This window comes from Marmota monax, unplaced genomic scaffold (genome assembly GCF_021218885.2).
Source record: "Marmota monax isolate L192 unplaced genomic scaffold, Marmota_monax_Labrador192_F-V1.1 WCK01_AAM20220418_F8-fsc00022, whole genome shotgun sequence".
In the NCBI taxonomy this organism is placed as follows: domain Eukaryota; kingdom Metazoa; phylum Chordata; class Mammalia; order Rodentia; family Sciuridae; genus Marmota; species Marmota monax.
Window position 1 is genome coordinate 28,874,723 of NW_026695215.1, and position 72,089 is coordinate 28,946,811.

At 37.1% G+C, this 72,089-nt stretch overlaps 1 pseudogene; it reads left to right on the top strand.

Annotated features, from left to right (window-relative positions):
- The first annotated feature begins 18,464 nt into the window (after positions 1-18,464).
- On the top strand, positions 18,465-18,984 carry LOC124084236 (M-phase phosphoprotein 6-like; annotated as a pseudogene).
- The last annotated feature ends 53,105 nt before the right edge of the window (positions 18,985-72,089 follow it).

Here is a 72,089-nt window from a genome sequence, read left to right on the forward strand (position 1 = left end):
ACCCGGAGCCTTGTCCATGCAAGGCAAGCACTCTACCAACTGAGCACTATTTTTAATTTTTAAAGAAACTTCCCATACTGATTTCCATAATGACTGTACTAATTTACATTCCCCAAAATTGTCCAAGAATTCTAGTTTCTCCATATCCTGACCAGTAATTAATATCTTTTGTCTTTCTTTCTTTTTCTTTTATTTATACTGGGGGTTGAACCCAGGGGTACTTTACCCCTGATACACATCTGCAGACCTTTTTACTTTTTATTTTGAGATCAAGTCTCACTAAGTTGCTGAGGTTTACCTTGAATTTATAATTCTCCTGCCTCAGCCTCATGAGATACTGAGATTAAGACATGTGCCACTGGTTCTTTTGTCTTTTTGATAAATGGCATTCTAACAGGTGTGAGAAGTTATTCCATTATGATTTTAATTTGCATTTCTCTAATGATTAGTAATGTTGGACATTTGTTTTTCAGATTTCTCTTGGTCAGTTGTGTTTCTACTGAGAATGCAGTGATGTTTGTGTCACAGGTATTAGGTATATATGACAGCACAATGCATTTTAATTCATTGTACACAACTTAGCACAACTTTACATTTCTTTACATTTCTATGGTTGTATCTGATGTTGCATCACACTATATATGCATTCATACATGTCCTAGGGTAATGATGTCCATCTCATTCTACCATCTTTCCTACCCCCATGCCCCCTCCTCACCTCTGCCTCCCCTTTGCCCCATCAAAGTTCCTCCATTTTTCCTTATCAGAGAGAAAATTCAGCCTTTGGTTTTTTGAGATTGGCTTACTTCATTTAGCATGATATTCTCTAACTCCATTCATTTACCTGCACATGTCATAATTTTATTCTCTTTTAATGCTGAGTAATATTCCATTAGGTATATATACCACAGTTTCTCTATCCATTCATCTATTGACAGGCATCCAGGCTGTTTCCACAGTTTAGCTATTGTGAATTGAGCTGCTATACTCATTGATGTGGCTGTGTCTCTGTAATATGCTGATTTTAAGTTCTTTGGGTATAGACCTAGGAAAGGGATAGCTGGGTCAAATAGTGGTTATACTCCAAGTTTTCTAGGGAATCTCCATACTGCTTTCCAGTTTGGTTGCAGCAATTTTCAGTCCCACCAGCAGTGTATGAGTATACCTTTCCCCCCACATCCTCATTAACATTATTGTGGTCTGTATTCAGCCCATAAGGCACTTTCTGGTACAACCACTGTTCTATGTGGTTTACATGAATTAACCCACAATTCCCTATCTGTTTTACAGATAGGGAAACTGAGTGACCAGGGCCTAAGTAGCTACCCAAGGTCTCCCTGCTGGTAAGTTCTAGAGCAGTGATTTGGACTTATGAGGTCTGGCTCGAGAGTCCTTGCCACCAACACCTAGCAAGTGACTCCAGGAGGAGTTGCAGTCAGGGAACAGAGTAGAAAGTGAGTGAAGTTTGAGCATGGAATCAGTGCCTGAGATGGGTGCAGCCAGTAATGTAAAGGAGCCCTTATTGGTGAATCCCAGAGGGCAGAGCACATTTAGGTCCCTTGAGAATAGTGATCCTGGACATGGAGGGCGGGCCTCACTCTGAGCAGAGAAGGAAGGGCAATGTCCTATGGCCTGACCTGGGGCTGGAAGAATCACAGGATGGAGGAAGAGAAAAGGCTGCCAGGCAAACTCAATGATGGAGTGAAGCTGGAGAGAGGAGAAGATAGGCAGACCACAGAACTGAGGAATAAGGGCCAAGCACAGGAGTCACAGGTGGGAGGGGAACCAGATATGGCAGTGGAGGGGTGGTGATTAAAGGATGGGAGGCAATGAGCAAAGAGTCTCCTGCACATGTCATAATTTTATTCTATTTTAATGCTGAGTAACAGTCTGTTCAGCTGTCTCAGGGTCTGCAGCTTCCCCCTACCCCATTGGTGTTGCCCACCAGTCTTCCTGAAAGAGCCTTTAGTCAAGCGATTGCCATACTAAAGGAATGCCATGGCAGTGATGCCCACTCCTATCATTTCTATTCAACACTAAAAAGAAAAAGAAATAAAAACACACATGTTGGAAAGAAAGTAATAAAACTGTTCCTCCTGGAGGACATGATTTTCCAAGTAGAATAAATAACAACACTCAGTGGCAGAGCACCCCTGATTCAATCCCCAGAACTGGAAAAACAACACCACTAAGAACTTATGCTTTTTTTGAAGATGCTATGAAGAAAATTAAATGAAAAGCTACAGATTGCAAGAAAAGATCTGCAAAACATAGATCTGAACCCAGTGTACAGAACTCTTAAAACTCAGTAAGGAAAAAAAAAAACACATTTTTTAAAAAGAGAGAAAGTTTGGAGCATACAGTTTGACAAAGACCTTCCAATGGGCAAGAAGACATGAAAATATGCTCAACAAAATTACTCAGTAGGATAATACAACCTGGAGCCTTAAATGAGATGTTACTACTCATTTATTAGAAAGGCTAAAATAAAAAGAGAAAACAAAACAAGAACAAATGATAGTGTGAAATGTTGGTGAGGATGTGGAAAAACTGAAATTCTCATACTTTGCTGGTAGAAATTAGGAATGGTACAGTGATTTTGAAAGACAAATTTGGCAATTTTCTACAAAGTTCCACCTATAGTTTCCTTATGACTCAGCAATGCCACCCCTAAGAATTTACCCAATAGAAATGAAAACTTAGGTTCACATGCCTGTACACCAATGTCTGTAGCAGCTTTCTTTATAGCTGTGAAAAACTAGGTAGGCACAGTGGCCCATGCCTAAATTCTAGCCCCTTGGGAGGCTAAGACTGGAAGATTGTAAGTTCAAAGCCAGTCTCAGTAAATTAGCAAGGTCCTAAGCAATTCAATGAGACCCTGACTCAAAAGAAAAAAAACATTTAAGAAAAAATAAAAGGCGGTATAGCGATACCAGACTTCAAACTATACTACAGAGCAATAGTAACAAAAACAGCATGGTACCGGTACCAAAACAGGTGGGTGGACAAATGGTACAGAATAGAGGACACAGAAACCAATGATAGAAGAAAAAGTTGGCTATGATCTACATACTGTGGGGTCGGGCTCCAAATTCCTCAATAGGACACCCATAGCACAAAAGTTAATAACTAGAATCAACAAATGGGACTTAATCAAACTAAAAAGTTTTTTCTCAGCAAAAGAAACAATAAGAGAGGTAAATAGGGAGCCTACATCCTGGGAACAAATCTTTACTCCTCACACTTCAGATAGAGCCCTAATATCCAGAGTATACAAAGAACTCAAAAAATTAGACAATAAGATAACAAATAACCCAATCAACAAATGGGCCAAGGACCTGAACAGACACTTCTCAGAGGAGGACATACAATCAATCAACAAGTACATGAAAAAATGCTCACCATCTCTAGCAGTCTGAGAAATGCAAATCAAAACCCCCCTAAGATACCATCTCACTCCAGTAAGATTGGCAGCCATTATGAAGTCAAACAACAACAAGTGCTGGCGAGGATGTTGGGAAAAGGGTACACTTATACATTGCTGGTGGGACTGCAAATTGGTGCAGCCAATTTGGAAAGCAGTATGGAGATTTCTTGGAAAGCTGGGAATGGAACCACCATTTGACCCAGCTATTCCCCTTCTCGGTCTATTCCCTAAAGACCTAAAAAGAGCATACTACAGGGACACTGCTACATCGATGTTCATAGCAGCACAATTCACAATAGCAAGACTGTGGAACCAACCTAGATGCCCTTCAATAGATGAATGGATAAAAAATGTGGCATTTATACACAATGGAGTATTACTCTGCATTAAAAAATGACAAAATCATAGAATTTGCAGGGAAATGGATGGCATTAGAGCAGATTATGCTAAGTGAAGCTAGCCAATCCCTAAAAATCAAATGCCAAATGTCTTCTTTGATATAAGGAGAGCAACTAAAAACAGAGCAGGGAGGAAGAGCATGAGAAAAAGATTAACATTAAACAGGGATGAGAGGTGGGAGGGAAAGGGAGAGAGAAGGGAAATTGCATGGAAATGGAAGGAGACCCCCGTCGTTATACAAAATTACATATAAGAGGATGTGAGGGGAAAGGGGAAAATAATACAAGGGGGAGAAATGAATGACAGTAGAGGGGGTAGAGAGAGAAGAGGGGAGGGGAGGGGAGGGGAGGGGGGATAGTAGAGGATAGGAAAGGCAGCAGAATACAACAGACACTAGTATGGCAATGTGTAAATCAATGGAGTGTAACTGATGCGATTCTGCAATCTGTATACGGGGTAAAAATGGGAGTTCATAACCCACTTGAATCAAAGTGTGAAATATGATATATCAAGAACTATGTAATGTTTTGAACAACCAACAATAAAAATTAAAGAAAAAAAGAACCTGTGTAGTAGCAAACCCTCAAAAAAAAAAAAAAAAAAAAAAAGAAAAAATAAAAGGGCCAGAAGGATCAGGAATGTAGTTCAGTGATTAAGCACCCCTGGTTCAATCCCTGATACAAACAAAACAAAACAAAAACACTGTGGAAAAACTAAACATAATAAACAGTCCTTCAATTGGTGAATGTATAAATAATCTGTAGGTCTGCTGTTCCCAGTGTGGGCTCTTGGGACTGTGTGGATATGCCATGGCTTTGTCCAGGGAGAATGGCATCACTCTGGTGCACACAAGGAAGATGACATCCATTACCAGCAGGGCACCCAGGTATAGGCAAAGGGACACAACTAGCAGCAGGAACAGCCAGATGTTTAGATGCCCCACGCTGTTGTTTACCTGCCCACAATGGCGGTCAAACTCCTAGGGGAGAGGAGGCAGACCTCGAGGGTCCATCTTTCTGACTTCCATCAACACCAAATGCTCGGGCCTCCCCCAACACAGCCCTCAAGGCCACCTGCTCTTGGCCCTACACATAGGTTCCCATGTCAGGGAGAACCTGATGTTTCCATAGTTAGAACACAGTTAGGACCCCATGGCTTATCAGGCCACCTGTCCTGAGTGAGGTTTTTAGCGACTAGACCTGCCTAGTGTCACTTGGAGCTGGATATAACAACTCTGGGCCTCCATTTTCTCAGATAACAACCTTGCCCAACCAGCCATCTGCACTTGTGAATCCAAGCAGGGTGGGCACATAAGAGAAATGCACTCAGAACCCAGGAAACACTCCACCTGGGACACCACACCAAGACAGGTAAAGATCCCCCTGACAGGGCAGCAGCCAGCCTTCAGCAAGCCATGGGATGGGACAGTCACTGCCTTTCCTCCCCCGACTCCATCCGGCTCAGCACAGAAAGTGCCCTTTTCATGTTAGCACCTGTGCAAGCAAGGTCAGCCTCCCTGGAAAGGTGTGGAACTGGAGGCATTAACAGATGTAAGTGACCAAGAGTGGCTGGGAGCCACTTTTGGCAGACTGGGAAGATGGTCTCATTCCCACCCCTGGCCCATTTATGCTATAGGTTCCTGGTCCTGGCCAGGTGCCCAGGGTTGAGTTGGTGAGTGGACAAGGAGGAGGAGTACTCACCTCCACAAAGATGTTACAACAGAGACAGTGGAAGGTCCTTGGTGGGCAGTGGGAGGATCAATGTGGGCACCAGGGCATTTGAAAGGTCCTTCGATACATCCAGGCCACGTATGCTGCCTCGGGGTCCTGCTTGAAGGAGCCTGGCATGGGAAGAGGTTTGGACAATGACAAAATCCCCTTCTATCACTCTGCTGCTCAGGGCAGCTCCATAGCTGGAATGCAGGCAGTGTTGTTAGAGAGGGACCTGCCTTTGGCTGTCTTCCTGCCATTATGACACTGAGACTTGCTACAGAAAAACATCAAGCAGGGTATTGAAATTTATTTGTAGATACTGTTTCTGGTCTTACAATGAAACTATATTGTTAGTAGCAGGAAGAAATCTGGTACCCCTTGTGTTATTTAGCTCCAATGTAAGTGTATAAAGTTTTTGAGAAAATTATACTTTTAATTGATATTCTTCCCAGGGTAAACATAAACCCTTTCTAGTCAGTGCCATAGAGATGTTGTCAAGAGTAAAATTATACAAGTTTGCTGTTGTCTGGGTGGATTATCTTCTATGTAGAAATAGATACATATATTTACATTGCAATAAAGATGCTCAAATGAAACAATAAAATAATGAAATTGAGGGCAGAATTCTCACCCCTGGATACTGGTCTCCAAATACTTCACCACTTTAAGTTGGAAAAAAATATTCTTAGTAGCATACTGACTTTTCCAGGTGAAACTGGCCTATACAAACAAAATTTGAATGTCTGATTTCACTTAAAACTATTGTCCTGGCTCAGAGACTGATACAAAAACCAACCAATTCAAGCAAATGCATAATCCTTCTCTTTTATTGCTTTATGAAAAAAAGAGGGCAGATTTTTAAAAATAGGACAAAAATCTCTGTGCGGAATCTGAACTCTGCTGTTCTTCACTGAGTGGGAGGAAAGGAGTGGAGGGAGTGTAGAAAGCTCTTTGAAGGAGAAGCCAAGTTATTAGAGCAAGCTCCAGGTTCTTTGAGACTCGCCTTCCTGTATTTCACTGTGCACAGTCAGTACTTCAGTTGCCTGTCCACCTGGGAGAAAAGCAAAGCATGGAGAGATGGGAGAGGAGGGAGAAAGGCAACTGAGCATTTGAACTTATGTCCTTGGTTTGAGCATGGGTGTATGATTGGCAGATGAGGAATAGACTAATAATATTTCTTTGACTTTGAAAATGATTTTGACCCCTGCAACACTAAAACTTGCTTTATTAACTTGGAAGACAAATATGACTGCATCTGTTTGTAAAATTCTAATTAATCACTGTGCCATCCCCACAGGCAAGTTCACAGGAAATGTTGTTTCTTTTGGGACTTCACACTGTGTTTTCCCAGGAATTTTCTCCAGCTCTCTTTGCCTTTAGGAGCTTGGTGCTGGCAAAAGAGGGGAAGGAAGAAAACCACAGGGTTCTTCCTGAGGAGACCCCATGCTTCCCCTCAGTCTTTCATACCAATCAGTGCAGGGAGCCCACACCTGGGGAAGACTGAGGTCCTTTTGTTTTCTGACTACATATGCTGCTTCTCCTGGCCTCTCTATGGGAGCTTGTATGAGGTGGAAGGAGCTACTTGGAGTGCTTTCCTGCCAGCTGGCCCCAGACTTGGTCATCTCAGCTCACCAGAGAACTTCTAATATGTGAATTTTCAAAAGGAAGAAATCAGGATTGCTTTTGAGCTCCCTGACCTCTGCAAATTAGCCAGCCCTGTCCCTCAAGTAGGGCAGTGGGGTGAAGGAGGGACACACTCATACCTAATTAAAAAAATCTCCAAGTCTGTAAACAATCGTAGATGTAACTCTTCTCTTTTGCTATGGAGAATTCTGTCTATGGTAGAAAGCTTTCACAAGACATAGTGAACCTGTGATGTTTCACTGTTTCACTTCCCAGAGATTTTGAGGCTTGAGGCAAGGGCTAGTAGGAGGCAAAGCAATTTACCTTAACCTCAGAGAGCTGCCCAAAGTAAAAGAGACATCTGGTAGAAGCAACGTTTGTTTTAGGGTCTTTGTGCTTAGGTATGTGCAACTAACTCAGACTATGTAGAAATTTGTATCTGAGCTCTGCTTTTTTTCCCACTAAAATGTTATTTTAAAATGTTCAATCCTATAGGAAAGTTTCAAGAACAGTACAATGATGCGCCCCATAATCTGTATACTTTTCTATATGTATGTGATATGTCAAGCAAAAATGAAGATTAGTATGACACTCATATATTATTAAGCTAAATTCATCAATTTTAATGTTTTGCTACAAATAGGAAATTCTCTTGTACCACCACACTAATATGCCTTTGAGGAAACTTGATATTAATATGAAACTATTATCAGGTATATAATACTGATATTCAAAATTTCCTAAATCCATTTTATCAGGATTTTGTAAATATATAGGATATGATCAAGGATCACATGCTACATGTTGTTGTCATGTTTCTTTAGAATCTTATAATCTATAATGGTTCTCTCACTTTTAGTTTTCAGAGAGCACTGACATTATTGAAGAGTCCTGGAGGCTGTATCCTCCAGGAATTTTTAACTCTCACACTAATTTACTAACAATTTATACAAACAAAAGAGACCTGAGTGGATACAAATCAGATGTCTAAAAACTGAATACAAAATTTTTTGAAAGCAGCCAGATAAAAATGACATATCACATATAAATAATAATGGTTGGATTCCTGCCAGAAGCCACAGAGGTCAGAAGATAGTGAGAGGGATCTTTACAGTGCTGAAAAATACTTCTGGTTTCAGTTCCAACATGTGAAAAACTTGGAAGTTGTGACTTCCAGCCTTATAACAGGAACAAATGGAAAACCAGCAACTTTTACATCCCCACCAGAGAACTGAGGTAGCAGGGCACAATGCCACCATAATTGGAGAAAGAGGTGAATCCAGGGTCATGGGACAGCTCTGTTCCCCTGAAGAAGAAGCCATGGGAACCATCAACTGGTAGGAACACCTAATGGTAATTCTGATAATTTGCTGGTAAATTATTGTGAGAGTGAGAAACTCCTGGAGGACACAGCTTTAGAGAGCCCCATCAGGCTCACCTCCAGGAACTTTACTAGCTTCTCTTGCTGAAAAGCTAATGAAGATACCCTCATGGCTCAGGCAGGGGTTGGAGAAAGGTAATCATTGTGAAAAGATCAACCATTCTCCAGAACAAAAACCTACTCTGCAAGAAAAAGGACTTCACCAGAGCCGTGTTCCTGAAGGGGAAAGGCATTTCTCCTACTCCAGGCTCTTGTTTCATGCAAGGTGATAGTGGTTGTGGAAAAGTAAGAAACACCAGTGATAGTCACACTCCAGCAATGCAGCTCACTCAATACAATTATTTAATCATAGACCACAGACTCCTTATTTCCTCTCTATTGTGCCACTATACCAAAAGCCTCCAGCACAATTATGAAGAATTACAGCTGAAAGAGTTGAAGACAAATTATTTCTGGGCAATAAATGAACATAAAGACATTATAGGAATATGAAGTTTCTGGCCTCTTTGGCAACAGAAAACACTAAACTTGACTGATCTTCTATTCAGATTAGCACAAAATCTCACCAGATAAATGGCCTATTTACCTCAGTTCCTATTATTCAATACACTATGTCTAGCTTTCAATCCAAAATAATTATAAGGCATACATACTAAAAATGCAAGAAGGAACAAAGTCTAAGGACATAAAGCAAGCATTAGAATGAGACCCTCAGATGATGTGGCTGTGGGAATTATCAGATAGGTGTCGCGACCCCTTGCTCGCAAGGAAGACGCAACTCAGGAATCTTCTTTCAGCAGTTTATTCAGGCCCTTGATATTTCTTCTTCTTTCCCTCGGATGCCCCTCCCAGCCTTAATAAAGCATCTCAAGCCCCAATGCGAAGCTGCCACGTGGAGCTTTCTCATAGGGTGGTGAAAAACCACGCGCCAACTCTCCCAAATAAGGAGTTGTTTGTCACAGACCACAGCGGAGCCAGCGCCATCTTGTAATGGCGACCATAGTCTGCAGAAACGGCAGAAGCGGCTCACCACAGTTCCCCCTTTCTGTTTTCTTAAAACAATACAGGCGAGAGTAGAGGTCCTATCCCACTGTGCAGAAGTGGCTGCATAGTATGGCTCAGTCCTAAGGAGGGCCCTTCCCTAGACCTGGTCCCATATCAGCCGACGCCTTTTTTCGTGGGGCGGGGCGTGGACGCATCTAACCCGCATGCAATAGGACATGCTCTCCTTGAGGTCCACGTCAAGGTTCACTCAAGTGCAGTGCCTTGCCTCACATCCTGTATCGTGACGATGGTGGACAAAGGGGGATAGCTGAGGCTGAACTGTGGCTGTTTATAATGACAAACAAGTTGACAGCACCCTGAAAGAAAGGCACGGACTTTAAGGCGATAGAAAAGCACTAGTGTGGAAACCCATCTGCGTGCAATGGCAGTAAGACCGGCAGAGTGCAAGGGCTTTCCAACACTAAGAGAATAACAAGGAAAGTCATGTCAATCCCAGTGCAATGTTATAATAACTTGGGGTGTAACGACCATGTCAAAGGTTTACTGTTTAAGATGCGCAAGCCAGACTTGAGGTGAGATGCCATTTTCTAAAGCTGCAAGAGCTTGTATGATCATAGCCTTATCGTGAGCACTGTGGGCCTTAAGGCGACAGAGAAACCACAAACAGAGGAACATACCGAAGCAACACATTGCACCAAAAATGCCTACCCCCACCCACTCTTTGAAGAAGGAAAAAGCAGAAGATATCCAATCGGTGAATTGACCCAAAGTCACAGGATCGACATGAGTACTGTTCAAGACAGCTATCTGGGTTAGTTGAGACTGGATCATGTCTTCTGCTGCCATGGACCAATTTCCGGCCAAATATTCGCCAATGATGTGGGAGGCATTCCTGGAATCATCATTAAATCTGACAGAGGTTATGCATAAATGTGCACGTTGGTCAACACAACCCAAAAGCACCAAGTCAGCCAATTGTTCTACCTGAGCTTGAAGTAAATCTATTCTTTGGTTGGCAGCTAAAATCCCTGACAAAATATGTTGATTAATTGTATTTTGGGATTCAAGTATAGTGGAAGTTTGTTGAACAACTTGATTAATGGTGGCAGCAGTTTGTACTTGGCTGGCCATGGCTACTCCGGTCGTAACCGCTGCAGCATCAGACACTGCCACAGCTGTCACTATAGCTGCCGTAATTCCAAAATCCCTGTGGACTCTAAGTAGCTCAACAATGGGGAATTTATCTGGGTCCGCAGTGACTGGGATTGGGACAAAGGTTGGAATTTTCATAACCACTGCCATAGTCCAGGAGCCATTCCAACACTCAGACAAGTAACAGGTAGTATTAGAACAATTAAGCATTCCCTGTAATGTAACATTAGCCAAAAGAAACAGGAAAGGAGATTGGAGACAGACTGCTGCGGAGGGTAATGTAGCATTAAACAATTGTGAATTGTGTGAAGTAATTTTAAGTCTCCTACCTCGCTCCGAGTCTTGGGTACTGTCAGAAACATTAAACAGCCAACTTTGGACTCCTAATATTTCCCTGGGGAAACACAAGCGCGGACTAGACTAGCCCAATCTGAGGGAGTCATGCAAAATCTAGTAAGTCCCTCCACCTGAGTGAGAGTGAAAGCGGCATCTACGCCATAAGTACGGACAGATTCTGCCAAGGTTTTAATTATCTTAAAGTCTAAAGGCTCATGATATCTTCCCCTGTTGTCATCCTGAAAAACTGGATAAGCAAGACCCATCTCAGTGTTAACAGCCCTCCATGTTTGGGCATGGAAAGCTCTCCCCGAAACACACCCACCATACGGTGGTGGATCCGGGGGATCGCTTTTCTTGAGCCCCTGTTTATTTCTGTTCCCTTCTCCTATAGCTAAACTCTCTAGCTGACGAGACAGCCTCCCGAGCTCTTCCTCCTCATCCTCCTCTTCCTCTGACCCACTTTCACATGGGGGTGTGCGCAGCATACTGAGATCTGGATACAATCGTCTCCTCCCCTGTTTCACACTCCGCACACTCCCATCCTCCTGAGGCACCTCACTTCCTGCCATCTCCAATTTCTCCTCATGTAATTGCTCTAGAACTTCCTGTCCTTTAGTAAGTGCTTCCTGACATCTGCCATCTGTAAGGCAACTACGGACCATTTTCCAAAGGGGTATCACCCCACCCTCTAATATGCCCTGCTCAGAAGCAAAGTCAAGATCTTTGCCTAATTTATCCCAACTAGGTACAGTAAGGCTGCCCGAAAATGCAAACCACGGTGCAGCGATATCTATCTTCTGTAAAAATCTCTGTAAAGTACTGTGTTTCACTTCCAGGCCTTTGGAACGTAACAGGCCATCTAGGGCCAGGAGAAGTGGACTTGAAGATGCGGCACCCATGACACAACAACAAAAGAAGCACAAAAAACAAAAGTGAAATGACACAACAAAAGAAACACAGAAAACAAAAGCGAAAGTAGAAGCGAAAGTACACAGTGCAGCTGCAATAAAATGTAATGCTCTCTCTTCCTTTACAGAGGAGCTGCCCCGCTTTGGTTGCGGATCCCACTTACCTGGGACTAACCCCGCTTTGATCGCGGATCCCACTTATTGGGACTAACCCCGCTTTGGTCGCGGATCCCACTTACCTGGGACTAACCGGTGCACCACCCCTGACTGCTGAAAGTTCTGGTTCCCGGGTTTCGGCACCACTTGTCGTGACCCCTTGCCCGCAAGGAAGACACAACTCAGGAATCTTCTTTCAGCAGTTTTTTCAGGCCCTTGATATTTCTTCTTCTTTCCCTCGGATGCCCCTCCCAGCCTTAATAAAGCATCTCAAGCCCCAATGCAAAGCTGCCACGTGGAGCTTTCTCATAGGGTGGGGAAAAACCACGCACCAACTCTCCCAAATAAGGAGTTGTTTGTCACAGACCACAGCAGAGCCAGCGCCATCTTGTAATGGCGACCATAGTCTGCAGAAATGGCAGAAGCGGCTCACCACAGATAGGGAACTTGAAACAACTATGATTGAGATGCTAAGGGTTATACAGGGTTATAGGTGAACAAGAATATTAAAGAAAAGATAGATAACATAAGCTGAGAGATGGAAATGGCAATCAAGGAAAAAAAGGAAAGACTAGAAATCAAAACGATTAAGATAAATGCTTAACACCTTTGATGGGCTCATCAGTTACCCTGGACATGACTGAGGAGAATATTAGTGGACTTGCAGATAGGTCAGAAGAAACTTCTCAGGCAAAATTGCAAAGAGAAAAGAAAAATTGAAACAGAAAATTTAAGAACTACATGGCAATTGCAAAAGATAAACACATGCACAATTGGAATTGGAGGAGGAGAAGCAAAATAGAACAGAGTTGAGGAAAGAGTAATAATGATGGAAAACTTTTCTAAAGTAATAGATACAGGGAGTTCAAAGAACATCAAACAAGGCAAATACCCAAAATCTACACCTAGAATCTTTCAAATTGCTGAAAATCAAAGACAAAGAGATGGTGTTTAAAGAAATAAATAATCTTACTTATAGAGGAGCAAAGAATCTTAGTGCACTTCTCCTAAAATTTGCTAGAAAGAGAGTTTAATAAAATCTTGAAGTGTTGAAAGGAAAACCCACCAGCCTATAATCCTCTATCCAGTGTATCATGGTTTGATATGGTGTGTCCTCCAAAAGTTCATGTGGGAGACAATGCAGGAATGTTCAAAGGTGGAACAGTTGGATTGTGAGAGTTGTAGGCTAATCAGTAGATGAACCCACTTATATGGATTAACCCAGTGATATCTGTAGAGAGGTGGATCAACTAGGGCATGCCTTTGGGGCTTGTATTTTGTTCCTGTGAACTGAAGTGTTCTCTCTCTGTCTCTCTCTCTGTCTCTCTCTTTCTCTCTCTCTCTCTCTCTCTCTCTCTCTCTCTCTCCCCCCCCCCCCCGGCTGTTATGTTCTGAGTTACTTTCCTCTGCCACCTTCTGCCACTCATGTTCTGACTCAACTTAAGCCCAGCACTATGGAGTCAGCTGACCATAGACTGAACCTCTGAAAATGTGAGCTAAAATCAATTTTCCTCCTCTAAATTGTTTCTTGTTCTGTATTTTGGTCACAGTGATGCAAAAGCTGACTAAAACAGTGAAATTATTCTTCAAAAGTGAAGCATAAATAGGTTTTCCTTTCAACACTTCAAGATTTCAAGTTTCTCACATAAACAAAAACAAAGGGAATTTATCACCAGCAACCTACTCTGAGCAAAAAAGTTCAAACAAGTTCTTCAAGGAAAAGAAAAAATGATGTAGGTCAGAAACCTGGATCTACAAAAAGAAAAGAAGAGCACTGGAGAAGAAATAAAAGTGAAATGCCATATTTTCTTTGTCTTATTCCTGATATAAAAGATAACCATGTGTTTAGAGTGGTGACAGTAACCATATATTGGGTGATTATAGCATAGGAAAAAGTGAAATTAATGACAGCAATATCATAGGATATCTGCACTACTCATGAAAGGGTGGACTATTATTTGAAGATGTTCTTATATTCTTATGATGTACATGGCAAACTCTGGGGCAACCACTAAACATCTGATAAAGGAAGATAGTTGATATTCTAAGAGAGGGGATAAAATGAAATCATATAAAATGCTCATATAACCAGAAAAAATGGGAAAATGCATAAAGAACAAAGGCAAAATAGAGAAAGCAATTATAAATTCAATAAATACTACTCCAACTCTACCAATAATCACCTAAATGTGACTAGTCTAAATATGCCAATTAAAAGAAAAAGTGTCAAACTGAATAAAGAAACAAGACTCCACCATATATTGTCTATAAAAAACCCACTTTGATTATGAAGACCCAGATACAATTAGAGCCAAAAGATGGACAGAGATGCACTATACCAACTAATCAATGGGAGTATGCAATAGCTATATTAATTTTACATAAAGTACATTTGAAATATGGAAAATTATCAGGGATAAAGAGGGACAAACTCCAAGAAGACACACAATTCTAAATGTGTAAGTACTTTTAGCAACAGAAATCTAAATATGTGACACCAAAACTGATATAACTCAAGGATAAATTGGCAAAATTCACTACTATAGTTGGAGACTTCCAAACACTTCTATCAGGGCTTGATAGATGAAGCAGGCAGAAAATCATTAAGGATATAGTTGACCTGAATGGCACTTTCAATCAACCTGATCTTATTGGAATTCTAAAATATGCTACCCCAATGAATAGAGTACACAATCTTTTCAAGTTTACATAAAATTCAGGAAGGCACACCATGTCCTGTGCCATAAAATAATCATCAATAAATTTAAGAGATTAGAAATCAAATAAAATATATTCTTATATCACAATGAAATTAAGCTGAAAATCACCAATATAAAGAGAATTGAAAAATCCCCAAATATTTGAGAATTCAATAATACATTTGTAAATAACATATGAGTAAAAATAGTCTAAAGGGTAATTTTTGAGTATTTTGAATTAAACAGAAGAAATTACAATTTATCAAAATTACACAATTTATCCAATGAACTGGGTAAGCATTTAATGCACTTAGGGGGAATTTATAGCACTGAAGACACAGATGAGAGAAGAAGAGGGAACTAAACTCAGTAATCTAGCTTTTAGAAGCCAAAGCAAAAGAGCAATTTAAGCCTAAAGCAAGCAAAAAGAAAAAAAAAAAGAAAAATCAATAAAATTAAAAACAATAGAAAAGTTACTACAAACCACTCTTTTGCCCACAAATTTGAAAATTTAGCTAAAATAAATGGGTTCCTTGAAAAAGTATACAACTCAAACTCACACAAGGAGAAATAGACAATCTGAATTGGTTTGCTTGTATTAAGGAAAATAAATGAAAATCCAACAACCTTCTAAAAGAATAAACATTGAGTTTCTTTGGCTTTGCTGATGAATTGTATGAGAAATTTGAAAAAATAAATGTCCTCAGTTGTGTACTATTTCTCCATCAACTCTTCCAGAATATACTGGTTCATCAATTTTAATAAGTGCCATACTAACAAAGGGTGTAATAATAAGGCAAACTGGGTGTAGAGCATAGGAGAACTATGTCTTTATATCATTGCATTTTTTCTTTAAGTAAAAAAAAAACTGTTCTAAAATAAAAGTTTATTTTTTAAAACAAGAACTGAAAGGAAAAATTGTCAAACCAGAATTCTATATGAAGCAAAAAACCAAATGACTACATAAATATGAATACATATAATGTGTGTACATATGTATATACTTTAAATATGTATACACTTTGTATATTGAAATACATATATAAAGTATTAAGAAAAATTGAGATAATTTCTGCTAAAGGGAAATTTCTCAAGGGAAATTTTTGAATATTTTGAATTATACAGAAGAAATTCATTTAGTGTGAAGTTCTAACTGAAGTTCTTTGGACTAAAGGAAAGTAGTACCAGTAGATGATCAGATCCTCAGAAAGATATGAGTGCCAGAAATGGTAACCATGTAAATTATGCAGGATCATACTTTCAACCTATCACTTTTTCTCTTAATTCATTTAAAAAAATATCCTACAGTTTAAAGAAAAGTGACAGCACTGTATGGTGGGATTTATGAGGTATGGAAATGCAATTCTTGCCAGAACTGTAGCATATAGTAGGAGGTTAAAATTAATACAGACTCGGCGATTGTGGTGGCACATGTCTGCAATCCCAGTGACTCAGGCTGAGGCAGGAATATCAAAGCCAGCTTCAGCAACTTAGAAATTCCCTAAGAAATGTACTGGGACCCTGTTTCTAAAAATTAAAAAAAATTCTGGGGATGTGGCTCAGTGATTAAGTGCCCCTGGGTTCGCCCCTGGTACCAAAAAAAAAGTAGTATGGATTTAGAAGATTTTATTTTAAATAAAAACATTAACTCTAAGTTAATGGTTAAAATTTAAGATTACAGATAAGGAAGAACAGAAGAGCAAAAGTCAGATGGTACAAACAGGAAACAAAGAGCAAAATATGAGGCCTAAGTCCAAATATATCAATATTACATTGGACAGAATGAATTAAACACCCAGTTAGAAGGCAGAGATTATCAGAATGGGTTAAAAAAATCAAGACCTAATCGTGCCTACAAGAGATATGCTTTAAATCTCAAGATACAGGAAGATTGAAAATTACAGAGTCAGGAAAATAATAATGCAAAAATAAAGAATGAAAAGTTGGAACCACTGTATTAATATCAGATAAAATAAACTTCAAAAGTTTTACCATAAATGGAAATTCTGAAGAAAGATATGACAATAATTAATGTTCCTGCACCCAGTAACAGAGCTTCAAAATATATAAAGCAAAAAGCAACAGAATTAAAGGGATACACAGTTACCAACCATCGTGGGGGATTTTGATACCTGTCTCTCAGTAAATACATTAAATGGTCAAAAATATTAATGAAGACATAGACGATTTGAACAACAGTATCAACTACCTCAGCCTAACTGACTTTATAGAATACAACACCCAACAACTACAGAACTCCAATTTCCTTTAAGGGCACTTCATACTTTCATTGAAACAGATCATATTCTGGGCCATAAAACAATATTCCTTACCAATAAATGGGATAGCTTCAAACTCAGAAGCTTCTTCTCAGCAAAGGGAATGATAAATAATGTGAAGAGAGAGCCCACAGGGTGGCAGAACATCTTTACTACACACAAACCAGATAGAGCACTAAATTCCAGGATATATAAAGATCTCAAAAATCTTAACACCCCAAAACCAAATAACCCAATCAATAAATGGACTAAGGAACTGAGCAGACAATTCTCAGAAGATGTGTGTTTATCAACAAGTATGTGAAAAAATGTTCAACATCTCTAGAAATTAGAGAAATACAAATCAAAACTACTCTCAGATTTCATCTCACTTCAGTCAGAATGGCAATTATCAAGAAGACAAGCAAAAATAAATGTTGTGAGCATGTAGGGGAAAAGACACACTCATATAATGCTGGTGGGACTGCAAATTGATGTAACCATCATGGAAAGCAGTATGGAGATTCCTAAGAAAACTTGGAATGAAACCACCATTTGACCCAGATATTCAACTTCTCAGTCTATTCCCAATGGACTTACAATCAGCATACTACAGTGACGTAGCCACATGGGTTATAAAGCAGCTCACTTCACAATAGTTTAACTATGGAACCAACCTAGGTGTTCTTCAACAGATGAGTGGATAAAGAAAATGTGGTCTATATGCACAATGGAATATTATTCAGTTTTAAAGAAGAACGAAGTGATGGCAACTGCCAGTAAATGAGTGGAAGTGGAGAATATCATACTAAGCAAAATAGGCCAATTCCAAAAACCAAAGTCTAAATGTTTCCTCTGATATTTTGACACTAATTTACAATAAGGAGCATGGCTTTGGAAGAATAAAGTTATTTTGGATTAGGCAGAGGGGAGTGAAAGTAGGGGAGCCAGGTATAGTGTAAGAAGAAGAGTAGACATTATTACCCTATGTGCATGTATGACCACATGACTGATGTGATTCTACATCACATACAACCCCAAAACTGAGAAGCTATACTTCATTTGTGTATGATGTGTCAAAGTGCCTTCTGCTGCCCTGTATAACTAATTAGAACAAATAAAAGAAAAAAAAAGAATGGTAGCAGCCAAGGGGTGGAGGAGGAGAAATAGGAGTTATTACTTACATGGTGGCAGAGATTCTGTTTGGAGTGACAAAACTATTCTGGAAACAGAAAGTTGTACAATATTGTGAGTGTAATTAATGCCTCTGAGTTTTCCACTTAACATGGCTAAAATGGCAAATTTTATGTTACAAGTCTTTTAAAACAATTAACACTTTATTAAAGTTTAAAAAATTTTTCTTTTCAGAAAATTAAAGACTAGGATGTCAGCAGCTGGAGCTAGCATGGCAGCTGAGTGCAAGACCAAGTTGTCCAAGAACCTGCTGTGCATGAAGTTCATGCAAAGGGGACTGGACTCAGAAACCAAGAAACAACTAGAGGAATAAGAAAAGAAGATCATCAGTGAAGAACATGGTACTTGGGTTTGCCAGAGCTTAAAGAGAAAGAGAGTGTCATAACAGAGGAGCAGAGCTTCTTGTTATGTGAAGATCTTCTGTATAGAAGAATGTCATTCAGAGGATTTAATTCTGAAGTTATAAATTGATGCTTCAGATGAATGTTAATAACAGAGCAGAAGATGAAGATAAGATGAAATAGTAGAGCTTGATGTGTCAGATGAAGAAATGGCTAGAAGATATGAGACCTGGAGGGGACAACTGGAAAAAATTTTGCCAAGAAAAGAGACCATGCCAATTATGAAGAAGATGAAAATGGAGGCATAAAACCAGTTAAAGCAAAGATGTTCTTAAAGCCCCAAGATTAAAAATGATGCCTTAAAATATGTCTCAGGGTGGCCATGAGAACAGCAGACTTTGGAGCCCATCCAAAATAGCCCATTAGCTATTAATACTTGATATTTATTTGCAAAGAGATGTGTAATTTTAGAAACAGACTGTGTTTGAAACATGTGTGTAATGGATGTTATACATCCTTTTCCAAATCAGGTTCATCAAAAGCGAAAGTTGAGCCTCAATCTTACAGATGTATATAGGCACAGCGTTGCTTCCTAAAGATTTTACCTTAGTTATTTTTATATATCTCTCCAGTCACTGACCTTGAATGGACTCCTGTAGATTAATGCCAGTGTTTAATTGCCTTTAAGATTATATTTTACTTTAAATTATTAGTCATATAATCATGTCCAGCCAATTCATATATTCATTTTGGAGTCAAATGTCATAGGAATTTATTATATGTACATTCATCAAGAGCAAACACACCTCTCAAACCTGAAGTATTTGCATGCTACCAGGTCAATCATTTTATGGTATTGTTTTTTGTTTAAGGCATTTAATTTTTTTAAAAATTGTATGTAATAAACATCTGTTTCCACACACACACAAAAAAGAATAGGATGCCATTTCAGTAGTTTTCCTGGAGAACCTCCTTGGCTGCCAAGATGTGTAGTGTTAAACTTGTGAGTGGTTTCGCCATATTCAGGAATGGGTGTTGCCAAAGAGAGGAAACAAAAAGTGCATAATTTGGAAGCAAAACATGTTCTTTCAACTAAGGCCTGAAGACTACTTATGAATACAATTGACTTCAACAGCCCATATTTTAATACCTGCCCAAACCTCTCATAGTCACAACCATAACTTTCATAAACTGTTTTGAAAAGAGTTGTTTTTAATTATTCTAAATTCTAAAAGTTGACTGTTAAACAGCCCATTAATACACTCATGCCTGCATCGAATGGACATGATATTTGATAATATAACAAAACAAACTATCACGAAATTAAACTTTTACTCCTGGCAGATGAAACCCTAAAATGTAGCAGCTGCCTTTTGGTAGTGATCAATGAATAGAAATGAAAACTTTCTGTTGGTTATTCAAAAAGAGTCAATATTTCCCCCAAATCACATCATTTTCAAATTTACCTCTAGTAATTCCCCGGCTGAATCTCTCTTGTCAACTTCCACTTCAAGGCACTTATTCAAGAAGTCCAGGAATGCCAGGGAAACTTTCTCTGGGTTCACAAGTACTGGTGCTTCATTGATGGCAATAAGGTGTAAGGCCTAAAAATAGAACAACATCTGTGACATTCTTTTTTTTTGGGGGGGGGGGTTTGGAATACTGAGGGTTGAACCCAGGGTGGCTTTACCAGTGAGCTACATCCCTAAACCTTCTTTTTAATTTTTGAGTTAGGGTCTCACCAAATTCTTGAGGCTGACCTTAAACTTGTGATCCTCCCTCTTTAGCCTCCCCAGTCACTGGGATTACAGGTGTGCAACCATTGGGTATAGCATTTATGACATTTTTAAGGTAGCTCAACAAGTTATAATGTAATTTATCAAGTTTATGGAACTATTTTGTGTGTGTTTGTGTTTGTGTGTGTGTGTGTGTGTGTGTGTGTGTTGTGTTGAAACAAAACCCAGGGCTTGTGCATGCTGGGAAAGCATTCGAACACTGAACAACATCTCCAGCCTCTCTGAATTCTGCAAAGACAATCGCTATAAATACTACAGTGAGTAAAATGAGGTTATCATTATCTCTTCCTGCTTGACTTTTGTATCCTCCCTCCTTCCCTTCCTTTATTGTTTCTCCTCCTCCTCCTTCTTTGACTTCCCTCCTTTCCTCCCTCACTCCTTTCTTCACCCCCCCTTTCTTTGTGCGGGGGTGGTGCAGGAATTGAACCCAGGAATATGCTAGGCAAATAAGTGCTCTAATGCCGAGCTATACACCAGCACTCCTTTTTTCATTTTATTTGGAGACAGGGAATCTATAAATTGCCCAGGCAGGCTCCAACTTGAGATCCTCCTGCCTGAGCCTCTCCAGAAGCTGAGATTACAGGTGTGTGTCCCCAGGCCTGGCAGCTTCATTTTTTCTGGGTTGAAGTATAAATACAATATATTTATATAAAGAAAATAAAATCAACCTGGGGTGCATAAAAGTATAATAAAAATGATGACAATCCTTTTGCCAATGTGGACTACATTGTTAAACCTTCACAAGCTTTCTAAAAGTCACATTTCAAAACAATTTGGATCTCCTGAAACTCTTTTCCTTCAAAAGCTATATGCCAGCTTCATCATTCCTAATAACTGACCATAAAATTATTCTAATGGCTAAATTGAATAGTACCTTAATATGGGTTTTTCATAATTTAACCAATCCCCTTTAGAAAATCTTTTATTAATTAATTTTTGATTATTAATTTTAAGTTTCTAGAAATGAAATTATTTCTAATTAATGGATTTTTTAGTATAAATTTTAGGTTTTAATAGAGACCCTCGCTGAGTTGCCTGTGACACAGGAAGAACACTTTAAGGGATCTTGCTGACCTTCTTCAAAACTGAAAAGACAACTAGATAGCCTTGCAAATGCTTTTTCCAAATGCATACTGGATTTTAAAATGTGGATCCTGAAATTCTCCCATGTTGGCCCCTCATTTTCTTATTATTATCTTGCATTAGAGTGCAGTATACTTACTACAATGATACCTGCCACAGTCTGGCTGGGCACAAAATAATCAAGCCACCACACTGCCTTGTAGATTCAAACAGCAACTCTTTATTCCCGACCTCTCACTGGCCCTCTACATGCACGTTCTGGGAAAAATTCACTCCCTTCACCTGGCTCTGCATACCAATTCTCTCAGAACCCCACGAGAACTCAATGGGAACTCAAGGAGTGGGCGCCTGAGGCAGCAGGATATGCCTATTCCCAGCAGGATCCACCGTAAACCTGGAACCACCCTAATCCAGCAGGATCTACACTAAACCTGGAGCCACCCTAAGCCAGCAGGATCCACCCTAAACCTGGAGCCACCCTAATCTCTGAGCAGGGTTACCTTTCAATTAAAAATGCCATGTCATTCCTACTTGGCTATGGCTCTCAGCAGATACCTATGTGTATACATATCTATATATATTTACATTTTTGTTGTTTTTTGGCGGTGCTGGGGCTTGAACCGTGGGGACTCATGTATGCTTAGCAAGCACTCTACTACAAATGAACAAATACAGATATACTGCTATTAATCCAAACTGACACTTTACACTACAGTTCACTCTTTGTATTGGATTATATAATTCTATGGGTTTTGAAAAATGAATATTGTCCTGTATCTACCATTATAACATCATACTGAATAAATTCACTGCCCTAAAAACCTACAACTCATCCTCTTCACACCTCTGAATCCCTGCAATCATTGATTTTTTAAAACTCTTCATACTTGTGATGTCCTAAACTTACATGCTAGCAAGTGACCTAGTATGGATGAATATTCCTGGCCCATATGCTACACTTGCAATTGGAGAGCATCTAGCCCCTTTAGATGGAAGGACAACACTAAGCAATATGCTCTTAAAGATCTTTCAGAGAATAATATGCCCACACCATAGGCATGTAGTCAATTATCCAAGTTATTTCCCTTTAATAAATAAATAGATAGGATAAAATTATTTCATGAATTATGGTGTTATGATCTCATTTTTTATCCATGAATACTATTATATTGTATGGATGTAACACATACATTGAATTAATTTTGTTTATTTTGTGGTGCTGAGGATGGAACCCAGGGCTTCAGCAACCCAGGGCCTCATGCACTCTACCACTGAGCTACACACAGTCCTCACATTCACTTTTTAAACTACTGGGTGGAGCAAGAGGAAAAACTTTCCAAAGTCGAAGAAAAGATCAGCCATACAATGGAAGAGCTGGAGACCTACTGAAAGCGAGCCCGATTGCTAGAAGAAGAATTGGAGAGAACCATTCATTCCTGTCAGGGGCAGATTATTTCCTCTGAGAAAAAAGCACATGATAGTGAGTTGGCAGCTCAGGTTGCTGAAAGAAACCTCAGTTATTTCAGGAAACAAAATGCTCACAACAGATAAAAATTAACTGAGAAGGAGCTTAGATTTGAACTTGTAGAAAAAGATCTGTAGTATGCACTGGATGTTTCTAACTCAGAATTGGGCAGAAAGACTTCCCCAAATGGGCCCTCACCATTGGGGTGGCCTTCATCTGAAATAAGACCTCCTAATTTGGAAAAGAAGGGTCCACTCACACTCTCACCTTTGGCTCCAGTGGGAGAAGGAAGAGGCTCAAGGGGCCCAGAGAATACTCTGGACCATATGCCTTGCAGTGAAAGAAGAGAATCCAGCTGTGATAGGTTCACTGATCTTCAGAGAGCACCTTCAGGCACTGGGCCCTGTTACCTTCATGGGAACAGGCCCGAAAGATGATGATCCCTCCGCCAGGCCAACCATAATCTTCTGATCCACATCTTCCTCTACAAAAGCAAGGTGGATGTTACTCAAATTGTAGTAGACCATAGGGACCAGCAGAACAACTCAGAAGTTCTAATATGCCTTCTTTGGATAAGGGGGATGGGCCTATGTCTTCACAAAGGCAATGCAGTAGAGAGGAGACCATAGTCAATCTCAGGGACTCTGATGGGCCTGAGTCACCTCTCCCTGCTGAAAACCAAGCAACTGGCTCTGGCTCTGTTTTTGCACCTTTCCCTCCAGTCAGAGGTGCCTTGTTTCCAGTAGACCCAAGGAATCAGTTCATGAGAAGAGGACCTTTTTTCCCTCCACCTCCTCCAGGAAACAGGTAAGGAGCACCTGGAGATTATTTTTCACCAGCCCCCCCCCACCATTTCCAATGGGATATGTCTAAGCAGGGAGTTATTTTCCTCATGACCTTCCGCCAAGAGCTGGATTTGCTCCCACACCCCTGCATTCTGAAAGTCGAGGTGAGTTCCCTGCAGGGTTCCTTCCACCTGAAAATGAGCCTACTACTCAAAATCCAGAACCACAACAAGAAACCTGATGTTTTTATCTCTCTCTTCAAAAGGAATTTGACTTATCTGTCATTTTTAGTTTTTAAGTAACTGCTTTTGCTTAAGTAAGTGACTATACTTTTCCTCCAATTGAAGCTAAATGGAACTATAATTCTTATGATAGTGTTTTGTAAATAAAGATGGTTTAAGTATGAATCTTATGAGTAAATTATTCCTATTTTATTTTATTCTAGAGTATAGCATTTAATTTGATTAAGCCACTATTACATAAACAACAATGGGAGTTCTAGGTACGTGTAATGTAGTGTTGGGTATATTTCAAACTCGCAACAAAGGCAGACCCATTATACAAAAAAATTGTATTTAATATGATTGTAGCAAATGAGAAAGTAACTTTATGTTTAATGAAAGGTTTTCATTGGTTTAAAGACTGGTTTGGCATATCAACTAGTTTTTCCATAAACAGAATAACTAGAGCATAGTAAAAGTAAACTAGAAAACACAACTAAACATGTCATGGAAATAGGAGATCTCAAATACAAAGAAAAATGCAGTTCTCAGGGAACTTTTTGGAATTGGAAACCAAAAATTAAACTCACTCTGATCCTGTTTTCCCTTATGTCATCTTCCTCGTCCCCTTCTTTTTCTCCTTCTCCTCCTCCTCCTCCTTATGCCTTTAATTAATTAATTCATTCATTCTTTCATTTGTTCGTTCATTCATTCTTTTCTATGTGGTGCTGATGATCCAACTGTGGGCCTTGCAAGTGCAAAGCCAGTGCTCTACCGCTGAGCCAAAACCCCAAACCCTGTATTTTTTATTTAATGACCATTTTTATGAAATTCAGAACTGCATTCTGCTATGGTTCACTGATGTGGGGATTGACCTTGTCTTTGGTTTTTGTTTTCTAGGAGAGTTTTGTAAAATACACATGGATTATTAGGACTTTTAAATGAAGAAACAAAGATGTAATTCCCCAATTTGTTATTCTTAGATTCCATACTTATAAACTGACTGCCAAACTACTATAAAAATTTTGAAACTCTCACTCTCCATTTCTATATCATTGCCAACAAGTGAAAATTCACCAACCTGTACCAATCCAGAAACCACACTTTGAACAATGTTTTCACAATAGAGACCAAGACACAACATTTATTTAAAAATACCCTAATTATGCTAAAGCTTTATTCAAGTGTTAAATATGCTCTAATTGTGTGTGTGTTTGAAATATACATTAAAGTTTAAAATAAATGCAGGTGTATAACCTCCTTCTTACAAATAAGAAGCAGCTTTATCATATTTGAAGGCCAGTGAGGAATCTGCCTGATACTTGAGCCCACAATTAATTGAAATGAGAAAAATTTGGGCATTGAAAAAGAAAGTCTACATGTTCAATAAATCTAATTGGTCTGTTTTCCCTCAAGATTCTCATCTGTTGTAAAATCAGACATATAAATAACCCTAATTTGACAGCATAAAACATCAGTTGCTTTAAATGAGTGGATGGGGGTTCGCAGCCATGTTTGTATAAAATGGAGTGAGGATCCCTCACTTATTGTTATCCAGAAATACTTCTGCCCAAACTACTATTGGAGAAGAGTTGCTGATATAGTTCGGGTCTTATACCAGTAAACTGGAAAGCTAATTTCAGGTTGAAAACTACTAAATTGATTTTACTAACTCGTTTTGGAAACACTGCCATGAAAAATTAGCAATATGTTCATAACGGCATCTAGATATCTCTCCACGGTGGTTTGGCTTAATGGGGGAGGGGGGTGAGGACTGTATATAACTGAAATGTCCATTAGTAGGTAGAAAACTATAATGTGAATTATAGTGCAGTTATCATTTTGAACTGAATCTAGGTAACATGGATTCATCTCTGTGTAATAAGCCTGCATCTGAAGAACACAATGTAGAGCTCCAAAACCAGAACTATACTTTCAGAATAACATGTTACATTTGTAATTAGAAATTCAGATAGATAGAGAGATAGATACATTGATATAAAAATATGAATCCAGTCTGCAAGTACATATATTTCAATGAATTAAAATCTCAGTAGTGTGGGAGTACTAGCAGATTAAGAGGACTGTGGCTGCATGCGAAATGGTTCATTTTTAAAAGAGTTTTTAAAATGTTAATTGACAAAAATTCAAAGTGTTTCAGTAAGTTTTGAGGTGTGACTTGGTAAAACAAGCACAGAGGTGAGAAAGAATTAAGTGCAGTTCAGTAGAACCAGGTATAATATCTGTACACATGACTCCCTGAATACGAGGAAAGAGGACACTTAAAAAAATCATAAGGACTCAGGAAAGATCAGGATTAGGGAGTTTTGTAGGAAACACTGAGTAAACAAAGCATGCAGGGGACAGAAAATGAGGAAGAAAAGGCCTCACAGGTGGTAAACCGATCCCTACCTCCCTGGTGTTTCAACTGTATAAATAACAGAGTGGCCAGCTCAGTGGGAAAGTACTTTGCAACTTTGTTTACACAGACAACAGAAAGTGCCACCAGAGTGGCAAAGTGAACCCAGTAAGGCAGATTAACTCCTTTGCCTTGGTGTTTTATACCAGCTATCTTTCTTACTGTCCCTCTGTTGCTCTACATTAATACGTGTTAGGACCAAATGCAATGACAAATCATTGTTCCATGTATTGATGAATCCTGCCAATTCCACAAAGCACAGCCATTTTAGTTAGTGTTCTCAATACCTTCTTTTCTACTCTCATCTTATTTTAAGACACACTTTCAGAGGAAAGAAGTTCTCCCTAAGCCACATGTGTCCTTTATTAAACTATGAATTGAGTGCTATTTCAAGTTGTTTTGGCTGGTACCTCAACATAGCCCATAAAACCTAGAAAAGTGTCATGCACCAACAGGGAGTACGCCTTCAGTGAGTCCTATTCTTTGCACACCAGGGTCGCCTTATTGTCCATTTAATGGTCAGAACACCTCTGTTACAGTGAGTATCCTTATTATTATGACTACAGTCTTATTGACTTGCGTGTTCAGATGAGGAAAAGGCTCAGGGAAGTTGACTTGAAAGCCAGTATTCTGATACAGTTGCTGTAGAGAAAAACAAGCTACTCAACTTGTAGACACTGATACAGCTCTGGCCATGTAAGTGTAAATAACAACAGGATTAATCATGCATGGTGGCTTAATGCCTTTGACTTGTCATGCATGTAGAGATATTTAGAAAACCAGTGACTACTTGTGCATCTTCTCCTTCGAACATCACATCTGACTCATCAACAATTCAAGTGTAACTAGGGAGGAAAAAATATGTTTGGATGTCTTTTTTGTACATCAAGCAATGAACTCTTTATCTTAACAACAACAGAATTCACCTTCAGGAGGTAAACTCATTTCAGAGAATCATATCTATCTTTCTCTTTGCTACATATTTATAAGGACAAGCTTCCTTAGATGTTTTCAAGTCCATGAGAAGTCAAAAGAAAAGAACATCTGTAAAAGCTTTTGAAGAATTTAGCAACTCTTTGAAAATTACTTTGAAAGTAGACTAATGTGAGAGTTTTCCTTTAGAAATGATTCAAATTACTTGCATAGAAAGTGTGAGCAGCTCTGGGGGTGTAGCTCAGTGGCAGTGAGCTGGCCTAGCATGCAGAAGGCCTTGGTCTTTAACCCACAATCCTGCAAGAAAAGAAAAGGGAGAGAGAGAGATGGAAGGGAGGGAGGCAAAGAGGGAGGGGTGGAGTGAGTGAGAGAGAAAAGAAGAAAGAAAAAAAGGAAGGAAGGGAGGAAGGAAGCAAGGAAGGAAGGAAATAGGGCAGGAAAGGGACTGAATCACTAAAACAAAAAGGCAAGTGGTACAAATACAAATATATGGCATAAATCTCTTTAAGCACTTTCAAAAGCTTTAGAATTTGAGTGACATCCAACTGAGTGATATTATGACTGTGTAGAATCTTCATAATAAGTCCCGCCTGGTCCTGGCCTAAACCAAACCAAGGTGTGGGTGGCATGGAGAGGACTCTGGCTGGAGAGGGAGGGACCTGAACCCGTGGCACATCAGGATGCACTGGGTAGGGAAGAAGCCAAGACTCCCCTGATGGGCAGTTGAGTTCAGCAAGGCTGCTGGGAGCTCTTAAGTGTGGCTTGGCCCGCCACACCCCTACCCCCTTTCAGGGGTTCACAGTGGTCTGCTTCATTCCCTGGTGCAGGTTTCAGTTCCTGACCAAACACCTGAGTGTCCACAGCCTGTGTTGGCCTGCCTGGGCAGGCCGTGCTTGTGGTGGCAAGAGCCAAAGCAGTCTTGGCATGATGGAGGGGCCAAGGGCTTCCTCTCAGCCATACTAGTAAGTGGTCCTGAAAGAAGTACCTAGGGTTGTGGCAGCATTGTCCAAAGACATGAAGCCAGGCCCTATTCCTTATGGCGTTCTTAGGGAGTTGGTGATGTGTACAGCTATTGGATTTTCTGCTGTTCTTTCACTTTGGTGGAGAAGTTTTTAATCTGTTAGAAGCAGGATTTGTGTGGGAATGGTGGCCCGTATGGGGAATGCCTGAGGGTAAGTGATAAGGTAAACAGCTTGCCCCTGAGGACAGGGCGAGAGGATGGGTGACCATTTCAAGATTCTTCTTTCATTTTGTTTCATTTTTGTTTCAAGCTGCCTGTCCCTAGAAATAAATAGAATGGGAGAAATGTTGTTCACTCCTGAGGAAGAGATAGAGATAGACAACCAATGCATATATCAAGATAGAAAAATTGATATAACGAATTTTTGTTCCATTTTGTCTCGGATTTGTTTTGCATTATCTTAGTGAGCTGTATCTTTGTCACAGAAATATGGGATTAAAAATCAGTAAGAACCAAACCGAAAGGGCATTAAGTAAATTGCTAAAGGAAGGAGGCAGTTAGGGCATACGTTAAGATGATACAAAAATGTAGCCCATAGTTCATTAAAGAGGGGTTGTTGGATATATCACATTGGAACCATCATAGAGAAGATATAAAAAAGATAAAAAAGGAAAGCCCAGGAACTCTGCCAGTTGGCACATTACCATTATGGATATTGATACAATCTTATTTGCTTAGTCAAGGAGAAGATATTTTAGATCAAGTAAGAGAGGAAATCTCTTGAGTTAGTCAGACAGAGGAAGAAAATTTAGAGAAGGAAGGGCTATCAAGAGAAAAATTACAACAGGAGGTTGCTACTAACCCCTTTCTATCACCAGAGGGTGTGAGTGTCCAACCAACAGCTCCACCTATGGAAACAACATATGCTGGGTGGCCCCAACCCCCATAGTTGATAGATGGGATCCTGAGACAGGACCTTGAAGATTGGCATGCCCTGTATTTGAGGAGGCAGGAGGGCAGCGAATTCACCATGCTTTAGATTTCAAAACTGTGAAGCAGCTGAAAGAGGCTGTAACAACTTATGGTCCTCAAGTGCCTTTCACTGTAAGTATGGTCGAACCTATTACCAACTTGAACATGATGCCAGAAGATTGGGCTAGTATGTGCAGAGTTGTGCTAAATGGAGGACAATTTTTGATGTGGAAGGTTGCCAATCAAGAATTTTGTATGGAGACAGCTAGGCGAAATGCAGCAGCCAGTTATCCTCAGAGAAATCAAGAGATGTTGCTAGGAGAGGGACCTTATGAGGGTCAGCAACAACAAATTCAATACGATCCTGCCATATATTCACAAATCACTTCAGCTGTGGTTAAGGCATGGAAAACTTTACAAAGGCATGGATATTTGCAAGGTCAATTATCTAAGGTAATACAAGGAACTAATGAACCTTACACTGAATTTGTAGATAGGCTTATACAAACAGCTACCAGAGTCTTTGGGGATGCAGAATAAGCGATGCCATTAGGAAACAGCTGGCCTATGAACAAGCCAATAAATGGTGAAGGGAGGCCATTAGACCACAGAAACATAGAGATTTGAACACATATATTAAATTATGTAGAGACATTAATGAACAGGGGCAAGTCTTGGCAGCTGCAGTACAACAGGCATTAGGTGCGAGGCCCAAAACATGCTACAATTGTGGACAAACAGGACATTTTAGAAGGAGTTGCCCCATAGGAGGAGGGTTTAACAAAACTGGGTATCAAAAGAGTAGAATATTGGGTATTTTCCCATGATGTCATAGAGGGAGACATTGGGCTTATGAATGCTGTTCTCAGACTACAGTAGAGGGTACTTCATTGTCAAGAAACAGACAAGGATCAGGTGTTTACCCATGATATTGTGGAGGAAAACATTGGACTCCATTGCCAAAAAACGGACAGGGGGGCCCAATTCTCTGGGGCCCACGACCACAAATATATGGGGCATTGGAGGAACCCAGCAACATCATCAGTGTAGTGCACAGGACACATTATCCATTAGATCCCTCATTAGACAAACCAGAGGGAGTGCAGGGTTGGACATCTGCGCCTCTGCCAGAGCAGTACTAACTCCAGAGATGGGAGTTCAAATCATTCCCATAGGGGTAAAAGGACCCCTTCCCCAAGGAACAGTAGGCTTATTGTTGGGATGAAGTTCTTCTACTATAAAGGGACTTATGATAAGTCCTGGGGTAATTGATCCTGATTATGAAGGTGAAATAAAAATTATAGCCAGTTCTCCAAAAGGTATATCAGTAATTTCACGAGGAGATAGAATCACACAGTTATTAAAAATACCCAGCCTACATGATAAATTTTCCAGTTGTACTGTAGAAAGAGGTTCCAGGGGATTAGGCTCCACAGGTATAGATTGGGCTATGCTTTCTTTAAATTTAGATTCTCAGCCCATGCTAAAATTAAATATTCAAGGACATGAATTTAATGGGCTACTGGATACAGGTGCAGACCTTAGCATTATCTCCTGCCAGGAATGGCCAAAACATTGGCCATTACAACAAGCCACTCAAATGCTTCCAGGCCTAGGAATGGTGACTAATCCCCATAGAAGTGCGATGGTGGGGCTGGGGATGTGGCTCAAGTGGTAGCGTGCTCGCCTGGCATGTGTGCGGCCCGGGTTTGATCCTCAGCACCACATACAAAGATGTTGTGTCCACCAATAACTAAAAAATAAATATTAAAATTCTCTCTCTCCTTAAAAAAATTAGAAGTGCAATAGTATTAGATTGGAAGGATCCTGAAGGTTGTGAAGGAACTATACAGCCATATGTATTGGATCATCTTCCTATAAATTTATGGGGATGAGATGTTCTAGATCAATTAGGCCTAACATTAACAAATAACATCAATTCAAATGCACCCACTATTATGGCTAGACAAGGTTTTAGGAAAGGAAAAGGATTAGGAGAACAAGGACAAGGTATAGTGGCACCAACACAAATAGATCAAAAAACAGGTAGACATGGATTAGGTTTTCAGGAGGGGTCACTGAGACAATAAAAATTAGTTGGAAATCAGAAAGATCTGTATGGGTTCCTCAGTGGCCCCTGACTAAAGAAAAGATACAAGCAGCCCATGACCTGGTCAAACAACAATTAGCAGAGGGACATATACAACCCTCTGTATCTCCCCATAAAACTCATATTTTTCATCAAAAAGAAATCTGGTAAATGGAAATTATTGCAAGATTTAAGAGCTATTAATAACGAGATGGTTATCATGGGACCTGCTCAATCGGGGATTCCTCAATTATCTTCTTTGCCAAAAACCTAGCATGTTTTGGTTATAAATATTAAAGATTGTTTTTTTCCATTCCAATTCATCCTGAGGATAGTCCACGTTTTGCATTTACTAACCCTGCACTGAATCATGAAGGTCCTGATCAGAGATATGAATGGAAAGTACTCCCTCAAAGGATGGCTAACAGCCCAACTATGTGTCAAGTTTATGTTAACAGAGCAATCCAGCCACTTAGAAATCAAAATCCTGAACTACAAATATTTCACTATATGGACGATGTATTATTAGCACACAAAGATAAAAACACATTGCTAGAATGTTATGCCACACTTACAAACTTATTAAAAAATTATAATCTAGAGATAGCAATAGGTAAAATACAATTGAATTTTCCGATTAATTATTTAGGAGTTCTATTATCCTCAACCATGATCCGTCCACCAAAAATTCAAATACGAGTAGATCAACTTAAAACACTTAAGGACTTTCAAAAGTTGTTAGGAGATATAAATTGGATAAGGACTTATCTAGGCATAACAACAGGAGAGTTGGGACTTTTATTTAATATCCTAAAAGGTCCATCAGATCCAAATTCACCCCGCATGTTAACGCCTGAAGCGTTATGTTATGGCTGAAATCCATAACAGCTGAAGCAAGAAAGACATTAAAACTCATTGAAACATATATGGAAAATATGAATTTGGATAGAATTGATATAAGTTTGCCTTTATTATTTATTGTACTACCAACAAAAAATATTCCTACAGGAGTATTTTGGCAAGAAGATTCATTATTATGGATACAGTTATCTTATTCACCTAACACTATTCTTACTAGGTATCCTGAGGTTGTAGGACAATTAATACTCAAAGGAATAAAAGCAGCAAAGGGAGTGTTTGGAATTTCTCCTAACAAAATTATCACTCCATATACTATGGATCAAATTAACGAGTTAGCTAATGAGTTAAATACTTGGGCAATAATCATGTGCAAATCTACTTGTTCATTTGATAATCACCTACCATCCAATCCTTTGTTCTTTTTGGTCCTCGAATCCTGTAGTTTTTCCAAAAATGACAAGAAAAACACCTATCATGAATGCTTCAAATATATTCACTGATGGGTCAAATAATGGTACAGCAGCAGTAATTACCCCTGATCAAGCTTTTACATTTTTATTACCTGAACAATCAGCTCAAAAGGTAGAGCTTAATGCAGTATTAAGAGTTTTTTTTGATGTTTAAAGATTCCGTATTTAATTTATTTTCTGACAGTGTGTATATAGTTAATGCTATAAATTCCCTTGAAGATGTTGGTAGGATTTCCCCTTCCTCTACTCTTTTCTCTTTGTTTTCTGCTTTACAAAGTTTAATCTGGGACAGAAAAGATCCATTCTTTATAGGACATATCAGGCACATACAGGATTGCCTGGAGTCCTTAGTTTCATAAATGATTTAGCAGATAAAACCACACATGACATACACATTTTTTTCTATACTAGAAGAAGCTTCAAATTTTCCAAATCGTTTCATGTCAATGCTAATACCTTGCAAAGGCATTTTAGAATAACTAAAGAACAGGCTAGACATATAATAAAACAATGTCAAAATTGTGTGACCTTTTTACCACAAGTTAATCTTGGAATTAATCCTAGAGGATTAATATCTAATCATATCTGGCAGATGGATGTCACACATTTGCCAGAATTTGTGAAAATTAAAATATTTGCATGTTACAGTTGATACTTCTTCCGGATATTTAATGGGCTCCCTTCATACCAGAGAAAAAAGATATTATATCTCATTGTTTACAAAATTTTGCCACTCTTGGCATTCCAAAACAGTTAAAAACAGATAATGTCCTTGGCTATACTTCTACTTGTGTAAAGCAGTTTTGCTCATCATTTGGTATTACTCACATAACAGGAATCCCATATAATCCACAGCAACAAGGCATAGTTGAAAGAGCACATAAAACTATTAAAATGTACTAAAACAAAAAGAGGGAATTGGGAAGGGATGTAAATCCCCCAAAGGTAAACTTAACATAATCCTTTTTACGTTAAACTTTTTAAATTTGGATTCATCAGGACTTAGTGCTGTGGGAAGGCATATGTGTCCAAAAAATGTACATAAGCCAAAGGTACTTTGGCAGGATATTCTAACTGGACAACGGAAAGGTCCTGACCCAGTGATTGTCTGGAGTCGGGGGTCTGTTTGTATGTTTCCACAGGGAGAACAGTAGCCGATTTGGATTCCAGAGAGACTAACTAAAGCAATTTCTACAGACCAAAAAGAAGATGATTTGGCTGAAATCCATAACAGCTGGTATCCAGATCTCCAGTTTAACCATTCTTACGTCTGTGATAATGGTTTTTCTACACCTGGAGGCTAATGAGCACCATTAAGGCTTATTTTAAATGTAAAAGACCTTGAGGCTTCCTTGTGGGAATACCTTCAAACCCATATGCAAGTTACAAGAAGAATTTTTCTATTTTATTTTTTGAGCTCATACAGACCTGGGTTAATGTTTTTTGGATCAGTTTTATTTTTTTTTTAATCAACTGTGGAGATTTTAAACATTGCAATGGACATTTCACCTGTGAAAAAGCTACAAGGCCTTTATTACTATTGTGTTATGTGTGCGCACTTGTGTTATGTGTTGTATGTCTGTATGTGCATATGTCCATATATCAGGAGCACTCATGAAAATATGGATCCAAATATCTTATTTTCACGTGATTTAAACAGTTTAAGTTAAATTGCGTATTGTTTTAAAAAGTGAACAAAAAAGGAGGTTAACAGATCTGTTTATTTACTTTCACCTTTCCTTTTCATTATATTTAATAATTTGTTTCAGGATAATGTAAATTGTTCAGATAATTATTTTTTTTAGTGCCTGCTGGAATGCTACATAATTTTCTTTTGCCATCATTGCCAGAATTCCTACCTTAAGACAAAAATAGAAATAGACTGCTGTATCTAGATGATGTTAATTAAGTTAAACTGTGTGTAATTAGTTGGGTATATGTACCTCTGTTGTCCCACAGAGAAGCGGCTCCTGCTACCTTGGGTGCCCGCTACTTTGAGTTCTCAGTTCCTGCTGAGTTCACTCGCAATAAAGCAGTTCCTGCTTCAACCTTCAAGTTGCTTGTCACCTCTTTATTTATTTTTAGTCATACATGACAGTAGAATGTATTTTGATATATAATACATACATGGAATGTACATACATCAATCATATTGTCTATTCTATTCTGCTGCCCTTCCTATCCTCCCTACTCCTCCCCTCCTCTCCCATCCTTTCTCTCTATCCAATCTAATGTGACACACTTTTTTTTCCTTTTTTTCATTACAAAATCATATATGTATTCTGTATAACAATGAGGTTCTCCTCCCATCTTCTGTGCAATTCCCCTTCTCCCTCTTTTCCCCTCCCACCTCTCTTCCCTATTTAGTGGTAGTCTTCTTCTCATGCTCTTCTTCCCTATCTCATTTTGAGTCACCCCCCTTATATCAGAGAAGACATTCGGCATTTGTTTTTTAGGGATTGGCTAACTTCACTTAGCATAATCTGCTCTAATGCAAATCCATTTGCCTGCAAATGCCATGATTTTATTATTTTTTAGTGCTGAGTAATATTCCATTGTGTATAAATGCCACTTTTTTAATCCATTCATCTATTGAAGGGCATCTAGGTTGGTTCCACAGTCTAGCTATTGTGAATTGTGCTGCTAAAGACATTGATGTGGCTGTGTCCCTGTCATATGCTCTTCTTAGGTCTTTTGGGTATAGTCCGAGAAGGGGAAGAAAGAAGGTAATTTCAAGTTGAAATCTGAACTGAAGTACCTTAATACCATGATACAGTCCTCAAACAAGTTTTTGCTTCAAAAGAAAAAGGTTAAAGGCCATTCTAAATAAGACACCACTTATTGAATCACCTTCCAACTCTGTTTACAACTTTGTAAATGACAGTTAAGTAAAACAAAACAATATTAAAAATTGACAATTTCTAGAATAAGCCTTAAGGGAATATGGAGTTCAAAAATGAAATTAGTATGTATAATATGTACTTATAGACATATTTTCTAAATGATATATGGCTGCCTGGTAGTGTAAAAATCAAAATTCCCACAACAAAAGAACAATCTTTCTTTCAACATTTGAGCTGTCATAATTAACGATTACTCTTTCCTTCATGACTTATAAGGACACATATAGCACCAATAAAAATAACTAATAGGTATATAAGTTTAAATAACCATTAACAATAACTGAAAGAGGAAATGAGTATATCTCCATTATCAAAGAAATACAAGACAAACATGGCTAACCAACAACAATTAGAACTAAATTATTTCTAAATGTTCTATTCATTAGGGTATTCTTTCATTCTATAGTGGCCTTAACAATGGCCTGAAATATATTCTACTGTTCTTCCACATTAGAGGACACGGGAAAAATAGAATTTGACTGAAACAAAATAGTTTCATATATTGAGGGATCATTCCTCAATTATGCTGTGGACCTGAAAGTATTGATATTGGGTAAAATGTTTGTGTTTACAGCTTGTAAAGTAGTAGAATGTGAAATCATTAATACAACTGTCTTTAGTAATTACCAAGACCACATGGTTTTGTGATTTTTACTTAAAAAAAGAAAATGTTAGAAAAGAGTCTGGAGATGAAAGTTTCTCTAGCATCCATATGATTTTCGAGAACGGTAATCTTTCAACGGGATAGGTTTTCATGCTCTTCCATTATAAAGAGGTTATATTTAACATCACTAGTTAAAATTAAAATAGTACAGAACTTTTCATCCTCCACAATATACAACATGTAAAATTCTGACTAGAATTTTAGTGATTAGCATGTGGGGAATATGAATTAGCATTGCTACAAAATATGATGTAGCCCATGATCCAGAATAATCCACTTCTGGACACATAACCTGGAGCAGACTAAGATGGACAGTATAAAATATAGTTTATATTACACACCATAAACTTTTTGGCTGAGTCCTACCATAGCAGATATAATGAATATTCACCACTCAGAACTCAATAATATGTATTCATGAAAAAATAAATACCATTTACTCTGACATGTTTTCTGCATTCTTTTCTCTTTTAAATGTAGATTGCAAACTACTAAATTGATTTTATTAACTGATGTTTGGAAAACACTGCCCTGAAAAATTACCAATATGTTCATAACATAATATATATGTCTCTTCATTGTAGTATTGCTTAATGGGGGCAGGGGGTGGCTGAATGTAGCTTAAATGTCCATTAGTAGGTAGAAAACTATAATGTGAATTACAATGAAATTACCAGTTTGAACTCAATCTAGGTAACATGGATACATCTCTGTGTAACAGGCATGCTTCTGAAAACACAATGTAGATATACAAAAGCAGAATGATACTTTCAGAAGAGCATGTTATGTTTGTAAATATATAGATGGATAGATAGATAGATATGAAAATAGTTTGGAAGTATATATTTTAATATATTAACATCTTAGTTGTGTGGGTGTACTAGCAGATAAAGAGCACTGTAGCGACATGTGCAATGGTTTAATTTTTAAAGATTTTTAAAATGTTAATTGACAAAAATTTCAAAGAGTTTCAGTAAGTTTTGAGGTGTGACTTGGTAAAACAAGCACAGAGGTGAGAAAGAATTAAGTGCAGTTCAATGGAACCAGGTGTAATATCCATACACATGACTCCATGAATAAGAAACTTAAATAAAAAAAATCATAAGGACTTAGGAGAGGTTACAATTAGGGAGGTGTGTAGAAACAGCTAGATAAGAAAGCATGATGTGGGCAGAAAACTGATCCATCCCCTCCTGGTGTTTCAACTGTATAAATAACAGAGTGGCCTGCTTAGTGGAAAATTACTTTGCAACTCTTTTACACAGACAACAGAAAGTGCCACCAGAGTGGCAAACTGAATCCAGTAAGGCCAATTAACCCCTTTGCTTTGGTTTTTTATACTAGCTATCTTTCTTACTGTGCCTCTGTTGATCTACATAGATATGTTTTAGGACCAAATGCAATGATAAATCAGTGTTTCATGTATTGTGAATCCTATCAATTCCACCAAGCGCAGCCATTTTATGTATTGTTCTGAATACCTTCTTTGTACTCACATCTGGTTTTAAGAAACACTTTCAGAGAAAAGAATTTATCCGTAAGCCACACGTATGCTTTTATTAATCTATGAATTCAGTGCTATTTCAAGTTTTTTTTGCCTTATTCCTCAACATAGCCTCTAACCCATAAAGTGTCATGCACCAACTAGGTGTACAAATGTTTCATAAAAATATGTTGTACCGTGTTTACATATGTAAAAGTCTCCTTTATATGAAGTAAGGTAAATAACAAAAGCATATAATTGTCCAGTTGCAAAGGAAGGCAATTCTCATAAATATGTATTCATCACTCCTAGCACTTTCTCTTCCTCAGTCTCCACACAACAAAAGTATCAACATCATCCCACCATCAGCTGAAGTGTCATATCAAATTTTTTTCCTGGCCATATTATTTATCACTGAAACCTATTAGTAATAACTTTTCTAAATGCTAGTCAAATAATGGGAGGTTACCAACAGGTTCTATTGAGGAGGGCTATGAAGGAATAATACACTGTATTTCTTAACCCAACAAAGATCAATAGCACTCTGAAAAGATTAAAAAAAACAATGGATGTTTCACTGCTCTGGTTTTTCTTGGTGCTCTCATCGAGTAACAAAAGGCAAAAGAGCTGGAGAATTCTGCCTTCCTCATGAGACAGAAGTTCTGTTGTCTTCAGTTGGCACGTTAAAATTGGAGGAGCAAAAGAGATACATTGCAAGTTCAGTCTTTCTTTTAGTCTTTAAGATCTCTGATTTCCCTTTTCCCCCATAAAACACCAGCAGAACCATTGAAAAACAACCAGTCAAAACAAACATCATCAGTAAAGGGGCAAAGGGCCAATGGTGAGCCAGAGAAGACAAAAGTAGATACAACCCCACATGTGCTCCCCTGAATCAGTTGGGAACATGTTGATGCTTTTTTTGGAGGTAGGCAGAAATCAGAGTGGACATTCACTACCATACTGAACTCCTACTCCCTTGAAATAGTCTCATGATGACAAAAAGCAGAATTTTAGAAATTAAATACCAGGCAAAATTCAAGGCATCATCTTAGCAATGTTTTTTAAAAAAGTTTTCTTTTAAAAAATAAAACTACCAAACTTTAAAAAGGAAAAAAACATTCCAAGTAAACACTGTGTAGCTAAAAGCTCAAATCTAAGTCATCTAATTAATATACAAAGCTTAATTTCTAGAAAGGAAACATCACCATATTATTTTCTATAAAACTGCAGATATGTATAGAAAAAAACTATGAATTAAGTTAAAGATTCTGAAAGAAAAATAATAATCCAAAGTAGGAAAACCCAAGCAAAAATATATGTGGCTCTAAGTGTCTTTTGAATTCTCTAATTATAGGAGTCAATTCTGGACTTCCATTTATTTTTTTTATTGGTTATTCAAAACATTACAAAACTCTTGACATATCATATATCATACATTCGATTCAAGTGGGTTATGAACTCCCATTTTTACCCCAAATACAGATTGCAGAATCACATCAATTACACATCCACATTTTTACATAATGCCCTATTAGTAACTGTTGTATTCTGCTACCTTTCCTATCCTCTACTATCCCCCATCCCCTCCCCTCCCATCTTCTCTCTCTACCCCATCTGTTGTAATTTAATTCTTTCTCTTGTTTTTTTCCCTTCCCCCTCAAATTCTCTTATATGTAATTTTGTATATCATTGAGGGTCTCCTTCCATTTCCATGCAATTTCCCTTTTTTCTCCCTTTTCCTTCAACCTCATGTCTCTGTTTAAAGTTGATCTTTTCCTCCTGCTCTTCCTCCCTGCTCTGTTCTTAGTTGTTCTCATTATATCAAAGAAGACATTTGGCATTTGTTTTTTAGGGATTGGCTAACTTCACTTAGCATAATCTGGTCTAATGCCATCCATTTCCCTGCAAATTCCATGATTTTTGTCATTTTTTAGTGCTGCGTAATACTCCATTGTGTAAAAATGCCACATTTTTTTTTTTTATCCATTCATCTATTGAAGGGCATCTGGGTTGGTTCCACAGTCTAGCTATTGTGAATTGTGCCGCTATGAACATCATTGTGGCAGTATCCCTGTAGTATGCTCTTTTAAGGTCTTCAGGGAATAGTCCGAGAAGGGCAATAGCTGGGTCAAATGGTGGTTCCATTCCCAGCTTTACCAGGAATATCCATACTGCTTTCCAAATTGGCCGCACCAATTTGCAGTCCCACCAGCAATGTACAAGAGTACCCTTTTCCCCACATCCTCTCGGGCACTTGTTGTTGTTTGACTTCATAATGGCTGCCAATCTTACTGGAGTGAGATGGTATCTTAGGGTGGGTTTGATTTGCATTTCTCTGACTGCTAGAGATGGTGAGCATTTTTTCATGTACTTGTTGATTGATTATATGTCCTCCTCTGAGAAGTGTCTGTTCAGATCTTTGGCCCATTTGTTGATTGGGTTATTTGTTATCTTATTGTTTAATTTTTTGAGTTCTTTGTATACTCTGGATATTAGGGCTCTATCTGAAGTGTGAGGAGTGAAAATTTGTTCCCATGATGTAGGCTCCCTATTTACCTCTCTTATTGTTTCTCTTGCTGAGAAAAAACATTTTAGTTTGAGTAAGTCCCATTTGTTGAATCTAGTTATTAACTCTTGTGCTATGGGTGTCCTATTAAGGAATTTGGAGCCCGATCCCACAATATGTAGATCAGGACCAACTTTTTCTTCTATCAGGCACAGAGTCTCTGATTTGATATCAAGCTCTTTGATCCATTTTGAGTTAACTTTTGTGCATGGTGAGAAAAAGGGATTCAGTTTCATTTTGTTGCATATGGATTTCCAGTTTTCCCAGCACCATTTGTTGAAGATGCTATCCTTCCTCCATTGCATGCTTTTAGCCCCTTTATCAAATATAAGAAAGTTGTAATTTTGTGGATTGGTCTCTGTGTCCTCTATTCTGTACCATTGGTCCACCTGCCTGTTTTGGTACCAATACCATGCTGTTTTTGCTACTATTGCTCTGTAGTACAGTTTGAAATCTGGTATTGCTATACCTCCTGATTCACACTTCCTGCTTAGAATTGCTTTTTCTATTCTGGGTCTTTTGTTTTTCCATATGAATTTCATGATTGCTTTATCTATTTCTACAGGAAATGCCATTGGGGTTTTGATTGGCATTACATTAAACCTATAGAGAACTTTTGGTAATATCACCATTTTGATGATGTTAGTTCTTCCTATCCATGAACAGGGTATATTTTTCCATATTCTAAGGTCTTCTTCTATTTCTCTCTTTAGGGTTCTGTAGTTTTCATTGTATAAATCTTTCACCTCTTTTGTTAGTTTGATTCCCAAGTATTTTATTTTTTTTTGAGGATATTGTGAATGGGGTGGTTATCCTCATTTCCATTTCAGAAGATTTGTCACTGATACACAGGAATGCCTTTGATTTATGCATGTTGATTTTATATCCTGCCACTTTGCTAAATTCACTTATTAGCTCTAGTAGTTTCTTTGTAGACCCTTTTGGGTCTGTTAGATATAGTATCATATCATATGCAAATAGTGATAATTTAAGTTCTTCTTTTCCTATTTTTATGTCTTCAATTTCTTATGTCTGTCTAATTGCTCTGGCTAGTATTTCAAGGACTAAATTGAATAGAAGTGGTGATAGAGGGCATCCCCGTCTTGTTCCAGATTTTAGAGGGAATGCCTTCAGTTTTTCTCCCTTCAGAATGATGCTAGCCTGAGGCTTAGCATATATAGCTTTTACAATGTTGAGGTAAGTTCCTGTTATCCCTAGTTTTTCTAGTGTTTTCTACATAAAGGGATGCTGAACTTTGTCAAATGCTTTTTCTGCATCTATCGAGATGATCATGTCGTTCTTATGGTTGTCTATTGATGTGGTGAATAACATTTATTGATTTCCATATATTGAACCAGCCTTGCATCCCAGGGATGAATCCTACTTGATCATGGTGCACAATTTTTTTGATATGCTTTTGTATTCGATTAGGCAGGATTTTATTGAGGATTTTTGCATTTAAGTTCATTAGAGATATTGGTCTGTAGTTTTCTTTCTTTGAAGTGTCTTTGTCTGGTTTTGGGATCAGGGTGATGTTGGACTCATAGAATGAATTTGGAAGAGCTCCTTCTTTTCTATTTCTTGAAATAACTTGAAAAGTATTGGTATTAATTCTTCTTTGAAGGTTTTGTAAAACTCTGCTGTATATCCATCTGGTCCAGGGCTTTTCTTGATTGGTAGTCTTTTGATGGCTTCTTCTATTTCCTCCTTTGTTATTGGTCTGTTTAAATTGTGTGTATCTTCCTGACTCAATCTGGGCAAATCAAATGACTTAAGAAATTTATCGATATCTTCACTATCTTCTATTTTATTGGAATAGAGGGTTTCAAAATAATTTCTAATTATCTTCTGTATTTCTGTAGTGTCTGTTGTGATATTGCCTTTTTCATCTAGTATGTTAGTAATTTGAGCTCTCTCTCTTCTTCTCTTCGTTAGCATGGCTAAGGGTCTGTAGATCTTATTTATTTTTCAAAGAACCAACTTTTTGTTTTATCAATTTTTTTAATGTTTTTTTTATTTCAATTTCATTGATTTCCGCTCTGATTTTAATGATTTCTTGCCTTCTACTACATTTGCTGTTGTTTTGCTCTTCCTTTTCTAGTGTTTTGAGATGAATTGTGAGTTCATTTATTTGTTGGTTTTTCCTTTTTTTGAGGAATGAACTCCAGGAAATGAATTTCCCTCTTAAACTGCTTTCATTGTGTCCCATAGATTCCAATATGTTGTGTCTGTATTTTCATTCATCTCCAAGAATTTTTTGTTTTTCTCCTTTATGTCTTCTGTAACCCCTTGATCATTCAGTAACATATTGTTCATTTTCCAGGTGATGCAGGATTTTTCCTTCCTTCTTTTATCATTGATTTCCAGTTTCATTCCATTATGATCAGATATGGTGCATGGTATTATCTCCACACCTTTATATTTACTAACAGTTGTCCTGTGGCATATTATATGGTCTGTCTTTGAGAGGGATCCATGTGCTGCTGAGAAGAACATGTATCCACTTGATGATGGTTGATATATTCTATATATGTTGGTTAAGTCTAGGTTATTGATTGCGTTATTGAGTTCTATAGTTTCTTTATTCAGTTTTTTTCTGGAGGATCTTCCAATGGAGAGAGCAGTGTGTTGAAGTCACCCATAATTATTGTGTTGTGGTCTATTTGACTCTTGAACTTGAGGAGAGTTTGTTTTATGAACGTTGCAGCACCATCATTTGGTGCATATATATTGATAATTGTTATGTCTTGTTGGTGGATGGTTCTTTTTAACAGTATATAGTGTCCTTCTTTATCCCTTTTGATTAACTTAGGTTTGAAGTTGATTTTATTCGATATGAGTATGGCCACTCCTGCTTTCTTCCGAGGACCATGTGAGTGGTATGATTTTTCCCAACCTTTCACCTTCAGTCTGTGTATGTCTTTTCGTATCATATGAGTCTCCTGAAGGCAGCATATTGTTGGATTTGTTTTTTTAATCCAGGTTATTAGCCCATGTCTCTTAATTGGTGAATTTAAGCCATTAACCTTTAAGGTTACTATTGAAATATGGTTAGTACTACCCGTCATGTTTGTTTATTTATTTATTTTAATATGGCTAGTTTTTCTTTTGGGTTATTTTTTTTCCTTTCCTTTACTGAGTTACCTCCCACTATTAGTTTTGGGTGCTGTTTTTCAATTCCTCTTCTTGTAGTGTTTTGCTCAAGATGCCTTGCAATGCTGGTTTACTGGCTGTGAATTCTTTTATCTTTTGTTTATCATGAAATATTTTAATTTCATTGTCAAATCTGAAGCTTAATTTTGCTGGATACAGTATTCTTGGTTGGAATCCATTATTTTTTAGTGTTTGAAATACGTTGTTCCAGGATCTTCTCATTTTTAACATCTGTGATGAAAAATCAGCCGTTAACCTAATTGGTTTACCCCTGAATGTAATCTGCTGAATAGCTTTTAATATTCTCTCCTTGTTCTGTATGTTGGATATCTTCATAATTATGTTTCTTGGAGTTGGTCTATTACGATTTTGAATGTTTGGGGTCCTGTAGGCTTCCAGGATTTGGCAATCCATTCCATCTTTAATATCTGGGAAGTTTTCTAGGATTATTTCATTAAATAGATTGTTCATTCCTTTGGTTTGAACCTCTATGCCTTCTTCTATCCCAATGACTCTCAGGTTTTGTTTTTTTTATGACATCCCATAACTCTTGGATAGATTGCTCGTGTCTTTTAAGCATCCTTTCTGTGTTGACTATATTCTTTTCAAGTTGATAAACTTTGTCTTCATTATCTGATGTTCTGGTTTCTACTTGATCTAGTCTATTTGTAATATTCTCGTTTGAATTTTTAATTTGGTTTATGGTTTCCTGCATTTCTACTATTACTGTTTGATTTTTTTAAAAATCTCTATTTCCTGGAAGTGCTCGTTCTTTGCATTTGAATTTGCTTATTTAATTCATTTTCAAAATATACTTTCATTGTTTGAACTTGCTGTCTAAAGTCTTCTCTAAGATTCTGTTCCATCCGAGTTAGGTATGCCTTGAGTTCTTTCTCTGTCCATTTTTCTGATGCCTGTAGGTTCTCCTGTGTATTTAAGTTGTCCTGCATTGTTTGTACTCCTTTTTTCCCTTGTTTTTTCATGGTGCTCAAGTTACTTTCCAACTCTGTTTGACTGCTGTGTTTCTATTTTCTCCTTTAAATTTGTTTTTTTTTATAGTTCCACTATCTCTTATTTGTGTTAGGAGACAATGTTTAGAGATGTTGGATTTAAATGTGATTTAAGGTAAATTCATTAGTTTCATTAAAGGCCTTCAGATTTTGATGGCATATAGAGAACTGAGGTTTGGACTTAGGATTTTATGTTAAGGTCGGGTGATTTGATGGTATGGATGTTAGTATATGTTAGCTTCTTTGGGTGGTTGCTCAAATGCAGGCAGATATTAACAAGAGAATAGACAGGAGTACTTGGGGGTAGTTAAGGGCTTAGGCAGACTATAGACCTATTCGTAGTATTCATCTATTTGCATTTAGTAAGTTATATGTAATCTGGGTGTTCATGCTTAAGAGGAAAGATGGGGAAAAGGTAAGGATGCAAACCAAGAAAGAGAGAGAGGGAGAGAAGAAAGAAAGAGAAAAGAATAGAAAAGAAAAGAAATGATAATAATAATAATAATAATGATAATAAAATGCAGTAAAATAAAAATTACAATTGAAAAAAATTACAATTGAAGAAAGAAAGAAAAAATAATTAACAAACAAACAAACAAAAATTAAAATTAAAAAATTAAAGAATTAAAAAAATGAGAAAAGAGAAAGAAAAAGGGGGGCACTGTTAGGCTTCTATTTTCTTCGCTTCCATTAGGTGGTGCTGTGCCTTCCGGGCCAAGATTTTGCCCTCTGACTGTAGGATACAACCCGTGTGAGGCCGCTCCCTCCTCCCCCCGTCCCTCCCCCACCCCCGTGTCTCTCAAAAACCTGTTAGCCTAGGTTTATTCCTGGCCTCTCGTCTCCTGGCTTCTCCTGCTAGCCAGGCCTTCCCCAGTGTGATGCCTCTAGGTAGTTCAAACTATACTCTGGGCCTGCAATTTCCTGTGTGTGGAGGGTGGCTATTGGGAACCGGCACCCTATTGTTTTGATTTTTTCAGCTTCCCCCTCCCTCAGAGCTGGCAAGACAGGTTTCGTTTTCACTGCTGATGGGAGGGGGAGTTGGAGGTCAGGTGTCTTTACCTTTCCCCACGTCTCTATGCAGGCTCATTCTGATAATCCCTCCCCCCGAAAGCTGGGGAGAGATTTTATGTGAATTCCCCGCTGTATGGGAGATGGGCTGAGTAACACACACCTGTTTTATTGTTGCAATCTGTCATAAACTGGCAATGGTGACGTCAGCTCTCCAAGATGGTGGCCATTGGCTTCCTTGTGGACTGTCCGGTGTGAGGGATAGAACTGGACCACTTCCTTCCCCCGTCTCAAACCCCGAACTCAGCCTAGAGCTCAGTAAGGGCATAGCCAGCAGGACTCCACAGAATCCGCAGTGCCGTTTCTCTCTGCTTGCTGGTCGCTTCTCTGCGAGCCCCACCATCTGTAGTCGTGGGGCGGGCCGTGGGGAGGGCCGCGGATCAGTCAGCCTGGATCTCCGGTCTCTCGATGTCTTCACTATCTTCTATTTTATTGGAATATAGGTTTTCAAAATAATTCCTAATTATCTTCTGTATTTCTGTAGTATCTGTTGTGATGTTACCTTTTTCATCCCGTATGTTAGTAATTTGAGTTCTCTCTCTTCTTCTCTTCATTAGCATGGCTAAGGGTCTGTCAATCTTATTTATTTTTTCGAAGAACCAACTTTTAGTTTTGTAAATTTTTTCAATAGTTTCTTTTGTTTCAATTTTGTTGATTTCCGCTCTGATTTTAATTATTTCTTGCCTTCTGCTACATTTGCTGTTGTTTTGCTCTTCCTTTTCTAGGGCTTTGAGATGAAGTGTGAGATCCTTTACTTGTTGGTTTTTTCTTTTTTTTGAGGAATGACCTCTAGGCAATGAATTTCCCTCTTAAAACTGCTTTCATTGTGTCCCATAGATTCCGATATGTTGTGTCTGTATTTTCATTTATCTCTAAGAATTTTTTGATTTCCTCCTTGATGTCATCTGTAACCCATTGATCAATCAGTAACATATTGTTCATTTTCCAGGTGATGCAGGATTTTTCCTTCCTTCTTTTATCATTGATTTCCAGTTTCATGGTATTATCTCCACACCTTTATATTTACTAAGAGTTGCCCTATGTCATAATATATGGTCTATCTTTGAGAAGGGTCCATGTGCTGCTGAATTCTTGTTTGATTTTTTTTTTATAATCTCTATCTCCTCTAAAGATGCTTATTTGCTTCTTTTATCTGTTTATGTAATTCATTTTCAATGTGTTCTTTCACTGTTTGAATTTGCTGTCTCATATCCTCTTTATGGTTCCATTCCATCTGTCTAAGGTATTTCTTCAGTTCTTTATTTGACCATTTTTCTGATGTCTCTAGGTCCTTCTGAATATTTAGGCTGTCCTCCATTGTTTGTACTCCTTTTCTTCCTTGCTTTTTCATGCTGCTCTTGTTACTTCTTGTTCTATTTGATTGCTGAGTTACTGTTTACTCCAATAAATTTATTTGATGCTTGGGAGGAAAGGTATTAGAAAGGAAGGGAAGAAGTCACTGCTGCTGCTGGTTTCAATGAAGTTAAATTCTCCACTGCATTCTGGTGATGTCAGTTCTCTGCCATGGTGGTATCTCATGCAAATGGTGACAGTTCATTCCCTTTGCTGGGTGACTGATGCAACGGGTGGGTCCTAACTGGCTCTCCCAAGCCCCATCTCAATCCTGTGGCCACTGCCTATGAAGGCTCGGTTGGTATTCATTACATCATTTTCAATCTCCACTTTTCTATCTGAATAATGAAGCTGTATAAAAAGCCATCTCTCTCTTTAGAAAAGATGATAAAATTGTCTAATAAAAAAATTCTTTGAAAAGTCTCAAGAACATTAGTAACTTGTTTTATTTTTTTCCCCATTTGACATGGGGGGAATCCATTCCCAATCCATTCCTGTTACTTTTAGGCTACTATTTTGCAGACTGTAAAGTACATGTGGTACATTCTTTATATCAAACCAAACATTTATAATATTTAACTGCACAAGGGTTGTTTTTTTGTTTGTTTTGGTGCCAAGAAATGAACCCAGAGACACTTTACCACTGGTAAACATTGCCAGCATTTTTTTTTTGAGACAGGGTCTTGCTAAGTTGCTGAGGCTGAACTTGAACTTGAAATTCTCCTGATTGAGCCTCTGAAGTTGCTGACATTACAGGAGTATACCACCATGGTAGGTGTTTATTTTTAAATCTAAATGGGAATATTTATATTCTACATAGAAACATTTACTTGATTATATAATTTAGATAAGCATAAATAATTTTCTAAAATTCTCCTAAATTACTTCCAACTTTTTATTTCTCAGCAACTAAAAATATATGAGAAATATATTTTTCTTAACTTTCTAATAAGTAATATGATATTCAAGAAGTAGTAAAGAGTTCCCTATCCACCCTAAAGTATATCTCCACCAAAAAAGGCAAATTTGAACAGAAACAAACATAACATGCAAATTGTAAAAGGCTTCTTATTATTTCTTGAGGCAAGATTTTGTGGTACTGATGGACTCCTTTTTTAACGTCAGCTTTTTTCTACTGTGACCAAAAGCCTGACAAGAACAATTAGAGCATGAAAAGTTTATTTGGGGTCTTAGAATTTCAGAGGTCTCAGTACATAGAAGCTTGACTCCATTCCTTGAGGATAGAGGTGTGCCTGAACATCATGGCAGGAGAGTGTGGTGGAGGGAAATGGCTCAAGACATCACACCAGGAATGGGGGAGTTTGACAGACAGAGAGAGAGAGGGAGAGGGGGGAGAGAAAGAGAGAGAGAGGGAGAGAGAGAGAGAGAGAGAGAGAGAGAGAGAGAGAGAGAGAGAGAGATTGTGCCCACTGAAGCTTCCTTCACTAGAAAAAAATATAAACATCAAAGACATGCCCCCAGGGACCCACCTCCTCCAGCCATACCTTATCTGCCTATAGTGACCACCCAAGTTCATCCCCATCAGGGAATTAGTGTACTAATTAGGTTAAACCTCTTGTCACCCAACCACTTCATCTCCAATCTTTCTTGCATTCTCTCACAATGAGCTTTTTGGGGACACCAAACATCTAAACCATAACACTGACAAAGTAAACCTATAGAATTCAGAAACCCTCTCCTTTTAGTGGGAATGTCAGCAAGTGAAAAGATCAGTTCACACCTTGATATGACAGGGGAGGATCAGCAAGATCTTCGAATGGCAGTGCATTTTGAAAAAGTGGGCAATGCTAGGACACAAAACAAGCAAGCCTGATGTTTGCAACTGCTCACAGCAGTCTACCAATTGATTATATTTTATCTTTCAAATTATTTCCTATCTATAAAGAGCAGGAATTGTATGATTCTTCAAAAGATTTCATAAAACCTAGCCCCAAGTTGGGGACTAATGAAATGGGTGAAGTAATAGAAGGAAGCAGAGGAATAAGAGGAAAGGAATTTAAAAGACTATACAACTATACACTACTACTGAAAAGAGTGTCTATAAGACCCATGTAACCAAAGGCTAAAATACTTCAGGAACCCACTGTTTATTCAGAGACTCTACAGATTCATCAAGTGGTATGTAAAGACTAGGTTATTAGAAATATCTAAGACTAAAAAATACACATGTAGGAAATATAAACTTTGGTTAAACATTGTCATTGAGATGTACACATAGTCACACAACATATTGACAGTTAATTACTGCTAGAAGTTTTTATTAATACTTATAAAGTTCCATAAATTTTGAGGGCTCTACCCTAATCTATTTTTTTGTGTGTCAGTCCTGTTACTTTTAGGCTACTATTTTGCAGACTGTAAAGTACATATGGTATTATAGTAGAAATACCCATACTTGGATCTCATCTATGTAAAGTCAAAAATATTGGACAGAAAGCAAATTTGTGTTAGAACTACAGGAAAAGAGATATCCTCACTTGCTTTGTTTCCTTTTTCACCACAGATTTACTGATGAAGCCTTCTGTAAATCAGGCTAAAATGGATAAAAGGATTTTATTTTTGCTTTCAACTTCCTTCACTGTTTCTGATAATAAACAAAGCTTTCTGCTCCAGTGAGCAGAAAGTTCACTGTTCTTATTATGAACATTACAGAGAGTATGTTTATTTGTTAAAGTTTTATATATTTGAGAAATCCCTTTTATAGCATTAGTTATAAATTTTGTGCTAAATATGCTAGTTATTAATAATAGTAAACTAAAAGACACAAAATATATATCAAACTATAATACGTATATTTTCTAATAATATTCCATTGACAAATATACAAAGGAACTTCAGAGACTTAAGCACATTTAGTGCCTACATTTTAATATCTAAACTAACTATTATCCAATAAAAAGAACCAGATATCCTCAGAAAAATGACTGATACCAGGGCATGAGCAATGGAAATACAAGGTTAATCCAGAATATTTTATGGTAAAAAAATACCCTGAAATATAATATGTATAAGACAAATGACATGGGAATTAAGGTAAATGAATTCCCAATGGCCAAATGTAATATGGTATGAGCAACAAAATAAGGATGGAAATAGAGTAAAATCCATTGAGTAAAATAAAAATTTATGTTGTATCAGTATTCTCATTTAACTGTAAAAATATTTTTATTTCATCCTTGATTTCTTCTACTATCCATTCATCATTCAAATAGTGTATTATTTAGTCTCCATTTGTTACCATAGTTTGTATTTTTTATTTTATCATTGATTTCTAATTTCATTCCATTTTGGTCTGATAGAATGCAAAGTATTATCTGTTTTGTTTGTTTGTTTTTTGTATTAACTAATAGTTGCTTTGTGACATAAGATACGGTCCATTTTAGAAAAGCCATGTGCTGCTGAAAAGAAAGTATACTTGCTCATTGATGGATGAAATATCCTATATATATATATACATATGTTAAGTCTAAATTATTAATTGCATTATTTAGTTCTATAGCTTCCTCATTTTTTTTGTTTGGGAGACATGTCCAGTAGTGAGAGGTGTGTTAAAGTCACCCAGTATGAAGGACTAATTTCAACTGCAGGTTATCATAATATTTTGTTTTTCTTTGAATAACAAATGTCCCAAAAGCAATGGATACAAATGGAAAAAAATGTTTCCGTTCCATTCTAATCCATCAATTTTAAAAGGATTTTGTTGGACTTCTGGTAGTAAATTTCCATTTTTCTTATTGTCAATCAGATCTCACAAACTAACCAGGAAATATTCATGTTTACATTTCTAAGATATGAATTCAAATCTCAACCTTTCTTCTGGATGATTAAAAATTATGCTTCTAAGTCTACAAAGGCTGTCTGTGAGAATTTTTTATGTGCTTTATTTATATCATCTTCAGCAATATATTCAGTTTATCTGTATATACAAATATCCCCGTTAAAATAATATTATTCTCATATTAAGGTTAACTGGAAAGCAGGTCCTTTCTCAGTGTTCAAAATGTCATCTTCCCAGGGCTGGAGTTGCAGCTCAGTGGCAGAGCACTTGCCTAGCATGTGTGAGGCACTGGGTTCAATCCTCAGCACCATATGCAAATAAATGAAATAAAGGTATTCTGACAATCCACAACTTTAAAAAAACTCATCTTCCTCTTGAAAACATCTCCAAGTGAAAGTGTTATGAAAAGCTGTGATTGCCACTGCAAATCTTAAATAATTTTTGTATGATGAGTCATTAAAAAAAACTTTGCCACTGGATTAAAAGACCATGATAAAGTAACACTATTCCTCATTATGAAATACTATGTAGAGTTTATCTTCTGTCTCCAGTTTATGTGATCCACAGAGGAGCTCCCCTATTGATAACTGAACTCCACACAGGTGGTTAATTACTTCTGTCAACTACCCCCAGCTTCTCATTTCCAGTCAACTGGTCAACTCTGTGAGTCATTCCACATACCCATTTCCTTCATTAATCTCCATACTCTTCAGTCCTTCCTGGTACCAAAGAACACATTCACTACTGGTAACCTCTCATCTGTGGTTTCTCCTTTGGAGCCTCAAGAAAAGTGACCCTTCCTGATTTCATGATTGAAAAAGAATGGACACAATCCACCTCCTGATGTGGAGACATTTTTCTGCTTCTTTCACATTAGCAGGGTCTTCCTGCAACATTCACTGAAACAGGAATGCATGGTAATTTTTATCAGTTGCCTACAATCATTTCAGCTAGTTCTATTGTGATAAGTAGTTTCCCCAAAGGACAGTGGCATTGTCTTTCACTCTTAAGGAAAACACTGAAGAGTCTTCTAAATTTTATTACAGAAACATTGCAAGTCATGTCACACTCCAACTTCATTTTCTAAATGTTTCTTCTTAAATGTCTCACTAAGCTGGGCATGGTGTCACACACCTGTAATCCTAATGCCTTGGGAGGCTGAGGCAGGAGAATGCCAGGTTCAAGCCACCCTAACCAAAAGTGAGACACTACGCAACTCAGTGAGACCCTGTCTCTAAATAAAATACAAAAAAATAAAAATAAAAAATATGGCTGGGGATGTGACTCAGTGTCTGAGTTCCTCTGGGTTCATTAGTTCATATCTTGAGCACAATAACTTTATAATTAACTATAACAAGCTTATAAATACCTTCTGGATAGACTTGAATATTTTAGGCCATTTTTACATCATATCTTACCCCTGTCACAGTTATGACCTCATAGTATAGATTGCAAAGAGTATGTGTCACAAGAGAAGAAACATCTGCTCTTTTCTCTATTGATCTGTGTTTTCACTACTAGCATAACCTTCAACTTGTGTCTCCACAGAATCTCTTTAAACCACTTGTCCACTTTTTGAGCAAATCCAGTGAACCTAAATGTTTAAAATGATAAAAATTATCATGTTTCACTTTATCTACTCTGCCTGTTACTATTCTGAGCACTTCACATTTATAGTCATGATTCATTTAAGACTTGGATGGAATAGATAACTACTAAGCTAATATTTCATTGACATATGCTAAGATTAAATAAGTTCTGATTGTGGAACTCCTGCAACCAGGAGAACAGTCCTCAACAAACATGCTGAGACACTTTGTTGTGATGTAGTTAAAAGAATGGCATCAGCAATCCTCACCTGATTCTTGGCTACTGTGTGATCTGGGTGGAGTAAATCAGCAAAATTCTTTGAACTTGAGATTCTTCCTTGTGATATAAATAACAAGGAAAAGATGACATGTGCAATACCTAACACTCTCTGATATACCATGTGCCTGTAAAGAGTGAGAGTGATATTATCATTAAGTTAGAAATGCTAGATTAAAGCATAGCAGCTGAAATAGGAAATTATGATAGGGGTCACACAACAGAGAAATGAAGCAGAGTATGATACAGTAAGGCATTACAGTCTTCTTAGGTACAAGCTTCTCAGAGTGTCAGGTCTGAATTCACATCTTATAAGGGTTAAAATCACCTTCTCACTAATTAAACTGTATATTTGTATTACAATGAATCATCTTATTAGGCAGAACAGATACACATTGATATACTGGAACTCACAAGCCCAAATAAGATTTAATGCCACCAAAGGCTCCTGTTGCTAGGTTACTTGATCTTCAATGCCCAGCTTCCTCAAGAGAAAACAAACACAAAGGGTAAAGTCACTCCTGAAATTCCTTTTAGTGTTCATTCTGCCATGTTAACAAGAGATCTGCTTCTGCAGATTTTAATGCCATAAATACAATTTAAATTTTGAAACTAAAATCCACACAAAAAAGTCAAAGCATGAGGAAAAAGATGCTTATCACACAAAAGAAAGCTCAAGTAATCATTTAAATGTCAACGACAGAAACTGCAACCAGAACAATGTCAAGTGATTATTCTTCATTTCCATTAATTTAAACAAGAAATCAATTTAAATAAAAATTTTAGATATACCTAATTGCAATGTGTCATGTAGAAATATTAAACAACAGAAGAGTTCATAGATTCTTCATATACAGTGTTTTGAAAAAATGTCAGATTATTATTACTCATTAAGTCACTAAGGATTAGAATAAGAAAACAAATTCATGTAACATAAATTCATGCCCATGTGTTTGACAGACACATGAATCACTTCTAGTTGAAGCATGGTAAACTTTAAAGTTTGTAACTGGATACAAGACTTCATTGGATTAATTTTTAGTGTGGTAAACAGATAGTCACAGAATTATTAAAATGGTATTTAATCCTATCAGCTACTGTATGATTGTCCTATCCTAGTCAATATTCTACTTCTCTCTTCACAGTTTGTAAGTCACAATTTTCCTTTCTATACACATGCTCTTTTGCTTATTAGTGCAGAATTAGTAAAACTAAGTGAAGAGAAACATTTCTCACTTACTGTTAATATTTTCTTTGGTAGTCTGTGGTCAAACTTTGAAGTCTAAGCCTTAACTAATATCTTCCAGGTCCTCAGTTTTACTAATGTGTCATATATTCAAAAGAACATACATAAATAAATATATATTTTGAATACAATGAACACAAATGATTCCATCAACCAGACTGAAAAACACCACACCTAAGTACTTATGGGGGTCCCTGCATCCTCCACGTCATTGTCCCCATTTATCTTTTTACTTTTACCACAAACTTATGCAGACCTATACATTGTTTAAAAGCTCTGTGAGGATCTTCCTGGCCAGTGCCTTATTTCCTTCAAGGGCAAAAATAAGGGCAGTGCTGCTAAAAACTTGACTTGGCCAGGCTCAGTGGTGCATGCCTGTATCCCCACAGGCTCAAGAAGCTGAGACAGAAGGGCTGTAAGCTCAAGGCCAGAATCAGCAACTTATTAAGGCTCTAAACAACTTAGCAAGAAGTTGTCTCAAAAGAAAAAATAAGAAATGCTAGGGATGTGGCTCAGCAATTCAGAGCCCCTGGGTTCAGTTTCCAGTAGAAAAAAAAAAGAAAAAGAAAAAAGAAAAGAAAAGAAATCCTGACTCAGACATGTAGAGAACTTGAACCTACTGTTTATAAAATAATCACATTGAACTCAGAAATAATTCTATTGTAAATCAGGCCCATTAGGTGCTGAGAAGGAATTACAATAGAGCCATCTCTATTCCTCCCATAGAGTTCATTCAAGATTCTTCCTAAACAAAAATGTTTTACCCATCACGTAGATTTTCAAAAAAATTAAAACATGGCAGTGGGGGCCAGAATCATCATCCTTTCTGAAATGCCCCCTTGGGTGAGAGGCACTTCTTGGATTTGGCCTTGTGAGTATATCTGCAAGCACCAGCCACATACAGAACCCTCCATCCTCCAGATGCACTTGAATTAGGACTGAGCTTCTCTAAAAAATGAGAAAATAGCTGTCATGTATAACAAATTAAAATAAATAAATGTTTAAAAAATGAGAAAGTCTCTACACTCATTGTAACGGCAGAGACTATCATAATTTATATTATTGGCAGGAAAAAGAAAAATGTTTACATATATATTTAACATCATGAATTCACAAGGTTTTCAGGTAATGTAAGGACAACTTTTAAAAAAAATAAAATTAAAAAGGACAACTTACAGCCATTTTTATATGAATAAACAAAAGAGAATTTTTAAGTTATTAATATATTATATCCTTTGGAACTTTAATATAGTGAGTTTCATATGACTTTGGGGTAGAGATTCTCACTATAGCTTCTAAATTTTGTACTATGTAAACACACCATCCATTCAAAAATGCATTCAAAACTCTCATATCTTATGTAAATCAATTTGATAAAGATTATGAACATAAGAAAAATCACAAAAGTACTAGAAGAGAATATTGATGTTCCTATAATTACAGGATAGAAAAGGCCTTTCTGAGGGTAAATATAAAAAGAAAACTCAATAGATTTTACTAAACACATTTTTAAATTTTCAATATAGAAAAAAACACTAACCTAAGAAATATGTTAACAAGGAGGCTGGAAATACCTATGATGGTGTGTCTACATGAGTATGCACATAAATGAGAGTTACATACCAAGGAAGACAAATGCTGCAATAGAAAAATGGGAGAGGGATCTGAACTGGGAATTCATAGCAACACAGTAATTGTGAGAAGTGGCCTGCCTCACAGGAAATCAGAGAATTCTGAGTCCTCCAAATACAGACTTCACTTGGCAGATTACCAGCTTTTTCTTGATGTGAAGCCAAATGAAGATAAGGGTGTGTAAAAAATGAATGCCCAGAAGGAATACACGACCATGAGCTGCCCTGGAAGGCAATGTGCAGGAAGTGCCAAAATCTCTGCAAGTATATGCCTTTACCTAGAAATTCCATCTGTGGGGATTTAAGGACATCCTTAGTGGTGTCCAGAGATAACAAACATGCATGTTTGCTCTAATATTGTTTTATGATAATAAAAAAGAAAAACAGATGCAAAAAGAACAGTGTTGGGATTTTAACTAAAGGCACTCTGGCTTCAGGTTGCAGGAGGGACCAGTGTAAACACAATAGAGCTCTTAACCTCTTAACCCCTTTCATAGTTTCTCTCATATGGCTGCACCTTTTTCTTTTGGTACTGGGATTGAACTCAAGGGCACTTAACTACTGAGCCATATCCCCAGCACTATTTTTTTTTAAGAGAGAGGATCTCGCTGAGTTGCTTTGGGCTTTGACATTGCTGAGGCTGGGTTTGAATTCACAATCTTCCTGTCTTTTTCAGCCTCCCCCCCAAAAATCTCTTTGTAGCTTTTTAAATCATATGTGGACACAGCATCTTTATTTGTTTTTATGTGGTGCTGATGATAAAAACCCAATGCTTCACACATGCTAGGCAAGCGCTCAAACCCTGAGCTACAACTCCAGCCCCTTTTTGTTGCTATAATAGTAAGTCATACAGGTATGCTTCCTATCATACAAATAAGTTATGTTGGGTTGTTAATTTGATGGAAAAGGGAAGTCAAATATATGTTTCCTTTTTTTGTGTGTATTTATTGATACTGGTGATTGAACCCAGAGCACTTTATATTAAGTCACATCCCTAGCCCTTCTTTTTGGTTTTGAGACAGGCTCTCACTTGCTTAAGGTCTTGCTAAGTTGCTGAGGATGGCCTTGAATTTTCTATCCTCATGCCTCAACCTCCTATAAGTTACTGGAATACAGGCATGGGCTACTGTGCCCAGCTAAAAGTTTCTAATTTACAACTCAGTGTTTACTCATTTGACAACAGATCAACTTACAAATCAGTAAAACAACAGAAGAGCTTTTGAGAAGAAAGTTCACAACTGGTTATTTTTAAAGATACATTACCAATAATCATATCAATAAATTTCATAAATAGAGCAAAATGCATTTTGCAATAATATGTTTATCATATTAAGATTACAATTACATTATGCCTTAATCAAACTACTTAAGCAAGGGTTTGTAGTTCAAAGAACACAGCTTCAAAGAAGTTGATGACATTAGCAGATTATACCACAGCTATTTTCTTCGGGGTGGCAGACCTGGTAAGATGATGCTAGTGCATTCTGTCTCTCAACAGACCTTGTAATCATTAGACTGCTGCTGTTGTCTACCATCAAGAAAATATGAAATTCAAAAAACTGGCCTGTTTCATCAACTTCACTATGAAGAAATTGGTGCTGCTTAAAAGGACCAGGAGAAAAGTCCTAAAAAAGGAAATTCCTTGCTGTAACAAGAGGCTATGTTTGGAAAATGGGGCTATCTAAATGAACACATCAACTACATGAAAACTGTGTGATTATACAGATTGCAAATTATTCTATATTGTGAATGGTAACAATTTCTACCACCCATACTAGGGAGTTCCTGACATATGCTCACCACAACTTTGTCTTCACTTACTTGAAAATAGTGTGCTGCAAACAATACTTAAAACCTTTGTGAAAACATAAGAAACTTAGTATTATCATATAAAATATTTTCGATCCTGAGTTTGACAAATCTGAGAGGTCTGCATTCAATCCAGGAGGGTGATGTATCAAGAAGAGAAGGACAAGAGTGTTTTCTGTTCTCCAAGTATAATATTGAGATTATGTGTGCTCAAAGCCAATAATGATTAAATGTGTCGGTAATTTACAGCACCTGGCACTTCATAGAGCACTGAGTCCAGCACTACTCAAGGCTCTGCATTCACAGTTCCCCAAATGTTTATGGCCAGCCTGCTTCTTTCCCTAGGGAAATGAAAGAGCACTTCCAGTGAATTCCACCAGTACCAGGGATGCTCCCTACCATGTGCCAGAAACTCAGCTCTTCCACTTTACTTCTGTTATGACAAGATAGCCATGTGTGGTTCTGTCTGGAAAGACACTGAAAAGATTTGCCCAGTGTCACCAAGACACACCAAGAAAGGGCCTGCAACCTTTCCTGGTCTGCCTGTGTACCTGATGTGCCACAACTCACCTCATCCAATGGACAATTCCAAGCTGTGGCCCTTCCTCTCCCAGCCCAAGGTTTTCCCTCTCTGCCATTGGGGCCTCACCCACAATCCTTGATGCCCCTGACCCTGACCACTATGTCACCTTCCCTGGAGAAGAAGCCAGCACCTCACCACCTCTTGTGAGCCCAGAGAGCCAGACCAAAGCACATGCACAGGGAGCACAGCCAAGTGCAAACCTCCATGCCTTGAGCAGCAGGTAGAGGGGCCTTGAACAACCACCCAATGTGCTATGTAAGGCAGTGGCAGGGCTATAAAAGCTTGGCCTGCAGCCCTGTTGGGGAGCCATCCTGGAAGCCTGCCACACTGTTCCTCTGTTCTCAAGCAGAGCCCAACAAGGCCTCATTGGATCTGCACTGCCTGTTTCTTCAAGTTCCTACTGCAGAGGAGCCATTGCTGATGGGTAGCATCACTGGGTTATCAACATTTTTGGAAAACAGCATGGAAACTCAGCACATGCTAAAGTATTTACTTCACGGAGAACTAAGAAAGGTCAAGGTATCCTTTTAAGCATCCACTAATGCCCTCCCATCATAACTGTCTGTATCTGATGATGAACTGTTGGAGCACTGGTGGCATGCTTTGCCAAACAGAGCTGAGGGTTTATTTTTGTCTAGGGCATAGCCAGAAAGCAACTAATATTAACCAGAAAACATGCAGAGTCACTGAAGGGCTCTGACAGAGAAGACCTTAACTAAGTACTTCAATGACAGGGTATTGTTTTGTCCTGTCTCACTTAAAAATTATTTAAAAATACTTTTTATAGTTGTAGATGGACACAATACCTTTATTTTATTTACTTTTATGTGGTGCTGAGGATCGAACCCAATGCCTCTCATGTGCTAAGTGAGGGTTCTAACACTGAGCCAAAATCCTAGCCCCTTGTATCATTTCTAAATCTAAAAAAAAATCAGAAAACTGCCTAAGTTATGCATACCTACTTATCACCTGGGCCACAAAAGGGTACAGTGTGCTTTGCAGAGAGCCATAGTAACAGAATAAAAAATGCACTAGGTTAGAAGGCTGTAACATTGACCAAAGGGGGAAAACTCAGCAAAATTAATCAGATTCTCAAAAACAGAGGGCATTGCTAACTACCACCCCCAAACAAGGAGGACCCCTTTTTGTTTTAAATTGTTAGGATAGAAATTCCCCACTGAAGGTTGAACCTGCTTATCCTTCTATCATCTGATTTTCTGAAAATCTTTAGTAAGCTTCCCTTCTTAGCTCTCCCATGTCAAATTCAAGGTAAATGCAGCACCTAAGTAATATCATGTGACTTGTACAAATTCAAACACATGTTAAGTAGAACTCTGGCCTCCAATCTGGGTTTTCTAAAGTCACGTTCAGCATTTTTGTGTTTCCCATGGTGCAGGAATGTCCCATGGGTCTCAAGAATGACTAAACCATAGAGGGTCATGGGAGGATTAGATGAACTCGAGATTGGGGAAAGGAGAAAAGGGGAGGGAGGGGAAGGAAGGGGGCATGGGGTAGAAAAGGCAGTGGGATGAGATGGACTTCATTACTCTCAGTATATGTATGAAGACACGAATGGTGTGACTCTGCTTTGTGTACAACCAGAAATATGAAAAATCATACTCTATAGTGTAATATGAATTATAGTACATTCTGCTGTCGTATATAACAAATTAAAATTTTAAACAATGGGGGAAAAAGAATGACTCCATCATACACTTCAACTTGAGAAATTTTAAGATGATGTGTGCCATCTTAGTAAAGGGAATTATTCTCTGAACATCATTCCAGGTTCAACCTTCAGTGGGGACTTTACATCCTAGCAATTTAAAATGCATTCTGAATTTGTCAGCAGCACTGGCATCCATCATCCTTAGAGCCACTCAAACCAACTCATTTGGTTCAGCATATGACCACACCAGGTATGCTCTCAAAGTGTCTCCCAAAAAGCCCCCGGAAGGGCACTACACATCCACAACCTACAATGAAACCTCAGCAGAATATGTCAAAGTTCAAAGGCTTGTAACTGATCTCCCAGGGACATGATCCCTAGATCCAGTCCCTGCTCTTTCTTGACTGTGAACTAGTAGAGGTGGGAGAAGCATCATAGAGGCCTCAGAAAACCCTCTATGATGCAGAAACCCAGCACTGCAAAAAGGTTGGAGCAGCTCTGAGAGTCTTCTGTTGTAGAGTTTTTGGAGCAGTTTACTTTTCAAAGACCCCAGCTGCTAATCTTAGTGTGCATCATTCCTTCCCCTTTTCATTAATATCACCTTGAAATTTCACTCTGTGCATCATTCCTTCCACCTTTTTTATTAATATCACCTTGAAATTTCACCCTGTATTCAGGAGGGATCAGCCTCACTGCTATCTCTTTCCTTCCTCTCTAAAGACACCATCAGGAGCCACATCAGGGAGAAGACACTTCTGTCAATGTAACTCTTCATTCTAAAAGGGAAATAAATAGAAAGAAAAAGAAAAGTCTAAGCATTTTAAGAACTTAGACCAAGATCAACTCAATTTATCATTTAGATCCAAACCTATATAGACCTACAAAGTGAAAAATTCTAATCACACTGCAGCAATCATAATGTAGACCAATAGAAGAACCACTGAGCATGTTCACATACTCAGAGAACAGCTTCACAAAGGTATACACAACACAGAAGATGAAGATCAACTTTTAAAATATTTTTTCCTTTTAAATAGGAAAAATTAATGCTGTTCTGTTATATTGCTGCAGTTGTACCAGCTTCTTAGAGCAATACAAGCACAGAGAAAACAGAATAAAGTCAATGGAGCCAAGGTTAGGGACTGGGATCCTGAGAGGAGGATCTGGAAATTTTGAAAAAAAAAAGAAAACTATGTACTTCAGTTACATCATACATCTAAAACCTACACCAATGATTACTTGTCTTAGTTGGTTTTGTTTTTCGTGGCCCCAAACCTCACTGTTCATCTGACAAAATTCTCATTCTCTCTCTCTTTCTCTCTCTCTCTCTCTCTCATAAACGACCACAAAAAATCAAAAAAATCTTTATAGACTGCTAGCAAATGGTCAGAACTCCTGCATGACCTGCTCTGAAGCTCAGGCACTGCGACTCTGCACTTTTCTGTGGCAACACCAAGCACAATAACTGCCTCCAGGTGGTGGGAGTGCTGATGAATGTATGTCCGTTGTCAAGTGACAGATGAATGATTATCACAACAAATAATCTGATTTGCTCAATCTGATTGGCTCAGAAAATGGTGCAACTTTTCTTGAAGAACACATTATTCCTATGTATGTGAAGGACCATTGTCATATGAAAAAAACCATAACATTTTAAAAGGAGCCAATCACTTAACTTCCACTTTCAGAGGAAAATTCTTCGTATGGGTACCAGAATACTCTTTTAAAACTAAGAACTTCAAAGATTAAGTTATCATTAATATTTAAAAACAGCTACATTGCCTCAAACTTATTCCTATTAGTGTGAATCCAGTAAAAACACTTTTAAACTATTGATCCTAAGTTTTAGAGTATGCGAAGCTGAGTCTAACACTTACCTTTAACTTACTTTTGTGTAGGTAGTGTGTGATGTAAGTGACAGATGATGATTTTAACTTCTGTAGAAATTATGATTCAGCATTAACACAACAGAGCATGTACCTACCCTGTTCCTGCACTTGGTTGTGGAAAAACTTAAAGATAACCTCCTGCCTTCTCTCTAAATATTTGAGTCCAGAAGTCAGCCTCTTTAATTTTTCACTGCTTTTCGTTATAAACCAATCATCTCTCTCTCTTTTGTATTTTTATGTCTGCAAAGGAGCATCACATTAGTTTTACTCTTTCTTCTTCTCCCACATAGAAAATAGGACTCTAATGACATATGTGTTCCTACGCATTTTTGACTAATGCTTTGTTTCTTTTTTCTTTTGTATTCTTGATTTTTCCAAATGAATTCACCTATTTCCATAAATGATATTTTATATTTTTGCATGTGTTCATCATGTATGTTTCAATGTCTAGAGCAAAAAAATATAATCACTACTAAAATTAAACTGTTTATACTGTTTATATTTAATCTCTGATGATCTTGTGCATTGTTAAACTTATAGTCCATTATTCTAGCTTATACAATAAGGATTCTCATAAAGATTGGAAGAAAGAAAAAAGAATGCATGCATGCAAGCATCAGTTTTGCCTTGTTCTTCTCCTCTGATCCACCTCCATAGCATGTGGGTTGAGCCCCTTAATCTCCTGTAAGTGCACATTTCCCCCAGTGACTCTCACTCAAACCTAAGATAACAGATACTATTATGTAACCTGAAGACCTATACCCAGGGCCTCTCCTTAGCATTCCTGTCAACATCAACGATTTCTTTGACCCTTTCTCTAGATATCACAAACCTAATACCTCAAAACAGAATTCTCCATAATTAGTCTTTCATACCCCATGCTGGATCCACCTGTTACACTCATCTCACAATGAGGTTCAATTCTTCTTCAATGAAGAACTTCAAATTCTTCTTTCCCCCTCACCTGTCAAATCCAGTGACAAAAACTCTGAATCCAACTACTTCTATTGCCTCTAACAGAATCCTAATTTAAGTTTCTACAAACTCCTGTTTCTCCAGTCCCCTCTCATGCCACAATAGAAAAATCATTTAGAAACATAAATCAGGTCATATAATGTTCTTCCTTACAATCACCCAATGACACTCACTGAACTTAAGCAACAAACTTCTTATCCTAGTATCCAAGCCCTTAATGACCAGCTCCTATCTCTTGTTGTACCACTTGTCCCTTCACCCATTGGACTCTGACCAGTCTGGCTGCACTATGTCCTTTGAACAGTCCTCATTCAATTTCAACTTCCACTCTCTTCCAGTCTCTCCACTCTCCATTCTATGACCATAAAATGTCTATCCTCTGAACACACAGTGAAAGGTACCTTGTGGCTATTCAGAAATCAGAGAGGCCTTCCACCACACCATTCAGTTGGGCTACACTACCACTTCCAGGACCTTGTTTGTTGTAGTTTTCTCCATGGTACTGACCACTCATTGTGATTTTGATTTTGATTGATTTTTTTTTGTCTCCACCCACTACAGAGAAATATGAATCATGAGATGTTAAGTCTTTTTCCATCACTGTTCTTTCTCCATGACTTTGGACAATGCTGAGCACACAGTCAACACTCAATAATTGAATGATCTTCATTTAATGGATGAATATAGAGATTTTGTTTTAAACACAAGCTTAACTTTGAATTTTATGGCAATGTTTTCCTATGGTTTATACAAAGTTATTACATTATATAATATATGTAGTAGAAATACATATAGTTTAACTATATATGTAATACATGGGAAGCCTTAATCTATAACCAATCATTAGTTTAGGTGACAACCTACCACTTGCGACAGCATTTGAAGTCAGGGGCAATCTTAACACTTTCTGTTTCAGGTTCTTAAGAGATAACCCTAATTATGTATATCAAACAAAAGGAAAAGTTTCATAGCTTCAGAACTTCCTAGATTATTACTTCTTATTTTTAAAATATTCTGGCTGCCAATCAAGCATCGTTTTCCATAGTGGGTTTCTAATGAAGTATCTCAGAAATACAAAACATACAAAAACTCTAAGACAACAATGTTCTAAGACCCAGGTAAAAAGTAAATCATTGCATAGAGAGTTGAACTCAACTATGCATCCAGAACTGATTTCATTCTGCCTAGTCTCCAAAATTATGAGTAACCATCCTGTGGAGTGGTGTAGTGTTATCACTGGTGGGAACTGATTCAGAATTTTGATACATGTACATTCTAATGGCTTACATAGAATTATTTTGAATATTTAATATTATATAAATGGTATAATGCTATGTACCTCCATCTGCAATTTGATTTATTTTTGCATACAAGTCAGTTCCTGAAGTTGACTGTCACTGACATATGTACTCATGATTTTACCGAATGCAGTGCATTACTTGACTTTACTGTAATTTAATTAGCAATCTATCTACTGCTGAAAATTTAGGGATCTTTGCTGATTTTCTCATTTTTGTTTCAAGTGGAATTCATTTTTTAATTAATTGTAGGTTCACAGCAAAACTGAACAGAAGGAAAAGACTTCTCATTGACTTCCTGCCTCCACTATATGCAGCATCCTAGTATCAACACCTCTCTCATTTGTTATAGCCAACAAACCTATGTTTGAACCTGAGTCAAAGCATCAGTGCATGTTTGAAATATGAGAAAGAATCATTTCTACATAATCTATAAATCATAACTGAAAACACAGCTCCATTCTGGCTCAATGTTTTAATCCACTCCCTCCCCCAAAAAACACCAGAAATTCTTATAACTCTTCTGATTAATCAGAATGCAGTTTAAATATGAAATTGTTAATTCTTCATAGACTAGTTATTTAAACATCTCTGGGGTATTTTCCTTAACCCAGAACCATCACCCATTTTGTCTTCCTATTAAAATATTACCAATAAATAATGAATTATATAACTAAAACTCAAAGACAGTGAGAAATTTATCTTCTTTTTGAACTTCATTGGACTTCCTTCTGCAAAAGTAAAATCATCTGAAAGCTAAAATGAATAAAGATAATAGCAGTGCTAATATTTTTTTTCCTAGACTTGTACTTTGTTTTGTTAATTTTAGTGGACACACATTGAGAAACAAGTATCTAATGTTTAATGTTTTGTACACTTTGTCTTTTAAGTCAGATAGTAAAATTCTAGATGATGTAAAACAGACTTTTATTTATTTATTAGGGTGTTGTGGATTTTACTCGGCCACTGAGCCACATTCCCAGCCCTATTTTGTATTTTTTTTTTTAATTTAGATACAGGGTCCCTTATATCAACAGAGCTTTCCCTCTTTGTTTTAGGAGAAGAAGAGCAAGGAAAATCTAGATTCTTCCCTCCATTCTATCAAATATAGATTGTGTCATTTTTGTAAGGCTACTTAGCATTTGAGAATATTAATACTTTTATTTGCAAACTGGAAAACATAGTGCCCAACAGGATGTTAAATGAGTTAAATGTTACTATTTAAAATATCTAGCTGTTAACAAAGACATACTCATGTTTCTTACCACATTAATAATGATGGCCACACAGAGTGATGAATAAGACAATACAGATACTTAACATACATCAGAAACTAAAAAGTGAAAAGATTTTCCACCAGGAGCCCCACCATTCATGATCTCATGGCAAAGACTGGGAAAAATTCCCTTTGCTTCCAGCAGGAGGACATGGAAAGCAGCCATTTTGAAAATGGATAGAGCATCCTGCTCTTATTAACAAGGTCGTCCTTCAGAAGAAACTATTTATGATACTTTAACCTACAAAAACATTTCTAGAACCCAGTCACCTGAGAAAATGGAAACACCATACTACAGCCCAGCCTAGACTTTCTGTCATTCCTAAGAGTGAGAGGAAAGAAATACACTTGCAAAGGTCACATCCCTGTACCAGAAGTCTCAGATATGGTAGGAGTGTGGAACTGTCTTGAGTGTGAATTTAAACTAACCATAACTCAAATGATAAGGGATCTAGTAAAAACATGTAGATAAACTGCAAAAACAGACAATATGAGCAGACAGATCGAAATCTAAGGAATAATAAAGCAGGCATACTAGAAATAAAAACATTCTAACAAAATCAAACACTATCTTTGATGGCTCAGGAGTAGACTAGAGACGGCTGAGTGAGCTTGAACAGAATGTCAATATAATATTCCAAAACAGAATGAAAGAGAAAAAAAGAGTGGAAAAGTGGAAAAAAATCTGAGAGTTGTAGAACAAATAAAAAGGTATCACTACTGCTTGTAATAGAAATAACATAAGAAGAAAAAAGGAAAAAGAAGACAAAAGAAATATTTTAAGGAAAAAATGGCTAAGTTTCTCAAGATTAATAACAGAAATCAAACCATAGAACCAGGGGGCTCAATTAACACTACACAGTATATAATTTTATACTCCAACTACAGAATTATATATCCTACAACTACAGAAATTCAAAGACAAAGACTAAAAGATCACTAATAATTAATCTCTAATCTCTAGTCAGGTTGACATAAAGAGAAAGAGAGATGAGAAAGAGAGAGATGAGAGGTCAGGTGGTACTAATATCAGAAATGAAAGTTACCAACATAAAGCATAAAGTTCCCATACATATTACATGTATCAAAAAGGGATATAAGAAACAAATCTATGTACAAAAATTTGATAACTTAGGTAAAATGAACCAATTGTGTAAAGACATACTATTCCAAAATCTCACAAGAAAAAAATTGTATAGGCCTGTGTGGACAAGTGCATAAAGTACTGTATATATGGCATACATTAAGGGCATCTGAGTGGCAGGCCAGTCCCCTCATGCTAAGAGTGTGAGCAGCAGGCCACTTACCCTGTAGGCACAGCCCTGGGCTGGAGGTCATATGTTGCAGTCCCTGTACTTGCTCCAAGGACCATTCCTCAATTGGTTACTGTAAGGACAGTTAGCAGACATTGCATTGGTGGCTGCCTGTAATCTGCTTAGCTACTTCCTGAGTATATATAGATGGTAACTGTGCAATAATATCAGACCTGCTTCCTGCTTGGTCTCTGGAGGACTTGATTAGTGACTCCACAGTCACACTCTCCTCTTCCCTGTTCCATGGACCTCCTCACTGGATGAGAGATATCCCATTCATAGGCCTATATATCTATTAAAAATCGAAATAATTATTTATCTCTTACCAAAAGAGAAAATTCCAGGCTTATATCTGTTCATTCATAAATTCTACCATCATTTCACAAAGAAATTTTATTATCTATGATCTTTCTTAGAGGTATAGAGGAAATATATGTTAACTCATTCTACGTGGCTGATATTGCACTAATACCAAAACCAAATAAGCTGTTATGAAAAACTACAGAGCTTTATCTTTCGTGAAACATAAATTCAAAAATCACTAACAAAATTTTACCAAATTCACAAAAATTTCTATATTTAATCACTACAAAAAGAAATACCACACCAGGACTAAGTAGACTTTATTCTATATATAAAAGTCTGGTTTAATATTTAAAAATCAATTAATGTGATCATATCAATAGATGTGAAAAATCATTTGACAAAATCCAAAACCTTTTTATGAAAAAGTGCTTCATCAACAGAGCAGGGAGGAAGAGCATGAGAAGAAGATTAACATTAAACAGGGATGAGAGGTGGGAGGGAAAGGGAGAGAGAAGGGAAATTGCATGGAAATGGAAGGAGACCCCCATCGTTATACAAAATTACATATAAGAGGAAGTGAGGGGAAAGGAAAGAAAAAAAAAACAAGGGAGAGAAATGAACTACAATAGATGGGGTAGAGAGAGAAGATCGGAGGGGAGGGGAGGGGGGATAGTAGAGGATAGGAAAGGCAGCAGAATACAACAGACACTAGTATGGCAGTATGTAAAAATGGGGATGTATAACCGATGTGATTCTGCAATCTGTATACGGGGTAAAAATGGGAGTTCATAACCCACTTGAATCAAATGTATGAAATATAATATGTCAAGAGCTATGTAATGTTTTGAACAACTAATAATAAAAAAAGAAAAAGTGCTTCATCAAATTAGAAGTTAATTAGAAACTTACTTAACTTGATAATACACACACACACACACACACACACACACACAGCCTTTAACTGACATTGTATTAAATGGTGAGAAACTAGAAGCTTCCTGCTAGGCTCAAGTGCAAGGCAAATAAATACGAGACCTATCATCACTTTCTTCAATATCATTCTAGGAAGTCCTAGGTAGGTAATGCACTGAGAAAAGAAACAAGGAAATACACACAGAGAATAGTAAAATAAAAATAAAACTTGTCTTTGTTCACAGATTATAGGATGTCCTTGGAGAAAGTCCCCAGAAATTGTCCCAAAACCTCTGGAACTGAAAAACTATTATAGATAAGTTGCAGGATATAGGTCACATAAGGAACACAAGTCAATGACATACCCTATATACCCTCAATGAACAAGTGGAATTTGAAATTTAAAACACAATAGCATGCTACATGTGGTGGCACACAACTGTTATCACAGCTGCTCAGGAGACCGAGGCAGGGGACTCTCAAGTTCAAAGCCAGCCTCAGCAATTTAGTGAGACTCTGTCTCAAAATAAAACATAAAAAGGGCTCAAGATGTGTCTCAGTGGTTAAGTGCCTAAGGTTCAATTTCCCCCCACCCCACCAAAAGGCAACAGCATTTACACTAGCATCTCTAGAACTGAAATACCTTTGTTTAAATCAAATGAAATATGGTCAATATGAGAAAAGAAATACAACTTTGTTAAATTTTTTAAAAAACAAAAAGATATTCATGTTTTATAGAGAAAAACTCAGAATTGTTAAGATGTTTTCCCAATTTGATCTACAGATTCAATGCAATCCCAAACAAGACTTCAAAAGTTTTATCTATGAATATGAACAATTATTATTTGTTAACTAAGTTTTAATTAATATTATTATTATATGTTTAAATATAAGTTGAACTGTGCTATTGACAAGCTGGTTCTAAAATTTACATAGAAAAGCAAAGACACTAACTTTCCCACATAATATTGGAAAAGAAGAAAAGAGACAAGAAATGAGCACCATCAAACTTTAAGATTTATAAAGATACAGGTATTAAGATAGTACAACATTTTCTGAAGAAAAGACAATGCAGCCAAAGGATGACCCAGAGGTAAATTCACAGTGACACAGCTATTCTTAACAAAGGAGAGATAATCTTCAATGCAGAAAGGATGGTCTCTTTTATAAATGGTATTGGAAAAACTGAACATCAACATGCAAATTAAAACAAATATTCTAGACACATCTCACAAAAATTAACTAAAAAGACAACACATGCAAATATATAAACCCCAAAGGATAAAAAACTTTCTAGATAAAATGGGACAAAATCTAAATGCCCTTAGGTTTGATGATGTTGTAGATACAAACACTAAAGGCAAAATTCATGAAAGAGAAAATTCTCTTAAGTTGGAATTAATTAAAATCAAAAGCTTCTGCCCTGTAAAAGATAATATTATCAGAAAAAGAAGACAAGCCAGAAAACTATTTGCAAAACATTTCTCACAAAAGATTCATTCAAATTATTCCAAGAACCTTAAATCTCAACAATAATAAATGAACAATAGTTTTTTTTTTAAATGGGCATATCTAAACAGATACCACACAATATGTGATATATAGTAAAAATACAAAAAGGTGCTCAAATTCAAATTTATTAGGAAATAGGAAATTAAAACAATAATAAGATACCACTGAATACATATTAGAAATGTGAAAGTCCAATACTGAGGAGGCCAAATGCTGGAAAGGCAGAGATGGAACTCTCATTCATTGTGGTCAGAGACAAAAAATAGTGAAAAACACTATGGAAGGCAGTTTGACATTTCTTAAAAAATTAATTGTGCACTAATCATAGAGTCCTGAATCACCCTCCTTGTTATATGGCCAAATTAGTTTAAATAAAAACCTGCACAAAAATGTTTATAGCAGCTTAATCTATTATTGCCAAAACTTGGAATCAACCATTATGTCTCAATTTGTGAGTAGATAAACAAATCAGTGCATTTATGAGATATAGTATTATTCAGCTGTTAAAATAAATGAGCTTTGAAGCCCATGAGAAAATGTGGAAAAACCCTAAATGCATATTTAAGGTGAATGATGCTAATCTGAAAAGAATGCAGGTGATTCCAACTCCATGACACTCTGCAAAATGCAGAACTATGAAGGCAATAAAAAAATCAGTAGTTTCCTGAAGTTAGAGGGAAGGGAGAGATAAATAGGCAGAGCACAGAGAATTTTTAGGCAGTGAAAATACTCACGTGACAGTGTACTGAAATCAGATATACATTAGTAAATGTTGCCCAAACCTACTGTATGTACTATCACCAAGATTGAACCTTCATGCTAACTAAAGACTTTCAGTGATAATGATGTGTCAAAGTTGGTTCATTAATTCTCATGATTATACCACCCTGGTGAGAGATGTTAATGGTGAAGAAAAGGGTATGGAGAGGTGGGAAAGATGTATGTAGAAGTATTTATACTTTTGATTATTCTAAGAACCTAAAAGTACTCTAACAATTAATTCTATTAAATATAAAGCCAAAAGAGAAAACTTCAGTAAATCTAGCTGTTTTTGAGCAATGAACAAAACATCGTTTATATATTCATAATTAGACTACATTGATCTGAAAAGAAAGTGATATATTTTCATAACACCTGTGTTTTTTTGGAAACTAAAAATGCCCCTGTGATAAGTATCTGACTTTTAATTTTCAGGGTTTTTCTCATTTTTCTAACAAGAGCTATGTCTTATTAAATATAGTTTATTAAACTATAGTTTTATCATTTCACAGCATGCTGTACTACATTATGTAATGACACTGAAGCAAAATTTTATCTACAATCTGTTGTTTAATAACAGCAAAATGCATTATGTATTTATTTTTGTAGTTCTAGATGCACAGCACACTTTTATTTTGTTTATTTTTATGTGGTGCTAAGATTGAACCCAGTGCTTTACACTTGCCATGTAAGTGCTACACCTCCAGCCCATGATTTTTCACTTTTTATTTTGTATCTTACTGTAATATCAAGCTTCCAGTGGTCTTCTCTGATCAGGTTTATTAACTGATAAGAAATATGCATCTTACATGTTCATATCTCTCTAAAAACTTTTATGAAATTGTCAGAATTTCTCCATTTGGACTTCTAAAAAAATAAAATAACTCTTCATCTTATCAGCTTAGTTGCCTCCTGAATAATTCTGTTGGATCTTTACAAAATTAGTCAAATGTAAATTTTAAATACAGGTATCTATAAGCCTTTGCATCCAATAAAAATGTGAGCTATTTAAGTTTCATTCTGACTGATAGTCAGACATATGAGTATGGATCTAACATTCAACAATCTTCAAAGGTATAAAGGGCTCACACTGACTTTTCAAAGTACTGCATAGAATCTAGACATTGTTGAATGACAAAAATAGACTATCCATACCTTCACAAAGTATTTTGTAATTAAAAAGAAACATGATATAATTAAATTCTTTAAATTTATAAGAAATGCCAAGTGATATTGGCATTAAAACAAAATCTTATGTACATAAGTGATTTAACCTTTATTATTTAAAAAAATCTTTATTTTATTTTTATGTGGTGCTGAGGATCAATCCCAGTATCCCAGACATGCTAGGCAAGCACTCTATCTCTGAACCAAAACCCCAGCCCAGTGGTTTGACCTTTAATTCATTGTTAGTTATTATGATGATGATTCAAGATTTTATGATTTCAAGATAATTTTATAATAATTGTATAAAAATATACATTCATCAAAACAATGAAATATAAATAGCATAGAAAAAATAAATATATTATTCTACTGCTGAGATAATACTTTGGTTTGTATTCCTCCATATTTATGTAAAAATAATAAAGTAGAAGTGTAAAAAAGTCTTATGATACATAATTTGAAATGTTGTCTCCCACTCTGCTTCTTTTTTGTTCTTGTTGTTTTGTATTGTTTTTAGATTCTTAATGTTTCTTGAAGCATAAAAATTTTAATTTTAATGAAAGAAAATTTATTATTATTTTATCTTATGAATCATTATTTTAATGTCATGTTTAACAGCTCTCTGCCTAAACCAAAATCAAAAACATTCTTCCATGCTTTCTTTAAAAAAAATTTTATAGTTATATTTCTCAGATTTAGGTCTATAATTCTTATGCATTTTATGAACAAATTTTTATGAACAAATTTTTTATATATGGATATCAATTTGTTGAAAAGAAATTCTTAATGTATTTAATCATTTAGCAGCTCTTTCAAATATCAAAAGAAAAGGGGGCTGGGGCTGGGGCTGTGGGTCAGTGGTAGAGCACTTTCCTAGCATGGGTGAAGCAGTGGGTTCAATTCTCAGCACCACAGAAAAAATAAGTAAATAAAATGAACTTATAAACAGTAGATATTTTTATAAAAAAATCAAAAGGACATAGTTTTAGGGCTGGGATTGTGGCTCAGCAGTAGGGTGCAATAAAATAAAGATATTTTTAAAAAGAACATAATTTTAAGAGCTTATTTCTGTTTTCTCAATTCTATTTCATGGATCTATATCTTTATCTTAAGTCAATGTCATGTTGTCTTCATTACTCTCACAAAAGTTCTGAAATTGAGAAGTGTATATCTTTCCAATTTTGCTCTTCTATCCATTTATTTTAAATTTTATTTGATCTTATTATATTA